Below are 72089 nucleotides of genomic sequence, written 5' to 3'. Positions count from 1 at the left end.
AAAACAGACTTTAGACCCAGATATCTTAGCTAACTATAGACCCATATCAAACCTCCCCTTTATCTCTAAAATCCTTGAAAAAACTGTTGCTAATCAGTTATGTGACTATCTACACAGGAATAGTCTGCTTGAAGACTTTCAGTCAGGGTTTAGAAAACATCATAGTACAGAAACAGCACTACTGAAGGTTACCAACGACCTTCTCATGGCCTCAGACAGTGGACATGTTTCTATTCTAATCTTTTTAGATCTTAGTGCTGCATTTGATACCATCGATCACAAAATTCTGTTACAGAGACAAGAACACATTGGGATTAAAGGAAGAGCACTAGAATGGTTTAAGTCCTACTTATCTGATAGATTACAGTTTGTTAACGTTAATAACAAATCTTCCATTCATACAAAAGTGAGACATGGAGTACCACAAGGTTCTGTACTGGGACCGATACTTTTTACTTTATACATGCTTCCTTTAGGCAATATTATAAGAAAACGGCACATCAATTTCCATTGCTACGCTGATGATACCCAGCTGTATTTATCTATAAAGCCAGATGAAACTAATCAGGTAGACAAACTTCAGGACTGTCTTAAAGACATAAAGGCCTGGATGACTTATAATTTTTTACTTCTAAATTCAGAAAAAACTGAGGTCATTTTACTCGGCCTTAAACACCTCAGAGAAACATTATCTGATCATATAGTTACCTTGGATGGCATTACCTTGGCCTCCAGCTCTATTGTGAGAAACCTTGGAGTTACCTTTGACCAGGACATGTCCTTTGACTCACACATAAAACAAGTCTCTAGGACAGCCTTCTTTCACCTGCGCAATATCAAGAACATTAGAAACATCCTATCTCAAAAGGATGCTGAAAACTAGTCCACGCATTTGTTACTTCTAGACTGGACCACTTTAATTCATTACTGCTAGGATGCCCCAATAAGTCTGTGAAAAGCCTCCAGTTAATCCAAAATACCGCAGCACGAGTTCTGACAGGAACTAGAAAAAGAGATCATATTTCAGTGTTAGAATCTCTAAATTGGCTTCCTGTAAAATTCAGAATAGAATTCAAAACACTGCTCCTAACCTACAAAGCCCTTAATAATCAAGCTCCATCATATCTTACAGAGCTCATAGTTTCATATTATCCCAATAGATCACTTCGCTCTGTAAATTCAGGACTACTTGAGGTTCCCAGAGTTTGTAAAAGTAGAATGGGAGGCAGAGCCTTCAGCCACCAGGCTCCTCTCCTCTGGAACCAGCTCCCAGTTTGTGTCAGGGAGGCAGATACCCTCTCTACATTTAAAGTTAAACTTAAAACCATCCTCTTTGATAAAACTTATAGTAAGAGCTGCTCAGGTGTTTAATAAAACATTTCTTTATCATGCTGCTATAGGCCTAGACTGCTGGGGGAACTCATATCATGAGCATCTTTCTCCCTCTCCCGTTCTCTCCTTTTCCCTCACTCTCTCTCTCTTTATCTCTCTCTCCTTCTCCCACTTTTTCGATCTCTCTCTCTCTCTCTCTGCCCCCATGTATCTACATTACATGTAACTAACTCTGTTTTCTCTCTCTCCTAGTAGATCTGACCCCAGAGCTGCAGGATCCAAACCCGTCATTATTATTATTATTATTATTACTACTATTATTATTAATAACATCATTGTATTTATAAGTGTCAGTTTTCACTAATTATAAGTATCAGTCTAGTAGAAATTAAAGCAACTGTTATATAACCCCTCTATCCCCCGATATGTTTACAGTACATGTCACTAACCCTGTTTGTGTTTTCTATCTCTCCTAGTGTATCACTGACCCCAGAGCTGCAGGACCCAAACCCGTCATCATTATTGTTCTTATTATTATTATTATTGTTCTTATTAATATCATCACTAATAATAACAACAACATAATTGTATTTTTTAATTAGAGGTATCAGTCTGGTAGAGATTAAAGCGGCGGTTGTACAACTGTCCTCTCTCTCTCTCTTCTCTCCTACTGTCTCTCCTCCCACCCTCTTTCTGCCCACTTCTCCTCTCTTCCCCATTTCTCTCCTCACCCCAACCGGTCGAGACAGATGACCGCCCACAACTGAGTCTGGTTCTATCAGAGATTTCTTCCTGTTAAAAGGGAGTTTTTTCTCTCCACCGTCGCCAAGTGCTCTGCTCATTGTGGGATTTGTTGGGTTTTCCCTGTAATATTGTAATATTGACCTCACTAAGTAAAGTGCCTTGAGACAATGTATGTTGTGATATGGCGCTATACAAATACAATTGAATTGAATTGATAACATGATGGATGACACGGCATTTAAATCACATGTATGAAACAACACACCAGCCCAATGAGAATATAGAGGGGCCCCTATTTAAAGGGATACGGAGGGCAGACAAGTAGTCTTACATATAAAGATACAAACTAAGCTTGGCTAAGTTAAGCTAAGCTACGTTTAGATGAAGTACAATAGAATAAGATGGTTCGTCCATGGTTCGTCCATGTTGCAGACCTGGAGGTATGCTAGCTACATTTTTATGTACAGGTTGTACATTGTTAACCTGATAACTAGCTACTCACAGTTTCTCTCCATCTTTTGCTTCTTTGCTGCGCAGTTGCTTCCAGGTGTGGTGGGAAAAAAGCCCTGATGAGTTATAGGAATCGAGTCATGGCTAGCTGCTTCAACTGTATGAGAGGCTGATGCCGTCCAAACAAAATTCCTCAGACGTAATAAACGGCCTGTCAGGAGCAGTTGATTGTTCCTAATGCCCCCCGGTGCATTTCATGGCTAATAAAGCATGACAACGCTGAAATTCAGTCCTACTCTAAAAGTAGTTTTGAGTAATGCTTTAGTAGAATGAATTCATTTTTGTGACTGAGTGTGTCCCCCAATAAAAAAAGCAAAAAGGAACTTCTATTACTACTACTGACACAGCTAAATTAACTACGTCTTTCTCAGAATGAGAGGGCAACAGCATCTTCTGTGCAAAAGAATCAACAAAAAATTAATAAAAAAATCACAAATTTACAAAGATATTTGTAAGTAGCAAACTTACACGAATTGTAAGTTGCCAAGAATTAGCGGGTTCCCTGTGGTCTACTTGCTCAGAGCAGATCAACTGTTCAGCGCACTTTTGTTTCATAGGACTTATTGTATGAATCACACCCATACAAACCTCCCTGACAACATGCAACTCTGTTTATTTATGTTTCATCTCTTCATTCAGCCTGTCTGACTTGCATTAATGCGAGTTAGATGAAATAGAAAAAAGAATGAGTGATTCTTTCTTTTTGACAGTTTGTAGATCTAGGTCTATATTGAAAAGTCTATACTGCCAAGCTGTCATTTACTGTGGTGAGTCTCCACCTGAAGGCAGCAGGTATATGTTAAATCCATAGAATGTGCACAACAAGATATTGCTAACTGCAACACTGGCGAGATTCAGACATAAAATTTTCATGAACTAGTAATGCGAATGCTAACTGTCTGCTGACACACCTGCCGTCCTCTCATGGATGCTACAACCAGCCCAACCCACTGGTAATCTACATGTGCATTAGCCACCACCAGGTCTGACTGTATGATCATAAACCATCATGGAAAACATCATCAAAATGAGAACAAAATCAGACATCATCTGGCAGTATATTTCAGCTGTTGTATATATATACTTTGATGTCCCCAACAATGAACATGGCTATTGTCGGTGGGCACGTGTCAAGCTAACATGTTAGTGTTGGGAAATATCATTGAAAATAGAGTTCTGATGCAGTAACTTGTTGCTGGCTAGTTAGGAACAGGCTGCTGCAGGCTAAGCTAAAATAAAACACGTTTAGCAGTTCTACACAGACAAAGTTTGTTTTGAGTTTATATTTTTAAACTTCAGCACATTTTAGCCATATGAAGGTGAATTTTGTTTAGCATGTCAGAGCTTCCACGACAGTGTTGTTAGCTCAGACTGAGTTCACTCCGGACTCTGTTCAATGTATCTAATCATACATCTAATCATTTATCATGTATCTAATCTAATCATTTGTAACTGTACAGGCCAGAACTCGAGGACTGAGCTTGGAGCAGTGACGTGACACAAACCTCCTGCTTCACTTACACCTCACATCAGCAGATGCTCCTCCGCCGGGCCGTCCCGTTGCAGGTCAACCTACTTGTGTCTGCCAGAACTGCCGAAAGACGTGGAAAGAGCAACTTCATGACTCCCGTGTCCAGGCTGTCACATATGGAGGTTTACATTTTGCACACAGTATTTTGTGAAATACCAATGTTTATTTATGTTCTGCATAACCTGCTCTATATTGTTGGAATAAAAATCTTTTGAATGTTCAAGGCCTTTTCCTTATACTCACAGCAAAAACAATCCAACCATTACATTTACCTCTTTACAAGCTGCACAAATAATGAGAACACAATGTGTCATGACACCTGTTTATTTTTTTGCAACATCACACAATATACCAAATATATATTATAATATTGGCATAGACAACATATGTACAACAATGAAGAAACTGTCTGCACAGGGTTTCCTAGCTCTAGTGTCAAAGCAGGTCTGACGGGTCAGGCTGTGCTGTCGTCGACTCTTTAGGAAGTGGTCCTGTAGAAAGAATATCACAGTAATAGATCAACATTACTGTAAAAGACAGTAAAACACTACAGCAGCATTATCTGCAGTGACAAACACAGTTTTCTGTGTCACCTTTTGTGGGAGCCAAGTATAATTGATTTAGAGATTTGTTGGTGGACCAGCCTCTCTTACATATATATTTGTGTTATGACTTTGTTTAGATAAATATTGAAGATCATAACAGATAGTTATGAGGTTCAGAATCTGTAAAAAAAAAAAAATTAAACAAACCACCTGGCATAAATGTTTACACTTTGGAATCTTTTACAACATTGCCATATGGATTTTAAAGTAGCTTTTGTACACAATTATGTTACCACTTCATGCTCAAACAGTATCTCGAGCCGACTCACCTGGTCCTCTGCTGACCTGCTTCTCTAGCTGTTGACTAGGATCATCTGGTGTCAGTGCTCTGGTCCGTGGCAGACAACCTCCAGGTCCTGGACTTCTTCATGTACAACTTGTTGTACCTGGTATAAGAGGAAGCAGGTCAACTTAGTGAAATGTTTATATTACATTACATTGAACAGTACTTTTCATTTCATTTCCTGCCCGTCGTCCGGACCGTAGTCTGGGAGCAGGGAGACAGTTTCTCTAGGGCTGAAGCTCTGCATTGCTCCGGGACCTGCCCCCCATGCCCGGCGTTGTGCCATTTATTATTGCACACAGACTGCAACATGCACATCAGCTGCTACTACAAGCCTCTAGTTATGCACACCGGGCATTCTCACTACTCCACACACACGCACACACACACACACACACACACGTAACGCTACGTCCCGTTCAGAGCGGATATAGATAAACAATCAAGCGACATTTGCTCACAGCTACTGTGACGACACCCGGCGAACACACAGGCAGCTTTATCTGTAGATACACACAAGCTAACGTAGCATTAGCTAACTTAGCTAGTGTCCTCCAGCGAAGCTAACTTGGCGGCGGCCGATACACACACAAGCTTCCCAACAGTTCTGTTGGTTACACAGTTCGAAAACATAAACCGCTTTCACCCAAATGAAGCACAAAATTACTTTTCCCCCTCTTCTCCTCCCGGAGTTGACGCCAGCGTTGAAGAGCCACACCGATGTTTACTCAGTTCACTCCTCCTGTAGTCTCCAACCTCTTTGTGTCCGTAGCCATTTCCACTGCTCTGTCTGTTGCGACCGGAAGCTGTTGTATACATTTTCTCTGCCATTCTGCAACTCTTTTCTTCTTGAGTTCAGTACAGCAACTCGGCTGCTAACCGGAGCTACCGGAGCTTGTTTGCCGACACCATGCAAGAGACTGGTCACATGCCCGACTGTGTGGTGAACGAGCGGAGTGCGCGCAGGCAGGAGAAAGCCGGTTCATCCAATCACTCTCTTCAGGCCGAACTTCAGGTCGTGTTTTATACAGTCCTGCCGTGGCAACAGATGAGAGATTGTATTCATTTCAGTGTTGGATCATTCAATGTATTCATCGCTATCGGTTTGATAGTAACTCAGTTTGAAGTAATATGACATAAAGTGTTTATCACAAAAAAAGCCTATTAATTGTGCTGATTCTCTGCCATGTCACCCTAACCCTAACCATCACCTTTACCTTTACAAGCTCATTAACCATGTGTTGGTGAATCCCACAATGCTCTGATCCGAAAAAAGTATTTGTGGCATATCTCCTGTCACGGGTAGAGGCGCTATTTTAGGAAAAACATTTGTCGTTTTTTACCACATACAACAGAGTTCGCCGTATGACTTGTAGAACTTGTTGTGATGATGCGTAGCCCTAACACGCAATGAGGATCGAGGTTTAAAATGCTGTGTCCAGAGATAGTAATCCATTTTTTAAATGGCAAAATATGCACTTTAGCTTCAGTACCAATAACATTTGTATACTTAAAATAACTGTATACTTTAAAACTAGAGGGCCAAGCCTGAAGCTGATTCATTAAATAACATTGTCACTTCTCTACAATGTTAAAAGCAAATTAGTAGGACTAACAACATTTGCCATTTATTTCAACCCTGCTCTCTGATGGAGCACTCTGATGAAACACAATGGAGGCTCCCTTCAGAAAGGGTTCTACTTTTAGTAGATTTCGAGGGAGTAATGATCGGACGGTACTTTCACCACTCTCCTTAAGCAGCGCAAAGGCCAAGTGTTTCTTCTGGAGTAATCATGCAAGCCAGGAATGTCTGGCCACTGTTTCGTCAGCCGGGCTCTGTTGAGCCACTCATGGCTGAGGGCGACCGCTCAATGTCCTCCCCACAGTTTTGGCATAAAGGACTTTCACCCCCATCTTGAGAGGAAGATCTCTAAAGTTTTGTGCATTGCTCCTTTGTGGAGATCAGTTGGATTCATGGCAGCCATGATAGAGTAGCAAAACGAAACATTCCTCGAAACATCTGTATGTTCAGTTGGTTCCGAACAATTAACTCCCACGAGTGTCCGATCATGCTAACGTTGTTTTGGGTCCAATGTCAAAGTGAAAAATGTATTGTCTGGTCTAATAGGCAATGTTGAAGTGTTTCCTCAAGCAAGTGCTGAAAAAAAGTTTAAAAAAAATCATTCTTAATGTGGTATAAAAGACATTCAGTGTTAAAGCCCATGAAAAAGGGGATCTTAAAAAATATATCAAATGACAATATTCAAACAATATAAAACAGCCTGCAGTGCTGGAAGCCACAGAGATGTATTACCTGAATCTGCTGCTCCCCTTGTCTTTATGGAATTTTATAATGAATTGTTCAGGCAGAAAAGCTGAGAAATTAGTCCACATCTGCTTTCATCATATTCAGAGCTTCAGCATCGCTCAACTCCATACAACTACCACCAGTGTCTAGACCCCGGGGGGTTGCTATCCTACACACTCAGCCTCACCCCCTTTAAATCATGATGAAATCACATAGGCGTCAAGTCGCCAAACGACTCTATTTCATATCACACCACATTCTCTTCTGTTGTGGATGGCAGTACAATTTGTTCAACTGTCAATTGTTGTCTCCTCTGATTAAAATAATATAGAAAGTGAGGTAGTCCTGTCTGGATGTTTCTGTTGGTCTCCATCACATCACTCCAACACCCTCCCCTTTACTTCCAAGGTGTTGTGCTCTATGCAGTAGAGTCCTCACCACTGATCTGTTGTGTTTGAAGTAATAGTTACAGTCAAAATTGAGATGTTGACGCCACTTCCTCCTTATGCTGCAGTTTTCTATTTCTTCTTGAAAAGCCATTGCTAACAAGACATGCATTAAAAGTGTAACTGTAGAAAAGCTAAGTTATTCATACCTGTTCTGATCAGATAATTTGGTGAAACAAGATTGCTCTAGGCAAGTAGATTTCAATTAATTATCTATTTGAAAAGGTTCAAATTGTAATGTTTCAAATAATCAACAACATAATCATATATTAATCTGGCCATAACAAGTTAGCAGAGCCAGTGTGGCATCAGGTCAGACAGATCATGTCCATCATTTTCCATCCACTGATACGGAACAGTTCGAAAGGAAAATAAGAAATCTGCAGCTAAGACATTGTCAGGCACATTGCTTGTTAAAGATTACACAACATAGTGGATTTATGCTAACCATACTATCTGTGTTTGCTGTACGTTAACATCATTCATTTATGACAGACAACATGCTCAGATATTACAATGGATGTTAAAGATCATACCACAAGACTTGGACAGGGACTCTTTTCCTGTCCTGTCTCTGGTGTAATGCCTCCTTGCTGCACTGCTCACAGCATCTTAAAGATATTTTGCATGCAGGAGATGTTCCTCTCATATTTTTGTCCACATCAGATTCACGGATTAATGTTTTTTCTTGGCTGAGTCTTCTGGCAACAAGTGAATTGTCTCTGTCATGACTAGCCCTTCCCTCCGAAAAAAATAGCAGCCAACGCAAAATGTTTCTGATTTATGCTCCAATCTACTTCGTTTCAGAGGATTTGGGTAACCTTGCTTTCTCTGACTGTCTTTCAACAAACTCTACCTTTGACTTTGAATTATGTAACAGATGCTTTTCGCTATGTAGTGTGAAGGTAATAGCTGTTCATAATTGCATCTGAATACAATATGTGTATAATGGATTCTTTAGTCTTTACCAGCTGTGTGGAATGATGGGAGGTTTTACAGTGTGGAGGAGACGGACAGAAACCTACCAGAGACCAAACAGCTGGGAAACTTTTCACTGTGACACAGTGGGAGCACTGGGAAGGGAAACACCTGCTCTGTAATGGAAGGGAGACTTTGGATCATTTGTGTAAATCCAGGCTGCCATAAAGGTGGCTAAACACACATGTTCGATGTATCTGAGCGTTACACCCTCAGTAATAGGTTAATGCTACATATGGGAATGAATGTGTGTGTGAGTAAGTATGTGAGCTGAGACTAAATAATCTCTAATTGAATTAGTATATGTGGTGTTTTAACATCACATCATTATCATAATTATCATAATTAATCTAACTACTATTCTAGTGATTTGAAAGAGGTCACTAGTAAGACACTACAGTTAATCCGAGCTATATGAATGTTTTTACCGTCTTTAAGCTCATTTAGTATACTTACAGTGCCAGATATTTTAAATAAGCACAAAGGAAAGTGAACTTACAGTACATTCATTATGAAGCCAAAAAAACAACAACTAGGAATATATGGATATATTGTTTCATGCTTGCTATATACATTAATGAGACACTGTTTTGCATTTCTAAACATTGAGTCTGAAACGGAGTCATCAAGGAAGCGTCAGAGTTTAATTTAAGTCAATTTCCATTAACAATACAAAATCCAAGTCATTATAATTAAATTTAATCTGAAAGCAAAGTGCTCAATTCAGGGTGTCTCAGTATGCATTGTAGCGCTGTCTGTTATTGAGAACATACAAAATTGGATATTGTTACAGTATTAATAAAGCTATGAATGTCTCATGCCAAATTATTATGGTAACATAACGTTACTAACTCAAATGTCCATGTCCCCATCTCCAACTTCCGAGTTCAATTATAGTAAATGCTTGAGTCTGAGTTCAGTCATTGTGCTCATGAGAGCTGAAACTCAAGTCTGAGTCCTGAACTCGAGTATTACAACAATGACCAACATATCCACCACAAAAGCTTGGGAGGTGCATACAGGTTGTTTCATCTCAATGTTGATGTATTTCTTATATTAAAAAGATAATAACTCATACATTGAAACCAACCAGTTTATTTGCATGTTTAAGTTGAAAAATATAATGATTCTTTATGTGTCCACAAAACAATGAAGATTTATGTATCAAATGTAATTCAACATTCTTTTTAATCAGGGGTTTCTCCCTAGATATATGTTGCCTATACAAAGTTGTTGCAGGTGCACATAAGAAAGGGTTACTTATTCATTTTGAAAAAATAAATGTAATTGTTACAGTTCAGGTAGCATCATTAACGCACATGCATGTACATACGGAACAAACTCAAGTATTCTCTCTCTTGTTCCTTAAGGACTGCATCAGTTTTGAAAGAGACCAGGTTGTTTGCAGACAGTGGTTGTGATGCATATTTGGGTATTAAAAATCTTCACCCCATCCACAACATCAATATATCACTGTATACATTTAGTGGCTGGGATTCACAGTATGCTAACACAGCCTCTCTGAATAACATCCAGACAGGGTGGACCAGTCTGAGGAAGGCTGCACATGTTTAATATTAACACACTGAGACATTTACACATTTACACACTCTGAGTTTACAGTTCAGTCTGCCTCCACAGGAGGGCAGGAGCTTTGGAGGAGCTACAGAACTCAGCAAGACAAATCTCACTGGCAGAAAGCAATGAGACACTGAATGGGGACATCATGAATTTTTAAAAGACAAATGTTGGAATAGAAAATAATCCAACTTTAACGCAAGATTCACAACCTCAAATGTTTAATCTTTTTACAAATATTGTGTCAGTAAAGTCATATCAGTGTACTGCACACAGCACACAATATATACAACAAAGCCCACTCAGTTGTGTGGATAATGTGACGTTTTACAGGACACAAAAACAGTACACAAAAATAATCGAAGACACAGGGGAAGAGAAAAGCTCCCTCGTCAGGACATGGCAGTGGGTCATTTGGATTCCACACTTAAAGTGAGACTGTGTAACTTTGGCTGAATGAAAAAAATGTAGCCACAAATGCAATTACTAGTTAATGGTGACAGTAAATATACTGTGACAGTGCCACAAGTAGAGAAGTCATTAAGTCAGCAAATTGACTCAGTAATTATCAAGTTTGTTAACATAAGGTAAAATTAGCCACTGTACACGACTGGTAATACCAGACCACAGAATTTATTTAAAGACGTCAACATTTTAGGTCATTTTTATCACACTGGTATATGTCCAAATTAGTTATTTTACAAGGTGAAATGTCATGATTGGCAGATGGCCTTGATACCGAGGCTCCACACCACAATCAAATGAGCTCAGACTGTTTTTTAAAGACCGCGTCCTGTCAAAAAAGTGTTTTTCTTCTCTTTCTGTCCTCTAAAATGTCTGACATTGACTATAGGGACTTGTATCTGAGCACTATAGAGGTGTTTTCACAGTCCTCTCCTGGAGGAGGAGATTTCTGTGCACTTCTCTGAAATTTCAAGTTCTAACAAATCACAAATACAACAACCAATTGCTGTTGAATATGCAAATGGGTGCAACAGGGCTCCAGACTGCAAGACTTTTATTTTTCTTCCGAGGGAGCGAGTCTGCCAGTGTAGGACAATGTGTGACAATCTGTGATCATGAATATTAATAGTCTCAGAATTCCTCAATGAGGGAGAGAGAGTGGTGATTGTTCTCCTCACCCCAACCGGTTAAGACAGATGACTGCACACAACTGAGTCCGGTTCTGCCAGAGATTTCTTCCTGTTTTTTCTCTCCACAGTCGCCAAATTGCCAAGTACTTTCTCGTTGTGGGAATTGTTTGTTGGGATTTCTCTGTAATATTGTATTATTGACCTTACTATGTAAAGTGCCTTGAAACAATGTATCTTGTTATTTGGCACAATACAAATAAAATTGAATTGAATTGAATTGAATTGAATTGGTTTCCAGACCCTTTTTTTTTTTGGTAAAAAATGTTACACAAAATATCAGGCATAGCAGATTATTTTATATACTTTAAAACGTGCCTGGAGGGGGTCTTTAAGCAGCTTATTTTGACCTTTGTAGTTGATTTTAAGACTGTATCTCAAGCGGCCGTTATGCACATGGCAGCTAGAGGTAAGTAAGTAAGTACGTAAAGTTTATTTGACATAGCACCTTTCAAAGAGCAGATCACAAAGTGCTTTACAAGAATAAAAAAGCATACAATGATGAAATTAAACAGTGAAAGACACCGACAATAAGAAATTGTGGAAAACTACACAAATGCCAGTCTGAATAAGTGAGTGTTGAGATTTTTTAAATGCATTGACAGAGCCCGCAGATGAGGGTCATTTTGCTGGATCCAGTCAGGATCCTTGCTGCAGCATTTTGGACCATTTGTAAGCGGCAAAGGGAATATTTGCTGAGGCAGGTGAAAAGGGAATTGCAGTAATCGAGTCTGAACTAAAATAAGTGCATGAATGATTATCTCTAGTTCAGGTTTTCACACGATAGGGGGCAGTTTCGTGTTTTCATTATATTTCTTAAATGAAATAGACAAGAACTTGTAAGGGATTTAAATATGTTGCTCAAAATACATAGTCTGATCAAAAATGATGCCAAGAGTGGATTTTTTGGCTGGAGAATGGGTCCCAGTACATTTGGAGATGTGGAAGTGATGTTGTCAGGAGCTATGATAAGGACCTCAGATTGCATTTAACTGTAAATAATTGTTATCAATCCCGTCATTAATGGTAGTCAGACAGTTGAGCAAAGTGGTGAGTTTGTCAGTTTCATCGGATTTGAATGAGACGAACAGTTGAATATCATCTCCAAAGAAATGATAGGAGATATTTTTGTATTGACTATGACCTAAAGGAATCATTTACAGAGCAAACCGAGTCAGACCCAATACAGAACCCTGAGGCACACCACAGGAGAGAGCAGCAGTTTCTGACGTGTTTAAGCCTTTGAACCACGATGCCGTGATCTGAAGTGTCAAATGCTGCGCTGAGATCTAGCAGTACCAGCACTGAGCAGTCACCTGCATCAGAAGACATATATATGTTACGTGTGATTCTGAGGAGAGCTGTTCCAGTTGACTTCTTTTGACAGAAACCAGATTGGAAATGATCAAAAATGTTGTGTGAGGTCAAAACAGTAGAAAGCTGTTTCGTGACAGCTTTCTCTAGAATTTTCTAAATGAACAGCAGCCTGGATATAGGGGTATAGTTTATGGGAAGGGATGAGTCAAGTTAATTTTTTTTAGGAGAGACTGGACAGTGGCACGTTTAAAATAATCAGAGACACAGCCAGAGGAAGGTTTCATAGAGCGTATCTCATCATGGAGATCGAAAGAAATAGGAGAGAAACTGTTCAAAATTGGAGTAGAGGAGCGAGAGATGCAAACTCTAAGATTTGTAATCCTATCCACAAAGAAGGAAAGGAAGTTGCTGCAATCGCTGTTTGATAAATACGGCAAGTCAGGAGGTGCGGGAGTAACAATATTTGTAATGGTGTCAAACAGGACTTTAGGGTTGCGTTTACTGGAAGGTATAAGGTTTGCAAACTAAGAAGGTCTGGAGTTGTTGACCATGTTATTTAATTCAGAGATTAGCTCTTTATAGTGGAGACGATGGACTTGGAGTTTGTCAATTTCCACAGTCGCTCTATTCTACGACATTTACGCTGGAAACTACGAATGGTGTCATTTAGCCAGGGAGATGAGTTGACGGTGGATATGAGTCTCAGGTCAGCAGTAGACAGCAGTCGATACTATGTATCAGACCAGATAAGGCTGTAAAGGCAACATTTCTGATTGTTTTAAAGTAAATAAGGATGTGTTTTAATACTTAAGAATATAACTTTTTATTTGTTAGAGATGCAAGAAAGCATGATTCCCAAAATGTCAAATTATTCTTATTAGTCTGATCACTTACCGTCCAGCAGTACTTAGGCTGACAATACAATAAATTGTGACCCTAGTATTGGTCCCGAATATACTGAACCCTACCTTTTTCCATAACAACTCGAAAGCTATAATTTATTAGATACTCCATTGCTCATATCTTTTAAAGGCACACACTGTTTGTTTGAAACACAGGCTCTCTGCAAGTCCAAGTCAAAATAACCCTGATGACATCACCCAGGTTATTTTCTTGACATGTCAAGTTCCACAAGGATCCTGAAAGTAAAGGTGCTGAGGGGGCTGCAGCACCACATACTGGCAAGGGGCTGTAACTGCAAGGCAAAAAAACTTTCTATATGTTTGAGGAGAACTGTTTAATTTAACTGTCAATATTATTTGATTTAATTTTAGAATATTGAGTGTATTTTCTAGCCTATCTGAAGCACAAATGTAGAATGTGACAGATGAAGACATTAGGCACGAGCTGAAAGAATCATGGATTTAGTGGTGGTAATATTGAGTTAGATACATTTAAAAAAAATAATCTCTGATTTCTTTGATTGTCCTAAAGCCAGGTTTGCTGCCTGTTGTAGTGTAAAATGATACAAACTGTTGTTGACAATCAGTTGGTACAAAACTCATAAATGTTGCACTGCTGCGCTGAATTTAATATGACGACATTAGAGGCTTTGGTCCAGCAATCATAATCTCTGACTGACTTCCAGTGTCCCTGACAAAGAAAAAAAAACATCATAGACTGCAACTGCTTTAATAGGCTGAGTAGGAATGGTAAACTGACTTTGATGTGTAAAATCTGTGAAGCACTTCTTTAAGCTGCAACTCAGAGAGATTCGCTCTGCAGTTTTACTCAGCAGTTAGTTCTTATCTGATTTTAGTAAAAGTCGTCAGGCCTTACCCTCCTTCAGCACTCAGCAATGCCTCTGTTCCTCTTGGCTCTGTGACTGGATAGCCTTACGTAACGTCGTTGGTCTGAACCCCTGGCACCATCCTGGGATTTTTTTATTAACTGGGCTGTATATTATTTTTATACCTCGTGGTGCTTTCAATGACTGCCAGCCATGCCAGTCTAGCAGCCAAGGTGAACATGGCCGGCCTAGACCAGCCTTTAGACAGAAAGTCATGGGATGCCAACATCAATACACGCACACACACACGCACACACACACGCACACACACACACACACTGTCATGCATGTTAACTCTCTGTAGTAGGATGTCCCCACCGTCACAGACTTTTACAGTTCAGCTGTGAGAGAGTTGATCGAATGCTGCAATTAGCATCTGGCAAAGGTCTGTTCACCTGCGGTGAATGAGGGATTGTTGACAAAAATAAGAAGCACTGAAAAACGTATGCCTCTATTTCTCTTGGTTGACTTTTGAGTTTGAGTATGAGAGAGAGAATGTGTGTGTGCGTGCGTGCGTGTGTGCGCATGTGTGTTGTGTAGGGGGGCAGGTGTTTTAAGTTTATTCCAGGAAAGCTGATGGAGGACATGCTTGGCACAGCATGTATTTATAGCCAGTGACTCTCAGTGTGCCTGAGTACGGTGTGAAAATACACTCAGACTGAAGGATACACAACAGCAACTCCACCACAGAGCCTATCATGATAGACACACACACACACACAGAGTTATAATTATCACCTGTATGATGGATCTGTGGAGCTCCTCTTCACTGCGGACAAGTTGTGTACATAGTAAACACGTAACACAAGCAAATTATGACATTTCTCTAACATCCTCCAATGATTTAATAGACCTCTTTTCATTTAGTCAAATATTTATTGTAAAACACGCAGTATGGCTAAATGCAGTCCCTGTTCATTCTTCTCCCTGCTCAGAACATTTTGCATGAATAATTTCCCAATATGTTTAAAGTTAAACTAAAGTTTTTAGTAGCCTGACAAGCAGAAGCCATTTATTTTGTGACCGTTCTCTTAAATTACCTTTGGAGATTTATTACTGCACTGGAATACTGCAATTGCATCAGTTTTTGTTTTTTTTGCCACAATGGAACCCAGCCCAACCCAACCATAACGACACACTTTTAGCCTAAAAAACAGTCAACCCTTCAAACTCTTTGCCTTCAGGTGTTCAGTGATGAAGTCTTTAACTCCTGATGAAAGCACCAGACTTTACTTTTGGGCATCTGATGTGTATTCCCACCATTTTTGTACAATTTTGGTATTTTCCAATATTTATTAATATACAATTGAACTAAAGGTATGTGGATGATTGAATCATATCATGCCCAATTTGATGCAAAATCCACCTTTCAACGAGTTCATGAACATGAACACTCAGTTGTAAGTTTATTAGGAACACCTAGCTACAACTAATGCAGTCCTGTAAAAAATGTTATCAGTTAGAGCAGAAACTGATAAAAAAGTCCATTCAACATACGATCACTTTGGAGGTGGCAGTTTGTGGTGCTATTATTTCGTCCACTCCGCTTATATCAATGGCAATAGGCTAAATAACATTTGTCTGTATGAAGAAATATAGTTCAACGGCACCACAAACTACATCCTCCAAAATTATCAAACAGTTGCATCAATAGTTCAAATGAAAACTGAACACTATAAACTTGTGCACTAGTTTTTGCTGGGTGTACCTAACAAACTGAGAGCTGAATGTACTACTAGTGCTCTCTTTGATACAGGAGCTGGAGCCTGAGTGGCATCTGTTTTATGGTGCAGTGCGACCCCTTGTGTATAAAAATTGAACTGCCAAAAGTGACACAAACACACACACACACACACACACACACACACACCTTGACATCTAATCACGGTGTCTGCAGTGCTGGTCTGATAGTCAGGTCACTATATGGTGAGTGGATCATTGACTTGAGTGATTAGCCAGGACAAACACACAGGTGATGCAAGCACTCTGGGAAACAGCAGTTAAAGTTACAACAGCTTTACAGGAATCTTTCTCGTCATAGAGGATGTTTTATAGTCTGTCAGACCTCATGGCAGAATAGGACTAGAGGTGAAATTCTTGAAAGTGCTGGTGATGCAGAGCAGTAATCACTAAATCGGCCATATCTGTGTCTGTGTCACTCGTTTTGGATGGTCAGTTTGTCACTGCAAACTGGTTCCTGATGTTTGACTGCCATACCTGCACCTTACATGTTGTTAAACTGAGCGCAATGGATCAAAGTGAAGGTCAGTTCTGTTCGCTTTGGCAGATGTTACAATCAAAAACCAAGAGTCATCATCAAATCTTCTCCAAGTTGTAACTGCCCATAAATTGAGAAAACAGAGGCAATGCTAAATTGGGCCGCTTAATTAATTAACTGCCAATACTAGCAACCTCTTGTGTGCAGGAGAATGTTGATCAGATCAAGTCAAATAACAACAACATTAACATCAAGTTTACATTTTTTAAATACTGGTTATATGATACTATGAGCATCTGTAGCAGCAAAACCCCTGAGTACATTGAATGCAGCAAGGGGACATTTTATCACGCATAAATGAACATTTAATATTCTAATGAATAAATTAACTTATGTGTGATAATAATGGTGTGACTGATAGGCTATCAGTAGATGAACTTCTGTAACAGGGTCAATTTTTATATGTGATTTCTGGTGATTATAATAATGTATGATCATCACTGTTAGGTCATATAGCAGATATAGCAACCCCTTTTATTCAGTATACAGGAGAATGCTAATTAAATTTAGCAAATAGTAACCTCAACCCAAAATAAAAATTCTGTTATCATCAGATAAAGAGCGACTGTAGCAGCAAAGCCCCTGAAGAAAGGCGAGTTTAATTGCAGACCACATTTCAGTAGCGATGCAATTCAAAGTGCTTTAAAAAGATATAAAAGGCAAGGTAAAAAAAGTTAAATATATATTTTTCAAAAATAAATGAAAAGATAAAATAATAAAAAATGTAACTAATGTAAAAAGGACTATTATTTCATGAACTCATTTGTTATAAGTTTGTATAGCCTTTGTTTGTGGGGGTGGGAAACCCGATGGTGTCTATGATTATAATAGTATAACTGTAAGGAATCAGAAGGTGAACTGCTGCAACAGGGTCAATTTGAATATGTGATGTCTTGAATAATGTGATTTTTGCCTATTTGATAAATATTTATGTATTCTATTGATTCTTGCACTTTTGGGTAATAGCTTAATGGTTGAATGCACTTATTGTAAGTTGCTAAGGGACAAATTATCTGCTAAATGAATGTAATGTATTGTAATATTCTTGTGATAATAATAAATTACCCTAAGGTACCTGTGGGTGAAATACCCTGACATGGTCAACTTTGGAATTTGATCTCTTCCTCTAGCTTTGCTGCAGATTTTATCAATCTCACTTTTAATTTTATTCAACATGTGTCATGTCCTACTCACATTAAGGGTCACATACTGAACCTTGTTTTTACGCGTGGTGTAACTATTGACACACTCTGCTCCGAGGAACTGCATGTCAATGACCATGAATGTGTTTTATTCAACCTGTTTTTATCCTGACCCTTTGCCCCCTAAACGCGGGACTTAGTTCTATGCAGCTTTTGACCCTAGCGCAGTATTGTCAAATAACAATGATGCTGTCAGTCTGCTCCACTCTTTTAATTCTCATTGCTCCGCTGTTTTGGACAAGAAAAATAGACTTATTTCCACTGTCAACTCATCACCCTGGCTAAATGACACCATTTGCAGCTTCCGCCGCAAATGTCTTAAAATAGAGCGTCTGTGGAAAGCTACAAAAAAGTCCATCATATTCCATAAGTAAGCGCTGCCCTAAAGTCCTATTCCACACCATTACAAATATTGTTACTCCCTCACCTTCTGACTTGCCGGCTTTCTCAAACAACAATTGCAGCACCTTCTTTTCCTTTTTTGATGATAGGATTACGAATCTCAGAGCTTGCATCTCTCCCTCCTCTACTCCAATTTTCACTTCTCCTTCCCGGCCTTCGATTCTGGACAGTTTCTCTCCAATTATTCTACAAGATCTCCATGCTGAGATAGGCTCTATGAAACTTTCCTCAAGTCCCATAGACATTGTTCCAACTTCCATGCTAAAACTTGTTCTTGAGTCTGTAGGCCATTGCTCTGTCTCTATTATAAATAGCTGTCTGCAGTCTGGCTGTGTCCCTGATTACTTTAAGCATGCCATTGTCCAGCCTCTACTGAAAAGAATAACCTTGACCCATCCCTTTCCATAAACTAAAGACCTATATCCAAGTTGTCATTCATTTGGAAGATTCTAGAGAAAGCTGTCGCCAACAACTTTCTGGCTGTTTTGACCTCAGACAACAGTTTAGATCATTTCCAATCTGGTCTCCATCAAAAGCACTCAACTGAAACAGTTGAAGAATCACAAATGAGATATATATGTCTTCTGATGCAGGTGACTGCTCAGTGCTGGTACTGCTAGATCTTACTAGACCACGCCATCTTGGTTCAAAGGCTGGGTCGGCATCTTATTGGCACCTACACGTCAGAAACTGCAGCTCTCTCCTGTGGTGTGCCTCAGGGTTCTGTATTGGGTCTGACTCGTTTTGCTCTGTACATGATTCCTTTAGGGTCATATTCAATACAAAAATATCTCCTACCATTTCTATGGAGATGATATTCAACTGTACTGCTCATTCAAATCCGATAAAACTGACAAACTCACGACTTTGCTCAACTGTCTGACTGCCATTATTGACGGGATGGCTAACAATTATTGACAGTTAAATGCAGATAAAACTAAGAGGTCCTTATCATAAATCCTGAAAACATCACTTCCAAGATCTCCCAGTGTATTGGGACCCATTCTCCAGCCAAAAAATTCAGTCTCCGAAATCTTGGCGTCATTTTTGATCAGTCAATGCATTTTGAGCAACATATTAAATACCTAACCCGTTCTTGTCTATTTTATTTAAGACACATTGCAAAACTGACCCGTATCGTATCAAAACCTGAACTAGAAATTATCATTCATGCATTTATTTCATCCAGACTTGCTTACTGCAATTCCCTTTTCACTTCCCTCAGCAAATCATCTTTTGTCTGCTTACAAAAGATCAAAAATGCTGCTGCAAGGCTCCGGACTGGATCCAGCAAAATGACTCACATCACACCCATTCTAAACCCTATACACTGGCTTCCTATTCCAATCAGAATTCTTTTGACGGTCCTCGTTTTAACTTAACTTTAACTTTAACCCTAACCCTCCGAGGACAAGCCCCTAAATACATCTCTGACCTACTGCTACCCTACACCACCAGCAGGTCACTTAGGTCTTACTTACTGTCCCCCGCACACGATCACACACTCACATAAAATCTGAAAGTTCTGTCAATGCATTCAAGAAAAAGCTCAAAACACACTTATTCAAACTGGCCCTTGTGTAGTTTTCCACAAATATCCTATTGTCGGGGTTCGTTATTGTTTAATTTTTATTATTGTATGCCTTTGTATTCTTGTATGTAAAGCACTTTGTGACCTAGTCTGTGAAAGGTGCTATATTAAATAAACTTATACTTACTTACTTACATAGATTATGTAATATTTAGAAACATTGATTGTACTGTATCTTATTTCAAAGTCCCACACTACCACTTGCAGTTGTCTTCATATGCAGTCTATGGTTTACACTGCTTAGTCATTGTTTTGTGTTAATTATTTTCTTTTGTTTTGGACTTTGTCTTCCTAGTTTGGCGAAAAGAGGAGACTAAGGGTGTAGCCAACTTTAACACAGAAGCCCAATAAATGGACCAGGAAGGGTGTTAGTTATTGTCCTTGTTGTTTCCCCTTGTAGGTTCAAATGGTCAGATCAGCAAGTATATTGTTAGTATATGGGAGGCTGTGGCTGAGGAGAGTGTTAGAGTGTCCTCTAACCAGGTTAATGGTTCAATTCCCAGTTTCTCAAGTTCGTCTGTGTGTGTGGTAAAGCTATGTGTATAGCAACGCAGTGTGAATGTGTGAAGTGCTATGGGTGGTCAACAAAATAAATACAGTCCGTTTAGCATTTGTTATAGTGGAAAGAATTCCCCCGTGTTGTTGTTGTTGTATTTCTTTTGGTTTTGGTCTTTGCAAACTGAATGTGTAACCAAATTATTTAAGCAGTGCAGCTAGTGATTTTGGTACAAATATCACAGTACAGTTATTGAAGTATTGAAGTGATTTATCACGGTTGAGATCTTTCCATGTGATTGCTCTCGTTCACAGACAGAGGCAGCTGATAGGTCAGCCCCGCGGCACGCCCTGTCCAATCACCCCGCTGTGTGCGCGCGTTACGTCGTTGGGCCGCCTGCATGTGTGTCCAAAGGGTGCAAATTGAAAAGCAACTGACCGCGTCGGCTTGCTCTTTTCAGGCGAGTTCAGGAGCGCTGGGTCGGCAGGCGACGGTAAGGACACATGACAAGTCATGTTATTATTATTACGTTATGGTTATTTTCTGTCTGATGTTTGTTTGCATGATGCATGGGGCGTATTAATGCGAGCGCAGTCTGCTAATTGCTCCGCTGCCAAAAACAAACACAAAAACACACACATATTGTTTGTGAGACTCTTGGTGTCTGCAGCCACAGTCGAGGATATTAACATGACTGTTGACACATTGATGGTGCACATGACTATAATTTGTGAGTACCAATATGAACGGGACTTGGTGGTATAAGTTCAGAGCAGAATGTGTCTGAAGTTGGCAATCGGCTCTCGAGCCCTTTCAACGTGTCTGTGCGTTTGATTGGTCACAACCGGAGGCATGAGTTGCACCGAGAGACGTGACTGGTTAGAGCAGGTTGTTAGGAGCAAAACAGCCCCGCCCCTCCGTGTCCAAGGGTGAACGAACTGTCACACAGGCTGTCATGGTTACGGAGCACTTTCACTTAACTCTGGTTTTATCAAGAAAGTGCTGCATAGCGGTTGAATGGCAGTGATCAGCTTATAATAATAATAATAATAATAATAAATTTCATTTATAGAGCACTATTTGTTGCTATAAGCAATCTCAAAGTTAAATATTAGCACTGAGGAGAACTGTGTGGATTTATGTGAATATTACAGAAAAAAACAATGACAGTAAAAAGTAAAATATATTAATAGTTTGTTTAAAAACATTTTAACTATTGATAGAACATCTGCATCAACTTCATCTAAAAATAAATTTGAGCCTCCTCTGAAAACAGATCTGCAATACTGAACACACATTAACAGAAAAACATTCACTCACCTGTCAGTTTATTAGGTACACCTTGGTAAAAAAAAACTAATGCAGTCTAATACAACTGTCCTGTAATCAATTCTGTCTTCACAATGTTTACAATTTCCAGTTTGTGTCAAAACTTTTTCAGAGTTTTCATTTTTGAGGCTCAAGACGCGCACCACTTTTGTGGTGCTGTTGAACTGTACACACTTGTACAATTTATATCAATGAGACAGAAACACACTGAATAATGTGATTATAGTTAAACAACACCGCAAACTACACAAACTACATCCTCTCAGAATGATCTTATAGCTGAATCAACACCTAAACACAGTTTCAATAACAACTGAACATTATTACCCTCATGAAGAGATGGTTCGTTAGGTCAGTGGTTCAATCCCAGCATGTGTCCTTGGACAAAACACTTCTGGCACTGTATGAATGTGACAGAAAAAGCGTGTTAAATAGCAGCGCTGTATGAATGTATTTGTTTGTATGATTTGTACTGTAAAGCTCTTTGAGTGATCGGTAAGACTAGAAAAGCGCTATATAAATACAGTCCATGCTGTTAGACTGCATTAGTTCTAGCCAGGTGAACCTAATAAATTGATAGGTGAGTGTACACCCTGTCTGTGTAACGCATTTCAATAATGTGTGCATGGTGCTATTCTTCACACACTTTGACATTACATTACATTTTACATTACATTCATTTAGCTAATGCTTTTGTCCAAAGTGACTTACAATAAGTGCATTCAACCATGAAGACATTACCCAAAAGTGCAAGAATCAATAGAGTACATAAACATTTGTCAAATAGGCAAGAACAGCTTCAAGTGCTCATTTTAGATTTATGTGGTAAAAACAACACAGAAGTTTGCTCTTTGGACCTGGTCACGCAGTGAAGACTTTGACATGGTTGCATAAAGTATGAGTGAGGGCCGTCCTGTAACGGCTTCTTCTGTGTCTGTCAAAATAACCCAAACTCATGGAGCCTCACCTGGAGACACGTGCTGCACACATACTTACTTAACAAAAGCACAGACGTGTAGATGCATGTTCATGTCCTATTTTAGAGTCATGCAGGTAATGATCTCTCATAGCTTTAAGTGTGCTTAAGTGATATGAAAGACTGCAACACTTTAGTACTGAAGAACATGCAGGTATAAAAAAAGAAAAAAATGTACTCAAATGAGTTAGTTGAATAACATCTTTGCTCTCAGTTAACAACTGAATATAAGCAGAATTTACATTTATACAAATATAAATATTATCTTTGTATCTATACATACACCCACATATTCAGACTTGTACATACACATTTACATATACAGCCATCCACTTATATACAGCCATGCTTACCTTTAAAAAGAAAAGATAACATTAAACCCTAGAAAAGCCTATTTTTTTAATATTAAATGTTGTTGTTTTTGACATGCAATGAAATCCATATAATTACAAACTAATTACAAACATACTGTCTGTTTGCCCTGGTGTGTGTTAATGCTCCACAGTGCTGTGAGGATGAAGATTGCAGTAATTGGCCAGAGCCTGTTCGGCCAGGAGGTGTACAAGGAGCTGAGGAAAGACGGTCACACCATCGTGGGAGTCTTCACCATCCCTGACAAGGACGGCAAGGCGGACCCACTGGGTGAGAACGTCACTGAGTGGGACCTACAAACTAGGCTTTGTCATAAGTAAATGGCTGCAGCACCACAGGGATTAAAACATTCATGAGGTGATGTTGTTCCTCTGTTGCTAGAGCCATATCGAGTGCGAGTGTCCAAGCAAAAATAAGCAGTATTTATTTTTAGCACACCTGTTGTGAGCACAATCAAGATGGTGCCAAATGAGAGTGATTTTACTACTGTGGTACTCTGGATAACTCACATAGCTCTTCTGTCGAAGTTGCATCATCATAAGGAGTTGTATCCGAGGGCAGTGTGTCGTCACCAGCACGTTGCCTTTAAATGTGATAATATCAGCTCAGCACCCTGACATCAGGGCAGTCATCAGCAATACAACTCTGTATTTGGATCTACAGCACTGTCGAAGAATAAGGACAAGCTGGAACTTAAAAACTACAAATTCCAACCAACTAATATTTTGCAACGCTTAATTTATACTTATGCCCTAAAGATTTATTCCACGGCAGCTACATTGGCTTTGTAGTTATTGCAAGCTGCAGCTGTCACATGCCTCAAATATGCAACTGCCTTTCAAGGCTGCAGCAGATACAGAGATGTCTAATGAGGATTGCAAGAACACTGATTTGTCAACATGTCACTTGTTAGTAAAAAATCAATATGTGCCTTTTTGACCAAACCCATTTTTGCATGGCACAATTTTAAGTGCTTGATCATACAATTTTTTTCCATAGCAACTGAAGCAGAGGAGGATGGCATAGCCGTTTTCAAGTTCCCTCGCTGGCGCGTGAAGGGCCAGGCCATCCCAGAGGTGGTGGCTCAGTACAAGGCCACAGGTGCCGAGCTGAACGTCCTGCCCTTCTGCTCCCAGTTCATCCCCATGGAGGTCATCGACCACCCCAAACACGGCTCAATCATCTACCATCCCTCCCTGCTGCCTCGCCACAGGGGTGCCTCTGCTATCAATTGGTGAGTGATGTCTACGTTTATCAGGTGTGGGCAGGGAGGTCGTGGTGTATGCAGTCTTTTATCTGTTGTCTCGGGCCACACAGGACCCTGATCCACGGTGACGAAAAGGGCGGGTTCACAGTGTTTTGGGCTGATGATGGACTGGACACCGGGCCAATCCTGCTGCAGCAGGAGTGTGATGTTGAACCCAATGACACCGTCAACACAATCTACAAGAGATTCCTCTTTCCAGAGGGAGTCAAGGGCACGGTAAGTGTAGAGAGGGCATAGACTGTATATCAAAAGTGCCTGAAGCCTGTATTCTCTGGAATGGCCAGCAGAGGCCGACTCCACTAGTAAAAGGAAGTCCGTTTCTATAGAAGAGAAAATGACTCGACTTCTCACTCCATTAATAACGTCAGTAAACATTTTCCTGAGGAATTTATGGTCTCAATCTGTAGTTTCAAGTCTTTTTTAATGCAGCATGATGTTCATTTTGTAAACTGTGGTCTTATTTAGAGTAAAATAAACGATAAAGCACCGTACGCGTTGGGTCGTGGATGCAGTGTGATTGACAGCTAGTATCGTCCATTAGGTGGATGGTTGCGGGTGAAGGTACACGTGCAGTGGAAGAAATCTCAGTCAGGCCCACCCCCTGCTCCTCTGAATATGGTTACTTCTGAATTTTTTTTTTTAAACAAGATGGTGCTAGCCAACATGCTATACTCGAGATACGGGTATACAGAGAAAACGTGCATATTATCAGCATTTCATATGCTTAGTATAAAAGATGAGCAAATATGCATAATTTTGTATGCAACATATGCACTCAAAAGAGTGGAACCAGAGTCCAAACTAAATCACAACTCAAATGTGAAGCCTCACCAAACTACTCATTATAAAGAGAAGAGAGTCTTTCCTCACAAATCCTTGCTCTGACCGGCGCCAGTTAAACTTTAACATGCTTTTGTTTATCCTCAGAAGTTACAGCCATGGTATTTCATATATTTAATATTTTCCGTCTAAACCGAGCTGTCATTGACAGTTAAGTCTGCATACAGTCTTACAATCATACTCACCTACATAATGTAGATTCAAAGTTGCATTAATCTTTTTTTGCATGGTAACTCGCAAATCACACACCTGTGACATGAATATGAATGTGATGTAGCTAACATATTAACCAACTGTTGCCTATTTAAACACTATTGTGTAGAGCAACATTAGCATTCACTTGGAATCATGTTACTGGCCACTGAGCAAATGTAACTATGATATTTTAGCTCTGTTCTTAGTCTCCAAGAAACTCCTGAGGAATAATCTCTCTCTCCCTCTTCAGCAGTTGAGTGCTCCACTGTGTTCACGAGCTCATTGCTGACTTTGCGCAGCGGGTTTACCAGGGTTCCCTGAAAACAGCTGGCTGCTGTCATAAATGAGGCTACTGAGAGAATTTCGACTAAATCAGAACAATGCAGCTGCGTGCGGTAAAACCAAAACACTAAGCTGAAAGACGCTAAAATATTCTGACCTGACCGAAACTGCGCAGGGGCAGGTGATGATTCTGACCTGACAAATTAGGGTTTAGTTAATGATGATTACACATTTGATAAATTGTTAACATAAAAATATTGATTTATGTAAATTATCAATTTCCAGCAAGACCTTCAACTTAAACCACCATATAGTTTGCTTGTCCCAACCCTTTGGAGCCGAAGGCCAATTGGACTTTCATTGTCATGGCAACAATGATAAATACGCAATTAAGATTGTAGAATGTTTGTCACTGTCCCTGTTTGGTAAGGTTTAAGTTAAAGTATGTACTGTCTGGTCATGGATGAAAGAAACACTGTTGACTGTTGTTATCAAAGGGGAAACAAAAAACAGTGTCCGGTGTCAAAGTCCTGTGTGTTGTTGATCCATCCGTCCATACCACTTTCTCCTAATGTGGACTTTGTCTGTCTCCCCATTTCCTGTCAGAAGAGTTTACTTAACAAATTATTTTTTTTACTTTAAATGCACAGATGAATGAAAGGTGATACTGGACAGTCAATCATTTCAGCAAATTTTTAAGTGATATTGAAAAGAGCAATGATATTTGTTTATTTATTTATTTTTCGACCAACCTTTTTTATGCAGTCATAGGTTTCCATTCATTTGCAGACCTTCAATATGCAAGTTTTAAAATAAACATCAAGTCTACCTTAATTTTATTTATTAATGGTTATTGTCACATTATTGGGTAATGTTTGACAGCCCACAAACGAAGCTTCCAAGTGATTAAATCAGTGTAGCATGTGCCTTATCCTCCTGCTTCTCTCTTTTTCACAACATGACAAACACTGTGATTGCAAAGTCCACAGAGATTGTGTTCATGTTTTTTGCTGCACTGTTCTGGTTCCAGGTGGAGGCAGTGAGGCAGATTGCTCAAGGGAAGGCCCCAAGGATCACGCAGCCACAGGAGGGAGCCACGTATGAGTGCATCCAGAAGAAAGACAATGCCAAGGTGATAAACAAGGACAGAAGATCACTTTTCCATTACTTCACATTCCAGCTTCACATTCCAACAAGCATGTATTTCAAGTTTGCAGAGTCTGTGTGATACATCAGTGTAACACAATGTGGCTGTGAAGTCCTTTGTGTTGATAATTTCTGAGAAGAGGAAAGTGATCGCTCAGCTGGCGATTATAGGATTAATCTGTAAAGGTTACATTTGACCATACATACCTTGATAACTGAGGAGCTGTGAAGTGCCACAAAATCCATCTCAACAGACAAAAAAATCTGTCTGACCCCAGCATAAGACATGTACGACGGCATATTAGGGCCATTGTAAGAAAAAAATATACGGAGCCAGGGGAGGGCGGTAATATTTTGAGATTAAAAAACATGACGGACAAAGGTCTGTGTTCATTCAGATTTTTGTTTGCTACACCTGAAGGGGGAACCATAAGAGGCATCAATGTTTGTTGTTTGACAGATTGACTGGAACCAGACTGCTGAGGCTCTCCACAACTGGATCAGAGGAAACGACAAAGTGCCTGGTGCCTGGGCAGAGGTCGATGGACAGGTAACAGGTCTCTCACTGACTCTAATGTTACTGAACTGAAGTGTTTTGATGCTTGTTAATAACAGCAGTTCTATTTTCTATTTTTACCCTGGACCATTAACAAATGTTTAAACATGAAAAAAATAACTTTTATATTTTTTAAGTAGAGTCTTGAAGTATGAGGATATTAGTTTGTGATATTGACAAGTAACACTTCTTTAGCTGCTCCAATATTATACAGTATATAGTATATAATATAATCTTAAAGACTGATTCAGCGATAACTATGGTTGAAGCTTTAATGTCAAAAAGAAAGAGGTAATATCCTATCAAAACATATTCCTGGACAGCTTGGAAATAACTCACTAATATACATGTTTCAAACAGGCGTCCTTCCTAAGAGCACAACATAGTGTGTTATCACAAGCAATGAAATGCTGGAGATTTATCATCATCATCATCATCATCATCACAAGTAGAACATTCAGATTTGGGGTTTCACTCTTGTCTGGTTTTTATTTGAAAGACATTGCAGTGATTATTAAAGATGCTTTTACAGGTGACTGTGAGTTTAATCCGAATGTTGCTGCTAGTTAAGAAAGGATCGACGTGACCAGTTGAATCAAAGAGTGACAACCTCCCACTGGATATAGCTGATGAAAGAATGAAGTGCTCTCATTGGCCTGATATCATGAGTCTGTCTGTCCCTCTTGTGTTACATTCTGGCATTAACTCTAATGCCGTGCTTACCACACAATTAAAGGAGTGGTAAATTCAAACAGAGTATTGAACATGTTGAAGTGTCTTTATGTGTAGGTACTGATGGGTGGAACCTCTTTTTACTGTACTCACTTGCTGTTGCTGAGTGACTGTTCATCACTGCACATCAGGATTGTACCTGTGCTTGACCTATAATCTAAATTTAATGCACAAACTACAATGTGTTTGTGCAGCAGCAGGCATCACAATGACTATGTTTTGAACTTGCCTTGTGTTCACTTTCTTCATCGACAATTTCTGTGCTGATATTTATTCACATTTGGTGAGAAATACATCTCAAATTTCAACTGTTGACTGCAGTTTAATATCGTCTCCACCAATCTTTTGTCCTGTGTCTCTGGTCTTGTAGAAAGTGACTTTCTACGGCTCCTCTCTGGCGAACTCAGGCAGCACGGTGAACGGTCAACCCATGGAGATCCCCGGAGCCAGCCGACCCGGCATCGTGACCAAGGCGGGCCTGGTGCTGTTTGGAAATGATGGCAAGACAGTAAGTCAGCATCTTAAACTTTGGTCGCCCAGACTTGCTGTTGATTTGACCAAACTGTAAGCTGTTGAGAGTTCTGTCAAACAGGAGAGCCTGTTCCAAATGAGTTTCTGTCCTCTCTCTCTCACATTTTTCTCTGATATTTCAATTTTTCACACTTGAATATTTTTGAGCTCATCGTCTGTTACAGATGTAATTCTTGCCCTTCACAGATTTTCTCCCTGGTTTATTTCTGTTGCAAAGACGCAATATTAAGGCTACAATCTCCCATATTGCAACACTCCATTCAAAAAGAAGTGTCTGATTTAATGTAACACGTAGTTGTCTCGTAGGTGTCTTGCTTTAATGTAAAAGGACACTCACATTTTCAAAGATACTTTCCTGAAAATTTCAAGGTATTATACACTGAACAAAATTATAAACGCAACACTTTTGTTTTTGCCCCCCCACTTTTTCTATGTACACAAAAGGCTTATTTCTCTCAAATATTGTTCACAAATCTGTTTAAATCTGTGTTAGTGAGCATGAGATAATCCATCCACCTCACAGGGGTGGCATATCAAGATGCTGATTAGACAGCATGATTATTGCACAGGTGTGCTGTAGGCTGGCCACAATAAAAGGCCACTCTAAAATGTGCAGTTTTACTGTATTGGTGGGGTCCCGGGGAGGGTCCAAAAACCAGTCAGTATCTGCTGTGACCACCATTTGCCTCATGCAGTGCAACACATCTCCTTCGCATAGAGTTGATCAGGTTGTTGATTGTGGCCTGTGGAATGTTGGTCCACTCCTCTTCAATGGCTGTGCGAAGTTGCTGGATATTGGCAGGACCTGGAACACGCTGTCGTATACACCGATCCAGAGCGTCCCAAACATGCTCAGTGGGTGACATGTCCGGTGAGTATGCTGGCTGTGCAAGAACTGGGATGTTTTCAGCTTCCAGGAATTGTGTACAGATCCTTGCAACATGGGGCCGTGCATTATCATGCTGCAACATGAGGTTATGGTCGTGAATGAATGGCACAACAATGGGCCTCAGGATCTCGTCACAGTATCTCTGTGCTTTCAAAATGCCATCAATGAAATGCACCTGTGTTCTAGTCCATAACATACGCCTGCCCATACCACAACCCCACTGCCACCATGGGCCACTCGATCCACAACGTTGACATCAGCAAACCGCTCACCCACACGACGCCATATACGCTGTCTGCCATCTGCCCTGCACAGTGAAAACCGGGATTCATCCGTGAAGAGAACACCTCTCCAAAGTGCCATACGCCATCGAATGTGAGCATTTACCCACTCAAATCTGTTACGACGACGAACTGCAGTCAGGTCGAGACCCCGATGAGGACGACGAGCATGCAGATGAGCTTCCCTGAGACGGTTTCTGACAGTTTGTGCAGAAATTCTTTGGTTATGCAAGACGATTGTTGCAGCAGCTGTCCGGGTGACCGGTCTCAGACGATCTTGGAGGTGAAGATGCTGGATATGGAGGTCCTGGGCTGGTGTGGTTACACGTGGTCTGCGGTTGTGAGGCCGGTTGAATGTACTGCCAAATTCTCTGAAACGCCTTTGGAGACGTCATATGGTAGAGAAATGAACATTCAATTCACAGGCAACAGCCCTGGTGGACATTCCTGCAGTCAGTATGCCAATTGAACGCTCCCTCAAAACTTGCGACATCTGTGGCATTGTGCTGTTTGATAAAACTGCACATTTTAGAGTGGCCTTTTATTGTGGCCAGCCTAAGGCACACCGGTGCAATAATCATGCTGTCTAATCAGCATCTTGATATGCCACACCTGTGAGGTGGATGGATTATCTCGTGCTCACTAACACAGATTTAGACAGATTTGTGAACAATATTTGAGAGAAATAAGCCTTTTGTGTACATAGAAAAAGTCTTAGATCTTTGAGTTCAGCTCATGAAAAATGGGGGCAAAAACAAAAGTGTTGCATTTATAATTTTGTTCAGTGTATTTGGGCCAATATGATGAGCAGGAGAGACGACTCAGTGTGTTCCTTGTTCATGCGGCTAAAGTACTGAACCGAGTCTTACAATGGAAGCGTAAAACCCAGGTGAACTATTGTGTAATCAGCAGTTATTCATTTGAGCCATTTTGGAATTATAATAAGAAACCTACAATTCAGATTGACTTTTCTACTGAAGGCTGCATCTGCTCAGATTGGTGAGTGGCCCGAGTTGCCAGAATAATCCAAAGCACCAAAATTGTTTTGTGTTTGTCTGAAATTCGCTTCGAATATTAACCCAAAGTTTATATTCAAACTAAAGTTATGTCCAAACTTATACAGTTTAGTTTTTAAAACGCATCACTTTTGGTTTGGAGTTTTCAAGCCCCCGAAACGGAAACTTTTGAAAACACAGCTGGCCCCCAAAAAGTCTGGGGTTGTAGTCTGGATGAGCAGAAATGGACACTTTTGGAAACCACATTCGCTTTCTGATCGGGTCTAACCAGCAAAAACTTGACAAGAGCAAAAGCAAAGAATTTCTAACATTTACTGTGAATAACATTTCGACCTCGTCGTCAGTCAAAGAAAAGAAACCCTCCATCCATCCATTATCTATATAGCTATATTCAGGTCGAGGGAGAGCTGGAAATAAAGTCCATTTAACTTTTTAAAACGCTTGTCCAGACGGAGCTAGTTTTAAAAGGAAAACTGATGTGTGAACGTTGATGGAAAAAGAGGAAATTGTGTAGACAGCAGCAGATGAGCTGGACTCACTGAATCAAAGTGATGTTTTTAAAAAAGTGTGGTCAGGAATGAATTTTAATTTCTCATGAACAGACTGCTTTCATTGCGGGGGCATTAAGAGATGTTGATTTGATACCAGCTGATGCTGTGTTGAGTGTCTCAACGCGAAAATTAGCCCCTCCGTATGAAAACTTGACTGACTGTAACATTTTCCTGCACACTTCTATATTTCATACTGGTGCATCTTTGTTTACAACAGGCTCAAAATATGACTTTTTTTAAAGCAGACTTTATTTTTGGGCCACACAGTAAAACTGTGGTTATTCACCTTAATGTGCACCAGAGGTTAATAAAATGGGGATAGATCTTACATATCAAGAGTTTAGAAAGTTAGGGAAACAGCAAGCCTGGATCATACTACCACCACTAAAGCAAACTCATTTACCCGTTATACTATTATCTATAATAAACCTTGAAATACAACATTATTATACTTCAACAAGACAGGAAGACAAGACGTCACAGGCCATGGCTAAACGGTTTACACCCCACAGCTCCATGTAAAACCATACATTTGGGGATTTTAACATTTTTATTAGTGAACAAATAAAAGGAACAAGGTACAAAATGTTAATAACTGACCACTAGAAATGTTGGTATGTTCATTTCTTTTCTTTTAAAAGGTCCAGTGTGTAGGATTTAGGAGGATCTATATCTGCAAAAATGGAATACAATAATCATTGTGCTGTTTTTATTAGTGTGAAATCAACTACGACTAAGAATTATTGAGTTTTCTTTAGCTTAGCAGGAGCCCTCTATATCTTTACTGGGACCATGTCCTCTTCTTTGGAGTCTGCCATGTTGCACCGCTATGTTTCTATAATGGCCTAGAACGGAAAAACCAAACACTGGCTCTAGAGAGGGGTATTCCATTGGATGCAATCTGCAACTTCACCACTAGTTACCACTAAATCCTCCACATTTACACATTAAACCTTTTTAGGGGGGCAGGCTAGCTGTTCCCCTAATTACAATTTAAATGCTGTTAGCTCCAGTTCCATACTTACTGCAAACACATGAGTGATACGGTATCAATCTTCTCTTCAAAGAACTTTAACAAACATAAAAATGTACACTATGTACAATAATAGTCTATTTCTTTAAATAATACGTTTAGACTGCAATTGACAGTTTTTTTGAGAATAATACATTTAAACAGTCTGGCTTCATATGGAATGAAAATAAAAGATTTTGAGGGGGGGAAAAAAGAATTGTTCTTGTATTGGAACTCACTGAGGCTAGCACCGAGTCCTAATCTCTACTCCGATTTTAGACTATATGAAACGTGCATCATGAGTGATTCTCTTAGGCCCTACTTTGACTCGTGGACAATTTGACGCCATGAACTTTACGCATGTGCGTCTTCATCAGCAGCCTTTCGGTAAATAACTCATTACAATCCCCACATTTGTACGGCCTCTCCTCTTTATGTTTGGCTAAAACGTGTTTCCTCAGAGTGGAACCTCTGTTGAAGGATTTGCCACAGATGTGGCAGCTGAAAGGCTTCTCTCCCGTGTGAGTCCTTATATGTTCCGTCATATGTCCTTTCAGTTTGAAACACTTGCCACAGAAGTGGCAGCTGTAGGGCCTCTCTCCTGTGTGTACTCTCATATGGTTCTGCAGATTACTCTGGCAGGGGATGTGCTTGCCACAAATGTGACAGTCAAAGTTTCCCTTGCTCTCGTGTGACTTGCCTTCATGTGTCTTGAGGTGCCATGTGAGCACAGTCTTTTTGGTGAATATGTAGTTGCATATGTGGCAGCGGTATAAGGTTGTGCTCATCTTCTCCTCAGGGTGCTCTGGATCCTCCTCAGTCATTTGCATTGGCTCTTTGCTCTCCTCTGCTGCTCTACAGTCCTCCAACTGCTGCACTGTTTTGATGAGTTCTTTCGTCAAGGCGTCACCATCGTCACTGTCGTCAGCTGAATGTTGCCCCTCGCACCCATTAATCCAAAATTCCTCCCTCTGCTCCTGATTAACGTGGGAGGGTCCTGGCTGGTCTAGGGTGTCCTTGGACATACCCAGACTCCACTCCCGTTTAGGGTGGCTCTCCTCCGCTGATGGAGGCACAGTTAGCTGTTTGGCATCTGCAAGAATGAAAGAAGAAATGCATTACTCCTGGGGTACACAGCAAACACATCAGCGCCAAAATAGTGCTCCCATCAGTCCACACCCATCAGGAGTTTTACCTTTGAGAAAGTTTTGATAAGCTGTCTCAGAGCTACACCATCTTCATAAAGGGTGTGTATCAAGTAGGGCTGCAACTAATGATGATGATCATTATTGGTTTATCTGTCGTCATTTTCTCGATTAATCGATTAGTTGTTTGGTCCGTAAAATGTCATAAACTGGTGAAAAATGTCGATCTTGTTTCCCCAAACCCCAAGATGATGTATTGTTTTGTCCACACACCAAAAATATTCACTTTACTGTCAGAAACCTGAAAATATTCACATTCAAGAAGCTGAAATCAGAGAATTTGGTCTTTTCCCCCATAAAAACTACTTGAAACGATTAATTGATTATCAAAATAGTTGGCGATCATTTAGTAATCGATCAATCGATTAACTGTTGCAGCTCTAGTATCAAAGAGTTTTTTCATTTAAAGGAGTGAGTTTAAGGGACATGTGTATCTGTACCTGGATAGTTGGCGATTCATTTAGTAATCGATTAATCGATTAACTTTTGCAGCTCTAGTATCAAGGAGTTTTTTCATTTTAAGGAGTGAGTTTAAGGGACATGTGTATCTGTACCTGGATACATAGAGGTATGTTGCCCTGTAATGACCCTCTGACATTCAAAGTGCACAAATCTTGCCAATGCATTTTACTTGAATGCTGATTTTCACCACGTGTTTTTGTAGTCAGGGTTTATTTCACCTGAACAGCCAAGCTAGATATCGTAAAGTTATTACCTTTTGTTAGCTAGTATCATACACAACCTAATCTTCAAGTCATGTGAATGCATCTTCACACCCAAGCTGCGTGGGTCACATTTGCATCTGTTCCAATGCCTCACACCGTGGTACGACTGAAACCGTACCTACTCTTCAATCAATAAATTAGTCGTGGGGAAGAAATGCATGCATAAATAAACATAAAACATCAAGTATTTGCAGCATATTAAATCATTATTTGGGCAAACATATTGAAATTCGGCAATTTCACTATGTTCACGCTCAAAGCCGGCAAGCGTTAAACACACAACGTTCATGAAACATCCTCACGCAGACAAGTTAGCTGCTGCTTGTAGAAGATGTGACATGTTGGTTTTTGACCAGTAATACATGTTTGTTTACACTCAACTCTTTTGTCAAATCTTTGGGACCAAGCCGATGACTTATTTGACATTGTGCTAATTATTTTGTGTCTTCTCCACTCGGTTGGACGAGACCGTTTGTGAAAGCAGGAGAGTGTGGGGGTTGGGGGTATGCCCCTCCCACCATTATTCGTGGAAGGCTTTTGATGTAGCACTTTGCTCCTTATGGAAGCAACTCGCCATTAGCATATTAGCTGGAAATAAAGTCCATTTAACCTTTTAAAACGCTTGTCCAGGCGGAGCTAGTTTTAAAAGGAAAACTGATGTGTGAACGTTGATGGAAAAAGAGGAAATTGTGTAGACAGCAGCAGATGAACTGGACTCACTGTATCGAAGTGATGTTTTTAAAAAAGTGTGATCAGGAATGAATTTGAATTTCTCATGAACAGACTGCTTTGATTGCGGGGGCATTGAGAGATGTTGATTGGATACCAGCTGATGCCGTGTTGAGTGTCTCAACGCGAAAATTAGCCCCTCCGTATGAAAACTTGACTGACTAACATTTTCCTGCAAATTTCTATATTTCATATTGGCGCTCCTGTGTTTACAACAGGCTCAAAATATTACTTTTTTTAAGCAGAAACTTAGAAAGTTAGGGAAACAGCAAGCCTGGATCATATTACCAGCACTAAAGCAAACTCATTTACCTGTTATACTATTATCTATAATAAACCTTGAAATACAACATTATTATACTTCAACAAGACAGGAAGACAAGACGTCACAGGCCAAGGCTAAACAGTTTACACCCCGCAGCTCCATGTAAAACCATACATTTGGGGATTTTAACATTTTTATTATTGAACAAATAAAAGGAGCAAGTTACAAAATGTTAATAACTGACCTCTAGAAATGTTGGTAGGTTTATTTTTTTTCTTTTAAAAGGTCCAGTGTGTAGGATTTAGGAGGATTTATATCTGCAAAAATGGAATACAATAATCATTGTACTGTATTTAGTGTTAGTCTGAAATCAACTACAACTAAGAATTATTGAGTTTTCTTTAGCTGAGATGAAAATTTGAGCATATCACACATTGGTTATGAATTCACTTTCTTTAGAAATCGTGTCCTGCTCACAAACAAATGAAACTGCATCAGTAATTAGGTGTGCTGTACCTTTATTAGTATTGCCCTTTTCAAAACAGTACATTACAGGCAATGAGCTCCAATAAAAACATAGATGTACATTGACTAATTGCAACACTGTCAACATCGTAAATAAAAGTGTAAAAACAACAAATTTTATACAATGACGACAGCTCTTGCATTTAATTTGCATTTGTCAACAGCTGTTTAACTATTTGTTTTGTTCATTAAAGGGGGCAGTAAGCAATTTTAATACAATACAGAATTTTGTAAAATTCAGCGGATTTCCTCACGGCCCGCTAGATGTCCGTTCTGTGTGTGCGCCGAAAAGGAATCTGGGTTTTCGGCTCAGCCCTGGCTCAGTAAATCGAAAAGCGAACACAAAAAATGGTGCAGACCAACATGACGGTCTCCGTTACCTGAAGCTGCGGGTTCAAGCCTCAGCCAGTGCAGTAAAATCATCAACAACAACACAGAGAGAGACGAGCTTTCTCCAAAATCGCTTACTACCCCTTTAAGTGAACAAAGGACTAACCCTAGTCAGGAGCATCTGAATTCTGAGCATAATGGATGTTTAGGATGCGATCCCACAAACAAAAAAGATTAAGCTACAGAGAAACTGAGAATGAGAATTGTGCGGAGGATGTTTGAACTCGTCCCACCAGCAGCGCTTCACACAGAGTTGGTGACGTTGTGGAACGCCTTCATGTGATGTTTGAGCATGACGAGCTGAGGGAATCGCTGGCTGCACTGCATGCACTTGAACGGTATGTTCTCCCTGTGCATGACCCTTGCATGTTTACTCATGTTGGAGGATCGGATGAAGCGTTCCCCACAGATGTAGCAGCTGAATGGCCTCTCCCCAGTGTGAGTCCGCATGTGCTCCGTCAAGTGACATTTCAGTTTATAACTGTTGCCACAAATCGAACAGGCAAACGGTTTCTCGTTGGTGTGCTTCCTCATGTGAGTGATCATTTGACTTCTGTGGTCTGTTTTTCTGCCACAAAAAAAGCAGGTGAACCATTTGCTGGTGGGTGTTGGTAATCCAAAGGATTGAAACGGTTGGTCGTGTTGTGAAGGTATCTCGTACTCTGTGTGTTCTCTGACCGTGTGGACTTGAGTCAGGCGGCACGGCGCTCCGTATTCGCCGTGCTCTCCCACCATCCCAACTTGAGATAGGATGTTTGGCCTTTGATTGGCCTCATACTCTCCAACTGAGACTACTTGAGTCAGTGTGTCTGTAACGCTGCTGTATGCTGGATGTGCAGGTGTCTCCACAGACCTGCTCCAGGACTCAGTCGGCTCCACTTTCAAGGGCAGGACGACCGGCTCCTCCTTGGCCTCACTGGAAATACATTCCTTCTGTATCTGCTGCTCCTGAGCACAAACATCTTGAGTGGGTGTGGGCAAATCGATTTGTCTTGAATCTGTAACAGTGGATAGGAAAATGTTTTTTTGTGTTGTGTTTTGTTCTGGTAGCAGTCAGAAAAAAAATATCACTTCACTGATTACACATGAACTAGATGTTGGGAAACTTTTGGAAGAAACAGAAACTTAACATAAAATCGTATCATGAGAGCCCTCATCTCCCCTAATAAATAGTCTTTACCAACCGCTCTTGTGTTCTGCATTTAGGTTCAAATGGAAAAGATTCTGGGATCAAGTCAAAGGTGTTTCCTTACTGATGATTTTATTAGTGTATATCCACGACAAGTGGTTCCCTGACAATAACACAGAGGCACTATATATATATATGTTCTTTTTTATTTTAGTTTTTTATAGTGCATCTGTGACTAATCTTGTTTTCTTGTAAATTTTAAATCTCATAGGCTATCCAAGATTTGTAAATAGTCAAATTTAATGTGAGAAATTCTTTTCTCTACAAGATTTTTTTCTCTCACTATTTTACCCTCCCCCCTACCTTCGTATTTTTTTTTGTTTGTTTGTTCATTACCTCCGCCGAGGAGGTTATGGTTTCACCAATGTCCATTTGTTTGTTTGTCAGCACTAGTGAACGGATTTCCACGAAACTTGGTGGAAGAATGGGACATGGGCCAAGACAGAACACATTCAATTTTGGCGCAGATCCAGATTTAGGGGGAGATCAGGGAATTTTTTTTCCCTTTCTGTTACATTGTGAGATAGGGCACTTTTTTGTCATATTTAGGAGCCTGATGAGTGTGTGCAGCTTGATTGAATTTAAGGGGACTGAGTGAGCTTTACTGAGTTCCAATCTAGTTTTATTTTTCTAGTTTTTTATCAGGAAAGTTATTTAAAAAAAAGTTGTGAGACAGGATACCAGTTATGTATTTCAGCTCATACAAGTGTAACTATGAAAGCTCGTATCAGCAGGTGGAATCTCTCCATTTTACTGTATTGCTGTACTCAGACTTTTTCTTTTTGAGAAATTGTATCAAATAACAAAGTCAGTGAGAATAATGTAGCAGAAAGAACTTGTCTCAAGTGATAAATGTGACTCTATTTTATGAAAGTAATCAAAGCCAGGTAGTAATTATATCATATCACACCCAGGGTGTCATTTTTCAGGTGAGTCATATGATGTTCGCAGACATGAACACCAGAAAATGTCTGCAAAATTGATTCCGGACATATTCCGGAGTTGATATCCCTTTTGCAAATGACAAACGCAGACCGAGATTGCTCCGGACAGTCTGAAGCAACATTTGAGTTCTCACATACAGCTCCTTCGGATATGTTCAAGAAAATGTCTAGAGTTTAAGGGTGTTCTGCAGCAGCACTGCTTCTCAGTGCTTTCTCAAATCCAAATATGCTATATTGGTCATCATTCTATGAATGTCTGCATGTTGGTACCAGAATGTTAAAACACAGAAACATACAGTAATTCAGCCATTACTGAGAAGGCAGCTGTGCCGCACTGGGCAGTAGATCCAGAAAGATTAAAATCCACACACATGCATGTCAAGCTGTTGAACTAGAACAAGGCTTTCCACCAGGATATGCAGCCAGTGTGAAAAAGTAGCCAGCTAAGGGGGAATATTTTGTTAACATGTAGAGAATAATTAGGAATTTGAAAATTAAGAATAAGCATTTTTTTTGTTACATACAAACCGGAATAATGACAGAATAGTCAAAAATGCAAACCATGGATGAAATGTACGATGCGGAAAAACCTATCACGTGATCATATGTATTACTTTAGCAAGAAGTTCCATGGAGAATCTGACATTAGTTTCCATGATTGGTCAATGACAAAAGGAATACAGACATAGGTGTGAGGCTGAGGCATAGCTACATTTTCCTCAAATGTCTTTGTGGCACATCTTAAGAGATGGTTGTAAAAAAAAAAAAAAAGCAGTGTGGATGATTAATTCTTTGTGTGTGGACTTTATTATTCTTCTTGCGCAGTTGTCATGTTGATGCTACCTGTGTTTTCATTTGTCAAACACTGAAGACGACACCCCAGTCTCTACACTTCTTTTCAAGCAGAAGCCACTGACCTAAAATATACATTCATGGTGAATCACAACTTGTTAATCAAAACTATTCTATTGGAAAATTTTAAATCAGTGTAATAATGTAGCAGGCTGGACATAAATCAACTTTAAGGTTAACTGTCATTGATCAGATCTGCTATTTTTTGTACTTGATGTAGGTAGGCCATATGTTTCTTTTATTAACCTTATTCATACCATGTCATAATAGAATTTGTGTTATAGAAAAAAAACCGTATTATCAATAAGGTTAACCAAAACCAAATTTTCCAAAAGTGTGATTTTTTTACAGAACTGTACAGTCAGGTAAAATGCAGTGCGGCTGCCAGGCACCACCAGCACTGCTCACATTTGTGGCACATTTACATCACGTGGGATGAATGTTAGAGGACAGAATTATTTCCTTATGTCCTTTCTCATCTAATCATTCGGTGACACCTCGTAGCCCTGTGGGTGGAGCAATTGTTATTCTGGATGAGAGCACTCCATCAGGATAGAAATGGGTCATCACAGAGATAAGTGATCCCTCAGAACTGATTTGTATTGATTTAAATTGACTCTCTTTCTCTTAGTGGACCCAAACCATGTCAGGTAAATGACCCTACAGCCTGCCCAACAGAGGCCGAGCATTGGGGCCTGTCAATCCATCAAATTAGTCTTTTAAGAAGGAATCGTTTAGATGCATTGAATTTAAGAAAACCAAAGACCCATTTGTTCGAATTTTCCTTATAAAACTTGGCATGAATGACCCCCATTATAAAATTGGAAACAAATTATATATATATATTAATATTTAAAATATTTAAAATATTTATTTTGAAATTTTACCGGAAATGTAGTTCTGGTTAAAAGAACGGCAGTAGCTAAATTTGACCGTTGGCATACATAACAAAAGACTTAAGATTCGCTCACGTTAACTATAAACCATTAATTTATTTTCACGTTGGTGTCAAATGTTGATAACATCCCTCCATCTTAAATTGATCAATTTATTATTTTCCTAATATTTTGAAACTTGACCGGAAATGTAGCTCCGATACCCTGCTCCGATCTACACACCCAGCCTCACTAGCTAGTGAAATTGTAGCTAACGCTGCGTATTAACAAGCACTGACCTCTTGACTAACCCTGTTCCACTGTGTGGTGTGACGCGCTTCAGCGGGCGGCGGGGAGGTGCGCTGTTCGGCGAGGGACATACCTGCCCGGTGCAGTCTTATCTCCGGCTTGTAGACCAAATCCAGCAGCCGCTGCAGCCGCTGGTTCTCCACTTTCGTGCGGTACACTTCCTCCTGGTGTTCTAGGATTGCCCTCTCTACGAAGCCGTAGATGTCTAACGCGGCAGCGGTTAACCTCTCCGTCAGGAAGACGTTGAACGACTGGAGCGTCGCGGTGGCCATTCTGCGGGGGAGAGAGCTGCATGCACTACTCGGTGCCCCGGGGAATCAAACACGGGTCATACCGCCCCCCAGTGTACTGGACTGTGAATGACACATGACAATGCGCCCCCCTATATTCACACACTTCATAAAATCAATCTGTGTTGAGACAACACTGGCCCCTTGTGTTACAAATACACAGTACATTTTTAATCCTGTACAGGGCACCAATTCAATTAAGATACACTTTATTTTTATAGCACACAAATCACACATGCAACATCTCAAGGCACTTTAAATAGTGTGGTCGAGGCCTCACAATATTACAGAGAAAACCCAACAGTTCCCACAATGAGCAGCAGTTGGTGACTGTGGAAAAAACCCCTCCCTTTTAACAGAAAGAGGAGAGAAATGGGGGAGAGAGAGAGACCAGGAGCAAGTGTATAATCGTTGTTGCCCGACTTGATTCTTATAATGACAATAATAATACTGACACTTAAAGATGAAATTACATTGATAATAATAATAAGGAATTAAAGATACCTGCACTAGGGGAGAGCGAAAACACCAAGTTAGTAACATGTAATGTAAGTACTTGGGGGCAGAGAGAGAGAGAAATGCTTAGTGCATGATGGGAGTTCTCCCAGCAGTCTAGGCCGCAACAGGTGAGTTTCAGTCTGCGACAGAAAGTTTGTAGGGTTCCTGATGTCCTGCTGTCAATGGGGAGCTCGTTCCACCATTGTGGAACCAGGACGGCAAGCAGACGAGATTTAGTTGAGCGGTGGCTGCCCACCCCTCGTAGTGAGGGCATAGCAAGCCGTTGGGCAGTTGCAGAGCGGAGTGGATGGGCTGGAGTGTAATGTTGACCATGTTCTAGATGTGGGAAGGGCCTGAGCCTTCCCAGCACGGTAGGCGAGTACCAGTGCCTTGAATCGGATTGGAGCCACCACCGGAAGCTAGTGCAGGGTGCAGTGTAGTGGGAGAACTTAAAGCTGGGAGAAGGTTGTAGACCAGCCAGGTTGCAGCATTCTGGATGAGCTGCAGAGGTCGTATGGCGCATGCCAGCAGACCAGTTAGGAGGGAGTTGCAGTAGTCCAGACAAGAGATGACAAGAACCTGCACCAATACATGCCTCGCTTTCTCAGTGAGGAACGGACGTATCCTCCTGATGTTGTGGAGCATTAATCTGCAGGAGCGGGTCGTTGCTGCGATGTGACAGTCGTCCAGTGTCCCACCCAGGCTCCTTGCAGTTTGAGCTGGAGTCAACACAGAGTTCCCAATGGTGATGGAGAGGTCGTTGGTGGAAGAAACCTTCCCTGAAAAGAAAACATCTCAGTCTTGTCCAGTTTTAAGTCTAACCTTAAATTTAGAGAGGGTGTCTGCCTCCCAGACACAAACTGGGAAGTATGTTCAGCTTTTCAGATTAGTTGATATGTAGGCTACAATATCAACTGACCCATATACATCACCTGCGGGTCATTAAAATGTATCAGACATTACCAAAAACATACAGAATGATAATGTTCCCATTAACTATAAAACACTCTTCCAAATTACCTGAGATCTTTTTTCTTTTGTTGACACACTCTATACACAAACTGACATTATAGCCCAGCTGAATTATTGTTTTGTCTAATTTTTTTCGGGTGGAAATTGAGTCAAAATTTTATCTGGTTGTTATAATTACTTAATTATCTGTCTCTGTGCAGCTGTTGGTGAAGAATCTGCAGTTTGAAGATGGAAAGATGATTGCTGCAGCACAGTACTTCAGCTCAGGGAGCAGCGCTGCTGTGGAGCTCACCGAGGAGGAGAAGGCCTTTGCCGGACAGATGAGGGTGGGTCATGTTCTCTTACTATTACCAGCAAAAAGGTGAATTTGTCCTCTTCCTCCTTCAAAAAAAAAGCTTCTTGCTGAGTTTTCGACCATGTTTCCTCACAGGCAGTGTGGCAGAGCATTCTGACTAACGTGAGTCAAGTTGAAGACTCCACTGATTTCTTCAAGTCTGGTGCTACTTCGATGGATGTGGTCAGGTAATGAAACTCTCAGATGAAATTGTTTCTCTTTGTCTTATCTAGTTTTAGAATATTGATCTGTTAAATTGAACTTTGTGTTTACACTTGAATTCCAAGATTACCAATTATAAAAATCCAAAACTAATGAGTGCAGATGTTAGGAAAAACTCAATCATAGATATGTTTTATATTCAGTAAATTTTTTTTGCCAAAATATTATTTGATGCACTTCATATAGAGCAGAGAGATAACACACTGACTTGTTTTTTCTCTTGTTGAAGTAACTAACTAAATTAACTGTCATATTTTGAACTTTAAAAAACACAGTAGTGAAATCCATGGCCTATAATCGGTTTCCTTATCATTCCCCCTTTTCCCTTCCAATACCTATCATCACTCCATCCTTTTCCATTCCCTGGTGCTGTTCCTCTCTTTCTGCCGTTCACTCCTCTTTTGTTGTTCCCGTTCCCCTGGTTGTCTTCAGGCTTGTAGAGGAGGTGAAGCTCCAGGCCAGCAGCTGCCAGCTGCAAAACGAGGACATCTACATGAACACCACCTTTCATGATTTCATCCAGATGTGCGTCAGGAAGCTCCGAGGGGAGGACGGTGAAGAGGAGCTGGTCGTCAACTATGTAGGTGCACTTTAAATTCAAAGAGAACTGCGCTGATACAAGTTACTGACTGGCCATAGGAAGACAACATTGATCATTGGCAGTAACCGTTTACTTCCCCAGGTGGAGAAGGACATCAACAACATGACCATAAGAATGCCTCATCAGCTGTTCATCAATGGAGAGTTTGTTAATGCAGAGGGAGAAAAGATCTACAAGTCCATTAACCCCAATGACGGCACAGTAAGGGACAAAACAAAACAGTTACAATATATAAGAGGTGGAACTAAGGTCCTGTTCAGAACTGGTATTAACATCCGTCTCCAGTGATCCTATCACCAACGGGCACCTCTTCATTTTTCCGTTCACATCTGGCCTCATAATGTGTCACCTGAATGGACGCCCTTCAATGTGGCCCAGGACACAATGTGGTCTGAGTGAACGGATCTCAAATGTGTGCTCAAAGCGTCTCGGGTGCATTCACACCTGAGCATAGAGCTGTCCACTAACCAGATGTTAATACCAGGTCAGAGCAGGGCCTCACTTTGGTATAATGCAGCTCTTGCATACAGCCTTCATCAAGATTTTAATTGGAAAGCCAGAGCTCTTAGTCATTATCCAGTATATCGCTGTATTCCTACCAAACTCACTCCACCAGGAGGAAACGTTTTACGTGCCACTTTTCACTCCTGTCTCTCCGCCTGTATATCTGTCTGTCCCCCAGGTCATCTGTGATGTGTCTCTGGCCCAGATAAGTGATGTGGACAAGGCAGTGTCGGCTGCTAAGGAGGCATTTGAGGAGGGACAATGGGGCAAAATGAACCCGAGAGACAGAGGCAGACTAATCTACAAGTCAGTATCTCTGCAGCTTCGATAAAGCCCCTCAGACATGTTCTTTGTCACTCAGCTACTGTCTTTGAGTGATGAGATTCCCTCATGAACAGAGTTTTTCTGCCAGAGTTATGACTTTTTCAGTTTTTTTTCCATGAATGATTTATTTCTCTGAGCTCTTGACTTGGGGAAACAGATTATGTTATATAGCCAAACACCCCAATCAGATTTGGTCAACATTTGAACCAGAAGCTGACGACAGATGGACAGTCGTTTGGTAAATGTAAGTCAGATCTGATCGTATTACACCCAGAGTCCCGATGAAGCAGAGTAGAGATTTTGATTAATAACAGAGGGAAAAAGATGTGCAGAAGTAAATTAATTTAATTATAATTAGCTCTGTAAGAGCTTGAGGACTTGCACAGTATGTTAAGATAAGAAGCTGTGAATGTAGATGTGTGCAAGAAGACTCTATTGGGTACTTTAAGGTGTCTGGGTAAATAATCTGTGCACTAAACGTGCACTTTCTGTGGTCATATTGGATTAAATGATGTTGATCAGAAAGGGATTATGTGCTATAAAGTGCTGTGATAGTACGCTTAAAGTAATGCTGGTTTTCGGCCTTTTTGCTTTGTGTTTGTATTTACTGCCACTGACAGTGTGTCCAGCTGCATGGTCATTCTGTGCCACCGAGAGAAGAGAAACTAATTAAAGTCCTTAACTATAACACCATCAAGCATGTTCACGATGTAAGTGACCCTCTGCCTCCGTGTCCACAGGCTGGCTGACCTCATGGAGCTGCACCAGGAGGAACTAGCCACCATCGAAGCCATTGACTCCGGAGCTGTTTACACACTTGCCCTCAAGACCCACGTGGGCATGTCCATCCAGACCTTTCGCTACTTTGCTGGCTGGTGTGACAAGATCGAAGTACGAAATTGGCTTTCAAAGCCTGCTGGTGGTGGAACTCATAATATGAGATGAACATATGATGAATAAAAATGCCACATGGCAAATAAACAACAGAATATGTGTCAGTACATGGAAATAAATAACATCCTATTTTCACAGGGCAGCACCATCCCCATCAACCAGGCTAGACCCAATCGCAACCTCACCTTCACAAAGAAGGAACCGATAGGGTGAGAATGAGTGGATTTTTTTTTTTCAAACGTTTAGTCAATAGGAAACCATTACTTTACATATGTGTTTTCAGATTACAACTCTTCATATTTGATAAGTAGACACAACATTTGTTGGGCTTTAGCCTGGTAGATTCTGCGAGTGGGTACTGCTCTGTGGCTGCAGTGTCCCTAAAATGTTAAACGCACAGGATACATTTTTTCACATAGTTCAATAAAGATTCATATAGTTTGCACTACTCCACTTATGGGCACTTAAATATTTGCCTTGAATCCCAGTCATTCCATTATCTTTTTTCCAATATACATGAATATGTTAATTAAGAGAAAAAGAGAGACACTTATATCCTCCCTTTTTCCTCCTGTCAGAGTGTGTGCTATCGTGATTCCCTGGAACTACCCTCTGATGATGCTGGCCTGGAAGACGGCAGCGTGCCTGGCAGCTGGAAACACAATCGTCCTCAAACCTGCCCAGGTCAGTCAGGCTCTGTCCATACGAGACCACATGAACATGGCTTCAGCCCAGTGGCGGACTCTGGCTGTTTGACGGGCAGAGGCGAAAAAATAAAAAGGGGCACCTACTACACGACATGGAGCCCCACCAATGCGCAAAAAGCTATAATGCATAATCTATGTTGAAATAATCTTCTCACCTGGAAGGGCATCTAAGAGGGCACTTAGTGAGTTTTTTAAATCAGAGGCACCTGTAGGGGACCTTAAGTTTATCACATTGTATGTGCATCTATATGGCACCACATCACATTTTCTCCACTGAAGGGGCATCCATTAGGAAACTTCCCCACATTCTCACGCATGTAGGGACTCCTTTTACAGAACTGCATCACATTTTGCGGTCCTGAGTCCGCCCAGTGCTTCAGCCTATAGTAAACATTCTTGAGAGTGATTTGCGTTTGTCTGCAGGTGACTCCACTGACGGCTCTGAAGTTTGCTGAGTTGGCAGCAAGGGCAGGGCTGCCCAAGGGTGTCATTAACATCCTGCCTGGATCAGGTAGGAGCACATACATTTAGCCTGGATAGTTCTGATATAGGCTCATTAAATCATTAAAACATTAACCAACCGCCTCAAATTAGCAGCTCATCAAAGTGTGAGAGCCACAGTTGAAGCAACACCATGAGCCACAGGGAGCTGAAGCTGTTATTAAACTTATGTGTTTCTCTTAGGTGCTCTGGTGGGTCAGCGACTGTCTGACCATCCTGATGTTCGCAAACTGGGCTTCACAGGTTCCACTGAGATTGGTAAACACATCATGAAGAGGTGAGAGGTCAGGTGCATTTACAAAAACTGATCTAAACTCAATTTAACATTGATGCTCACCTTTGCGTACCTGTGTTGTTATCAATCTAAAGCTGCGCAGTCAGTAACGTGAAGAAAGTCTCTCTGGAGCTCGGAGGAAAATCCCCTCTCATCATCTTCAGTGACTGTGACATGGACAAGGCAGTTCGCATGGTATGTTCATTCATGTTGAGTTTTTTGTCATTCAGCAAAAATTTAAAGAGCCAATGCAACAAATGTCAGAGTGCTGTTTGATTCTATACATTAACCTTTGAAGTTAAAACACCAAACATTGGAGGGCACTGTCATGGTCCCTGCGCGCTAGTCCCTAACTGGCAGATTTTACAGTCACAGGATCGAGTAAACATTCCAGAGAACAAATAAAAGAAAATATTAAGATTCATACCTAAAAGGACTATGATAATGTTTGTTGGTATACATTTGGCAAATAACAAGCAGTAAATGAACAATTAACACAGGAATAAAAGTATAGAAATTGATTTTTAATTTCATTGGGCCTTTAAAACTACAGTATTTATCTTTTTTCTGATAAAATATGTTATGACTGTCAGTATATATGTGAGCACACTTATCCTTAGTGCTAGCTTGATTCCCTCAAATTACAGTGTGTGTGTGTGTGTGTGTGTGTGTGTGTTCATTCTACCAGGGTATGAGCTCAGTGTTCTTCAATAAGGGAGAGAACTGCATCGCAGCTGGCAGACTATTTGTGGAAGACACCATTCATGACCAGTATGTGAAAAGAGTGGTATGTGTCTTTTTTCTCACACATTTTGCTCAAAGCCTTGCTCTGAATCTCATTGCATATGATTACTGGACCTGCATTTTGTCAGTAAATTCTCTGAGGTGGTTTCATGAGCCAAAGCAGCTTCAGCACAGCACGTACACACCTCTCACTTACCTCCGGTCAGACACAGACGTGGTTTTCCAGAGCAAACTGAGCGGTATATGATAAGGTGGATTTAACAAAGTAGTATTGTTCATTTAGCCTGTTGACCAATTTCTCTCTTGTTAATCTACACAGTGATTTGTGTCCATCGAATGCACATATACAATTAATTCAGATTCATTACTTGTTAATGATTGATTTTTATTTATTTATTTCTACATTGTTTTTCCCTGTTTGTTTATGATCTTTTTGTTTTCTGCTTTAATCATAAAGAACTCTGAAAGGATATTTGGATATGAGCTGAACCAGTGATGATTAGGTTAATGTGATAAGTGTTGCATGTATATGTGATGAAAGAATGAAAGTCCTACTGAACTTAATTGCAATGTTTTTTCCCATTGCAGCCTCATATCTTCTCTGTAAATCACTTGGCCTGTTCTTTTTATTCTTATCTTAATTGTTTTTCTTATCTTTCCATTAATCTGTGGGAACACTGTTTGTTCTCCATCTACTGAGATGGAGAGTTTACATACAGCCAATCAAATGTCTTTATTTTAAACCATATTGGTTAAGATAAGAGATACTTGACCCTGGGGGAGCGAGCACAGCCACATTAGACTCGAGCCAAAGTGCAGTTAACCGAAAAAGACATAGAGAGAATACAAACACATGTATCATGATGGGGGGTCTGTGGCTCAGGAGGTAGAGGGTCGTCCACTATCCAGAATGTTGATGTTTCAATCCGAGACTCCTCCAGTCCACGTTTCAATGTGTCCTTGGCCAAGACACTTAACCCTACATTGTCACAGTGTATGGATAAGTCAATTTACAATTTACAATGATAAATTCATTCAACTAATTAGTTGCCAGGGTGGAAAGAGAGCAATATATAAAGATTATAATGTCCTAAGAGTTAATGTGAAGTCTTACATACTAAAAAAAGGTGTATAAATGCTTCAAAGACAAAGTGAATATATTCTGACCCCTTCACTTTTTGCGCACTTTGCGTTGTATTTAATTGTGAATGGCAAAAATTGTGTTCATCAACCTAGACTGACCATAATGATAAGTAAAAACATGTCTTGTCTTGACTTGAGATTTAAGCAAATATATTAAAAGTCCAAGACTTAAATCTCAAATTTTCAAAGGTATTCAGACCCTTGATTCAGTCCTTTGTAGAAGCCTCTCTTTGCAGCAGTTACATTTTCCAGTCTTTTTGGGTACATGTATGTCTCCAAGCTTTGCACACCTGGATCTGGGCTGGGAGGTGGGATGTGTCTGTAACATGATCTGTCACCTTCAGGTCTATGTGGTTTCAGTCTGGGCTTTGACTAGGTCACTCAAGGACAGTCAGACACTCCAGCGTCGTGAATGTATCTTGACTCTACGTGTTGTATCTCAGGTTGTGTGCACTCTGGTTTTCTTCAGGAACCAAACATTTGGCTGCACTCATCCTTCCCTCAATTCTCAATACTTTTCTGAAGCTGCTGTAAATAATTTCCACCTGGCTGCAGCAATAAAATAAACCATGCTGTAGCCAACTGGCTGACAGATAGACAAAAGACAATGTCCTATTTGACATCACTAAATGATTTCAAAAAAACTGTCATTTAATAGATAAACACTACAGACTGCGGGTTTTCCTGAAACAAGCTCGGCTTCATTTCCCTCGCCAGGAGAAAGCTGCCGAACGCATGACATCCTTGTCTGCTCAGATTTTTCCTTTGAAAAGGAAACAAACCAACTCAAACATTGTTTGATTAATATGACATGATCATCTGCGAAGTGATGGTGATGGTTCCCAGTTCTCAACACACATAGTGATGTCCCAAGTGATCAGAGCGTAAACTGCTTGCGCTTTGGTCCTTTCGTATCTACTCGGGTATCGGATGTGTTGACACACTGACCTGAGTACTGGTAGCAGTAACACAAGTAATTAACCAACACGATTCAACTCTTCTACAGCATTGGTAACAACACACTGACTGTCATTCACCTGCTGGAGCTCGACCTGACAGCTGCTGTGAATAAAACACTAACACGTTGTTAATGCTACTGAAAAAGAAAATGGAGCCATTTCACGAAAGACCTTCTTTTGATGACTGATAGTAGAAGGGAAGACTAAAAGTTATTTCAGTTGGAGCTTAAAGTTTGGCTGTACTTTCTGTCAGGTTGAAGAGGTGAATAAGATGAAGATTGGTGATCCATTGGACCGCTCCACTGACCACGGCCCTCAGAACCACAAAGCCCACCTGGACAAACTGGTGGAGTATTGTCAGACCGGCGTCAAGGACGGAGCCACCCTGATCTGTGGTGGCAAACAGATACAGCGACCAGGTAACACAGCAGAAGATCGATAATGTAGTGAGATGTAGCCTCCATACGCATGTCTCATGTAGGTGTGGATAATGTACTGTCATTGTTATATGTTTCCTTCCAGGTTTCTTCTTTGAACCCACAGTGTTCATTGATGTTCAAGACCACATGTACATTGCTAAGGAGGAGTCATTTGGCCCTGTCATGATCATTTCCAAGTTCAAAGGCAGGTAAGGCTGACTCGAGATCACTTCATACTTTGAAACCACTCGTATCGCCATTTTTCCACATCTCACACAATTTCGTGTGACATGATTAAGACTAGTCTTGGGTCTTTTCTTCTCTGCTCTTACTGTCCCTGTCTCTCTGCCCTATCTTCTCTGTCGCCCTGTCTCAGTGAGGTGGACGATGTCCTGAGAAGAGCCAATGCTTCAGAGTACGGCCTGGCGTCAGGTGTTTTCACACGAGACATCAGCAAAGCTCTGTACGTCAGTGAAAGGCTCAATGCTGGCACGGTATTTGTTAACACCTACAACAAGACTGATGTGGCCTCGCCATTCGGAGGCTTTAAACAGTCTGGATTTGGCAAAGACCTGGGTAAGAAAATCTGCTGCTGCTTCTCTGTAGCTGTAGTTCTTATATATATATGTTTCATGTATATATATATATATATATATATATATATATATATATATATATATATATATATATAGATATAGTGAAAGAGTGGGTTTTTGTTATAGAATTTATATCTCAAACCAGGTAAATGAAATATGAATATGTTAAGTTCATGCTTTTAGTCTCTATTAATTTCATTTTGTCATTTCTAATCTTGACTTTTCAAATGAGGATTGAATTAACCTGATAACGTGCTGGGTTTGGCTGAATCCAAGTATCTTCCATTCATACCTGTATACTAAACCTTTGGCATAGCATGATGTGTTCACTGTCTTGTGAGGAATGCTTGACTGCAAGGCGATAAAGTACAGTATATGAATTAGGGAACAGGGGAATCATGGTCCAAGAAAAGAGTAGGTTTTGTACTAAATCAGTTTGGAAGATACCTTCTTTGTCACACTGCTGAGGCCTCATATCAACTTCTGTTAGAAATGTTAGAATTTATTTTGCACAGCATGATGAGGATTGACTTTGTCCCCCTTCACTTAATGTTAAAAACTTCCTTGGAAGGAATCTCACACAGCCAGTATGGACAAGAGGAATTATTACAATAACTAGTAATCTTTTTAATGTACATATGAGTATGGATATTGTTTTAAGGCGGATAAGGACACATGTAAACCTCTAGAATAAACCTAGAATACAAGCATAAGCTCAGTTGCTACTGAAACTAGTTGTGAGTTGCAGGGTTTAATCTTTGTAGTGTCCAAAAATTATGAACCTAATTTCTTCTTATCTTATTGTGGATGTTTTGAAAGATGTTGTGTAAGTTACATTGCCTTAATGTGGGAAAGCGTACACCAGTCTTTATTAATATCCATACTTACTGTCAGTCGGTCTGTTCCTCCGACAGGAAAAGAGGCTCTCAACGAATACCTGAAGACCAAGGCAGTGACCATTGAGTACTAAGCCACATCACAGAGGATACCAGCTTCCTGTGTGCACTGATGTGTGTGGACACTGACAGAAGAGACATGTGGATGGAGTGAAATCAGTTTAGACCTACAGTCATGTCTCAAGCGTTGTTCCCTCACTAGTGAATACTGACTGTTTGAATTAAAGCCTTAACATGTTAACTGGTCACATTAACACCTTGAATTAACACACACCTAAACCATGTTGTGATAGGCAAATGAAGCATGTTTCTAGGTAGGTCATACTCCTGAGACAGTTTTGTTATCAGTGTGTTTGTGTTACAGGGTAGGAATTTAAACAGATTGCATTCATTCCTAATATGGCTTACATTAGGTCAGAAACGTTTCAAGAAGTGTAACATTTCTAATCATTTTTTCTTATCAATGAAAACTGGTGAGCATACCACTGCTTTGGACCTCTTTATTACTGTTGTTACATCTTTCCAATGATGCATTTTAATGACAAAAAGGTGCAGCCAGGAGACAGTTAGCTATTCATAAAGACTAGGTACTGGAGAAAACAACTAACCTGCCTTCTGTAAAAGGTTAAAAAAAAATCATTAGTTATATAGTTACACTAGTCATTTGTGTTTACAGTTGTCATGTGCCAGACGACATCATCATCATCTTGTTTTGAAGTGCATAGCAATGATTATCCAACAAAACGATCAAGACTTCTGAACTGCATCAGTGTGTAATGCCTTAAAAGAAAACAGAACATACATTGACTTTTAGTAAAATACTGCACAGAATGATTATTCAAATCAATATCATAAAGGCTGCTGTTTTCTAAAATGTTCACCACAACAGCTTGATGAAGTCACAATATGTCAGAGTTGTTTATACAGCGGGTTCCATTGCTTGTATAGAGGGCCAGACAAATCCGTTGGGGCCACTTCAATAGAGGATAATCAAATCATCTTCTCTGTCAACTAAACAGAATTATGATGGGGGAGATGTGTATTGGTTTCATCACAGTATTAACATCATCATTGTGAACATGTAAACATATCTCAAATATGACTTACCCAAGGCGACGTTAAAATCACTGAAGTTAAACAAAGGTATATGTTGCGCTATGTATTGAAGCTTAGCATGAATGTGTGTGAATGGGTGAATCTGACATGTACTGTAAACTTTACAGTGTAAAGCACTTTGAGTGGTCGATGAGACTAGAAAGGAGCTATACAGAAACAGTCTATTTACCATTTACTATATGTAAATAATCAGAACACATCAATGGACCACAAGTCACTGTAGTTGCAAGTCCAACTGCAGTGATGCTCTTGCACTTATGGATGTCTCCTGGTAACAGAGTGGGCTATATCTCCACTATAAGATGTGAGTATAGGCAACGTCTTCCTGAAAGTAACATTTGACTAAATTACTGAAAGGCATTCTCAAGAATAAAGAAATGCCTTCATTACTATTTATGCAGGTTGCTTGCACATATGCACGTATAGGCACCCCCTCCTGGACGGCAGCTAAATCGCTCATCGCGCCAATATATTTATTTTTATCAACAACAAAAACACAAAGAAAACACGATGCGTCTTGTTCATCTCAGCCCACTCCCCACGCACACGCTGGGGGTCATCACGCCCACGTGAACAGCTCGCTAGCCCTTTTCATTGGTGCCTCGTTTGGGCTGGGATGGGCACAGTCCTGCAGGAGCGGGTGGCCCGGCGATGTCTGGAGAGGGGCGTGTCCGTCAGGGAGACGGAGTGGAGGAGGAAGAAGGCCCCGTGGAGCAACAACTGGCCTGATGAGGCCAGGTAAGCATCAAATATGATCATATTTCACTGTTATAGTGAGTGGTGGAGGGCAGACGGGGGCGTGCTCTTATTCCCTGTTAACGTGTCTCTGCCGCCTCAGCGGCGACGCGGACATGCGCGTTGTCCGTGTATCGCTGCTTCCTATAATTGACAAGTATAACCGTCACGTCGACTGCACTGCGAAATCTCATCGTTTCTATATTTTATTCTATGTTTCGTATTGTCTTGAGGGCCGGTGGTTGTGATGTTGTGGAATGTTTAATACAGGATTTTTTTTTCTTCCTTTTTTTTCTTCCAAGCAACACGATGGGAAGGCGACAGTCACAAAGGAAGTCAGCGCAGCCACAGTGCACCGTCCCAAGTCAAGAGAATAATAATGACAAAGTAAGTGTCGAATAGAGCAAAAATATCCATTAGTCGATCAGACACACTTAAGGAATGAGAAAATGTATGGATAATTGGTCATATGCAAAGTAGAAATGTCTTTGCTGATTTCAGCTTATGAAGATCAGCTTATTTTCTCAATTTAAAAAAAACAAAAACAGTCGATTGATTAACTTGAACCATATTCTCTGACAATTCATAGACTAGATTCATCAAGAAAATAATCAAAAGACAAATCGAGTCAAAATAATCGTCAGTTCCAGTCCTAGCTTGCACTTGTATCAGGTAATACATCAGAATGTGTGCAGGTCTAACAGTGTCTCTCTGTAATCACAGAGGCTGCAGCAAAGAAGTAAGCACAAGCCCCATGCCGTCCTGACTAAACGCAATACTTGCCAACACAGGTGAGGTGATTTTTTTTGTGTGTTTGTGCGAAAGTAACGTCATTCTTTGTTGCCTGAGTGTTGGGCTGATAAAATCTTCTTTTCTTTCTAGTGCTCAGGGAACATTGGCCTCAAAGTCCCATCATCTGTCCACTGCAGAGGACAGGATTGACCTAAAGATGCACCCAGCTGCTCAGCGCTACTACGGCCAAGGAGAACGTAAGCACACAGGACTCAGAGGGAGCAGACGCACGCCAGCCTATCCCTGCCTGTCTGATTCCAACCCTGAACTACTAGAGAGACACTCGCCTCCACAGGAGGTGAGACATTTGAAAAGGCGTGAAGAGAGTGACAGTGATACTGACTTGTCTGAGTCTGAGAGACTGCCTTTGTCGTCGTCTGGCCGGGTTCCTCCACAGCTTGAGCTGAGGCCAGACGTCATTGAGGCCGAAGACTGCTCCACTCATAGCCACAGGCCCAGAGGACAGGGCCGTGGTTTTGACTTCCCAGACTTCCTTCCTCCACCTTTCAACTCTTGGAGCCTCAGTCAGCTGGCTGTCTTCTACAACATGGAGGGCGTGAGGGCTTCTCGGCCCAGGCCTGTAGGATGTTTGGAAAGGTACCTGGAGAGGCTGCTGCAGCTGGAGTGGCGTCAAATCCAGACGGTCAAAGAGGGGAGTGGGAGATCAGTGTCAGATGTAATATCCACCTGCCACAGGTCCTCTGCTGCTGTCTCGTCACGCCTAAGCTCCCCGAAGTGTATCCTCCAGTGTCAACGGGCCTTTCCCCTCACCTTCCTCTCTTCCCTGGCCAGTCACTCTACCCTGCTCTCCGGCTGTGCCTGCACTCTATTCCACATTCGCCACTCCACCTGTAACACCTCCTGCTCCTGGTCCAGCCACAGCCATACCCGTCCATCTAGAATAAGTCCCACGCTGGAGCGCAGGGTGGGCACTTCGCTCCCAAAAAGGAGCTACAGCGAGAGCCGGGTGCACTCCTCAGACAGGAGCGCAGTATCCAGAGCTCAGAGGTTCAGCAGCCCTCTGAGGGCCAACAGCCACCTGAGGAGAATGCAAGCCTCGGGCAACATCCGCAACCCGACTCACGGTGCTAACACCAAGCCTCATTCCCCCACCAGGGACTCGAGCTTTGGGGCACAGGGTGATACACTGGACTACAGGGAAGGGGGGTTTAGGAAAAGGAGTGATTCGGAGCAGAGGAGAGTTAGAGAAGAACATAGACAACAACATGGATCAGAGAAAAGACGGAGTGGTTCTGAGTGTAGAAGAGGAGGAAACGAGCGAAGGAGAACAGCTGAGTTGAAGGAGCGAGAAATAAAAACAGATGCTGTCACTGCAATAATGGACCATTTACCTGGGTCTAAATGTCCTCCTGTTCACAGGCCAAACAGGCCAAAACAGGTTGAATTTGTTACATAACAACAACTTGATTACTGTAAGTGTAATCGGTATGCCATAAATGCAGTCCTCACTTTTAAGATTTGATTGTCAACCTATTTTCCAGTCATTTTCCGTAGTTGTGCGTAAAAGTGTAGAAAGTTGAAGATGTTGAAGATGATTTTTCTTTCTAGAATGTGATGTTTTGCCATAATTCTCTGCTCTCAGGTTATTACAGTTATATTATTATGTTTAATCAATGCTGCGCAGTGTCCAGCAAAGTTGATTGTTGCTACATAACTATTATGCATGCAGATATTTATATCAATAATCTTTTTAGGTTTTTTTTATTTAACCCAGTAGGCCATCATCAGCACAATATATAATGTATATGTTTGTATGACAAGTTTTTCCAACACCACCAGTTTTACTGTTGATGTGAATGAAGAAGCCATCAATTGACATGGAGAGAAAAAAGAAACATTATTAAAGATGGCTGAAAAGTTATGATTGACTGTTGCAATTTCTCACTGAGAAAGTGTGGAATATTTATGGTGAACTCCACGGGTTTTCAGTTTATTTAATTTTTTTCACTAATATTTCTGAATCATTCAAGGGATGGGCAGGACATGTAATCCTCATAATGCAAAATTCAGTCTCTGTTTGATAGTTTCAGGTGGATTTCTCTTTAAAATCTCTCCAGTTGAATGAGAGAAGAGAGGAGTTGATGAAAACATTTACAGCCCAGAGTGTAACAAGCAGGAATGAGTGGTGTGAAGTGTGCTTTTCCTGTCACCCTGCAGGATGCTTCAGAAAGTATTTTCCGGCCCCTTCAATTTGTTTGTGTTGTCATATTAATTTGGAATGGATAAAATTGCCATTTTGATCATCAGTCTATACTCAACAATCATTAAAATGACAGTCATAACACTTTTTTAAAGATATTTTTTGCAAATGTATTTTAGAGCAAAAAAATAACAATTTTTTATAAAAGTACACACACTTTTAACTCAGTACTTTGAAGCCCCTTCGGCAGAAGTGTGCTTGGATTCTTCTTGAGTAAAGTCTTTGCAAACTTTACCCACCTGGATTCATGCAGTTTATCTCATTCTTCCTCAAGCTCCATCAGACTGGATGTGAAGTGACTGCTAACAGACATCAATGGGTTTAAGTATGGTCGTTGACTGGGTCATTTAAGGACAGTCAGACACCACCAATGGTGTCTTGGCTGTCTGCTGGTCTGCCTAAAGGATTCCATTTTTTTCTCTTCAGACCAGAGAGAAATTTTCTCATGTCCTCAGAATCCTTGAAATGCTGATTGACAAATTCCAAGCAGGCTGTCAGGGGCTTCTTACGCAAAGTGGCTTCCATCTAGCCACTCTAACACAAAGTTCTGATTGATGAAGTGCACCTAAGATGTTGTTTTTCTTCAGCAAGTTCATCCATCTCTGCAGAGGTCTTCTAAAGCTCTGTTAGAATGACTGTTGGGTTCTTGCTCACCTCCCTGACTGAGGCCCTTCTTCGGCAGTTCCTCAGTTCGGCCGGACAGCCAACTTTAGGAAGAGTCCTGGTTCCAAACTTATCCATTTCACAGTTATTGAGGCCACTGAGCTCCTGGGAACACTCATAGCTTTAGAAATGTTTTTATAACCTTTCCCTGATCTACATTTCATCAGGATATTATCACAGAGGTCTACAGAGAGTCCTCTTGGAGTTCAAAGTGTGGTTTTTGTCCTGGCATGCAGTGTGAATTTGAGGTCATTCCACATCAGCTTTCACTCCTGAGACAAAGCTGCTCTTTTGTATAAATTTTTATAAACTAGAGACAGATTTTATATATAAATTTAAGTCCCTTTAAAAAAGAGAAGTGAAAAAAGAGGAAATTACGGATTTAAAAAACAGTGAAGGTACATTAAATACATTTTAATACATAAAAATCTAAATATATTTACAACTTGAAATTGTCTGTCATTTATACCTTTACTCAACAACATTTTAATTGAATAAAAATTCCCACATTTGACATCAAAAAGTATACAATCTTTTTTAGGCTTCTAAACTAATTTGGTGATAGTAAATAGTTTTGTTACAGCATATATATATATATATATATATATATATATATATATATATATATATATATATATATAAATTATATGATTATTTATTATATTATTATAATAAATATTATATATTTTCTTATTGGCATTATTGTGTGGGAAATTACTGCTATGCGGCTCTCTGGCAGTTATTGTATCAAGCGTTTTTTTCAGCTGTGAGGAGGGGAAAACCCTGTCTATGATTGGCTTACCCTGATATCCTGCCCTAATTCTAACCAATCATTACTGTTAGTGTTTCAATCTAACCCAGTCAGAGGCAGGGTAGGGTGGGTCCTCCGAGGGAGTTAGTTGTTTCATACCGGACTTATTTTTGTAGCGACACAGCCAACATGGACGCTGAATCCCAGCGTGTTTTAGAGTATTTGACAGAAGTTGAGGAAGGAGCAGAGGATGTCCTCGCCACTAAACAACAGGTAGCTAAATACTAACCTGGTAACAGCAAGCTGTATGAAATATGCAGAGCACGACTACCCGGGGGGTGGATATAACAGCGACCAGAACTGGTCGCAACTGAGTTTCAGTAGCTAAGCTAACTAGCTTTATTAACAGCCAGTTATGCTGTGAAAGAAACCGTCTGTCGCGTGAAATGAATGAACATACCCCGGAAATGGTTTGTTAACTTTGCGTTCATTGGCATTTTTGACAGCAGACATTTTGACGTATGCCAGAGTCAGAAAGCTACAGGTGTAAATAATAAATGTATTACTGGTAATGACTATAACGGAGCCATAATTAATGTTAACTAGGAACACCTCGGCCTTTCCTGCTGTGACATGCATTAAAATGTCTGCTGTCAAAAAGGCCTATTGAAAGGAAATGAGTTACAGGATACAGGATTTTTTTCTTTACAACAGACATTTATTCACGCAGTTAAAATGTAAATCCATTCACAGCACAGACTTCATAAAATCCAGGGCCCAGTTGTTCATAACTAATTAGATTGGATTTTGAATGATGGATCTGATCAAATCTTGAAAATTAGTTGTCAAAAAAACTAAAAATGTTCTCTGAAATTGGATAAATTCACGCGGGCCAATCTTGGTTTTAATCTGGATCAAATTCCCAGTAGGCGTTGATCAAAACCTTGGGATGGGATTTGTATGTGGTCATGGGTCAAATGTGCCTGGGCTTTTGTGTGTGTACTGGTGTTTGGGTACATATTTTATTGTATTATTTTTATTTTTTGTTGTATAACATGCAATGACAATAAAGATCTATCTATCTATTTTCTGGATTATTCCGATCCCAGCAGAAGGGTGGATTCAGACGGGATTTCAGGAAAATATGTAATACAACTTTAATTACTTTTACTGTACAGTAGAGCTGCAACAGTTAATCCATTAATTGACCAGTAATCAATTGCTAAATTAATCAGCAACTATTTTGCTAATCGATTAATCGGTTTGAGTAGTTTTTATGAAGAAAAAGTTTTAACATTTTATGGACCAACAACTAATCGATTATAATCGAGAAAATAATTGATAGATTAATCGATAATGGAAATAATCGTTAGTTGCAGTAATCTTTGTTTCCCTGAAATGATCCTTCAAGTATTTGTCATTATCAAACAAAAAATATTCAATTTTAACTTTCATTTGTCACTATAATTTACAACCATGCTGTCAAAATTAGTTTCTAACAGCTTCATCCCTTATTGCATGTCCTGTCAGTCCCTCATCCTGAACTTCTCAAATGAGAAACAGAAAGAGCAGAAAGACTGATTTATCTGGCAGAGAAACAAATCACTCTCACCACTCTCAAAGCCTGACTTCAAATCCACCTCATAAGACCAAAGCTTCAAACGTTTGGTGTTTCCACAAAAGAAGAAGAACTACGAATGTTCTTTATTTTTCAAACAATTGATATTTGAAGTTTTGATTTGAAACATGTTTTCAAAATATCCATAATGTATTTGAATAATGTATATATTTTTTTTAATTTTTTAATTTTATTTGTTGTGGGTCAGATGAGGATTGTGACTGTTAAAAATACACTTAAATGAAGAGGAGTGTTTGTATTGTTTTCTCTGCTCTTTTCTGTTTCTTCAAATGAATACACTTTTGATCGACGCCACTGGCTATTCTACCTGTTGTTGTTTACACACCTAATAGCCTTCAGTGTGGCATGTAGCCCCATTTAGACCAATTGTAATTTGGATTTTGTGATCTTGAAACGTTTATATCTGGATAAGAGTGATCCAATCAAATGTTGCTTTTAATAACATTGACAACAGTCAAATGGATTACATGATCCTGGAGGGAATAACATAGGATTTCCAAATCTGAATCATTTAAATCCAAATTAAACTTTTTGAACAAGTGGAATCGAGTTTTCCATTTTGAGCCTGTGAACATTTTGAATTCATTTTTTTTATTCAGGCACAAAAACAACTGGTGTGGTTGATGTCATAAGCTATCAGGCATTTTGGGACGTTTTAATCCCCACTGCTGTGCTAATATCTCCCTGATGACGAGGCTAAGGAAACCAGCTGAGTAATTTGTAGACCGTTGTTAAAAAGATTTTCTGTACATTTAAACTCCAGCGCAAAAAGAGGTACAGTTGGGCCGTCTTATACACAACATAGCATTTCCCACAGAATTGGATTCAGCCAACCTGGCCTTATAAATTGTCCACCTCATTATGAAGAGCATTCTACACTACTACACACTACACTGAAAATTTGTTTACTAGAGACAACACTTGATAAAGCAACACTGTACAATATTTATCTTTTAAAATGCTGCTTAACTATCGAACATGACTGTGAGTTATGTTGTTGTCATCAATGCAAAAGCATAATTGCATAATGAAAAGTCACAGATATTGCAACATCAGCTGCTGTGTAATGTAAGGGATAACGTTCTCTGTTGATGTTTCAGATTGTGGACCTGGACACAAAGAGAAACCAGAACAGAGAAGCGCTGAACGCACTGAAAACGGAAATGTCTGATTCAGGTGAGTGATGCCTCATCAGCAGGTGTGTTGACACAGAGCAGAGAAGGTCTGATAATGTTTAGGTTTCTGTTTCTTGCATCCTGTTTAATTCATAGTTGGACACTCACTGACATCCATTGGCTTAGGTTATTTAAGCACTGATTTATTTTTACACAGTTATTTTACAGAGAGAACGAGACATCAGCTGTTTCGGCAATGTGCTTCCGCCGCTCTCATAGAGAGAGAGACGAGTTTTGCTCAGCACATAGGGAAGGAATGATAATTTTAACTAATACAAACTATAGTTGGAATGTGAACCAGAGTTACTGCAAAAAATAAATATATATATATATATATATATATATATATATTTAAGAGGATTGATTTATACAATGTTATTGTTTGAGTATTATTAGTACAACATTAAAACATATTTTAAAAATTATGAATATTGTCATGTGCATTGGTAGGATTAGATGTGAAATCAGTCCGAAAATGGGTGTTCACTTAAAATATAAATATTTATGATATTGAGATCATAGGTTGAACAGTGAAGGTGTGAATCCCAGCACTGACCCTCGCAACTGACAGTTATCACAACTAGGGCTGCAACTAACGATTATATTCATAATCGATAAATCTGTTGATTATTTTCTCGATTAGTTGTTTGGTCCATAAAATTGTAAAAAATGTTGATCTTGTTTCACCGAAACTCCAAGACGATGTTTTGTCCACACACCAAAGATATCTAGTTTAGATATCTAGAAACCAGAAAATATTCACATTTAAGAAGCTGAAATAAATTGTCTGTGTGCGTGTGTGCACTAGATAGTATAGACTAGGTGATGTGAGCAATCGCTAATCCAACCTGATACTAGCTAATGCTAGGCTTAAAACATATGTGCGCTCGTGTGCACGTGGATCGCAACGTGATTGGTTGTACATTCTTCTTTGTGGTTTTAAGCGGCACCTTCTGCTCTGGAGTTTTCCCTTTTCCTTTGAAATGATATTGAAATGTGGCGGAAAAACGAAAGAACAGCGGTAGATGTAGTGACAATTTTATTGTAGTGCTTTTGTTTTGATAGGTTCAAAATAAGTTGTCAATTGATGTCAGTGTACAACGACAATTTACCCTAACCACAACCACAACCCTAACCCTTACCGTAACTGAATTAATCGCTGCATTTAAATGCTTTAAAAGTGTCAAATCAAAGAAAATATATGAGATGTTACGTCGTTGCCCGCCATCTTTTGACTTGACAACTCACATGTGCTAGCGGTGAACCAATGACCAAACTCATTCTTATCTGGTTGTTGGTACCGTGTTCTAGGTCACAGACATACCTTGCTGTACTCTTGGTCAGGTGTTGTTAACAGCCCATTGTGCTAACACACGATAGAAAAGCTAACTAGCGATCCGGAAATGGACAGGGCAGGTCAGCTTTACACGTGGTAAAAAGCACCGGTGTGAGATTCAGATTTATTGTGATTTTATCGCCCAGAGACCGGGTGTATAACCGTTCAGCCAGTTACAAGCAAGTGTCCGAGTTCTGGCAGATAAAATACAATACCGATCAGACACGTGGCAATCAAAATTTAGCATTACAGTTAATACTTTGAACAGTATCCTCTACCATTAAAAACGGACTTGTCCTTCAGGTGATCGGCAGCAACACAGAGAAGGACTATAAGGGTACCTCACAACAGTCAATATTAAGAATATGTTTATGCGATGGTCAAACTTATAATAATCACACATTAGCTAAACTATCTCTGCCAAGGTACGTTTGCCTTTTACGTGGGTCGCGTTGGGGCAACCAGTGTTGACAATCCGTCATGGGTCCGTCATGGGTTCTGCAGTGTGTTGAACATGGGTTAACAAGGCGATCTCCCGGCCTCTGGCATGAGGTGGGGGAGGAGATGCGGGACCTATTTACTGGGGAACATCAAAAGGTTTTAAACCATCAAAAAGTTAAAAGATTTAGGGAGTTCATTGAGGCAGTGTAAAACACAAGGCATGAATTATTAACCATAAACACGATCCTTTGATGCTTTGGTAATTGATGACACAAAAATTAAAGTAGAAAAGAGGGAAATCAAAAAGGGATAGACGTTAGAGGTTAATCGGCTTTCTCCTGGAGGCTGTTGAAGTAAGCCAGTGGGATGGTTCAGACTGGTGTGTAATCGTGTCTGAACGAGAAGGAGGAGACCACTCTTTCCTTTGTGCGATGTATCTGTATGTTGCGTATACAGAAATTGCTGTGATGATTCAACCACTAAAGAGGAAAAGGTGACCCAAACAGACTAAGTGTTCTGGTGATATGACGACCTACTAGGTAACTAGTAACTTAATGGTGAGTCTAGTTTGTTTGAGACTAACTTGACCTACTTGGTCCCTTCAGCTGGAAGCTGTGGTTGAAGGGTGTTATCACGGGTCAGGTTGTGACCTCTGAATGCATCCATGATCTCAATCTCCGTGTCGACGGTCGGGGATGAGATGATGAAGACAAAACCTATGGGCTTCTGGTGGAGCTTTGTAGAACACGGTTTAGTTTTTAAGGGTTAGTTTAGTGGCTATATCACGGCGGTCGTGGCAGGTCTGTTAACAAGCTGTGCCTACTTAATTTTAAATTTAATAGGGTGTACTACCAGACTAGGCCAGCTCGACAACTGTGGGAGTTACGTAATAATTGTTCCGATTATTACAAACAGTTTACATGGCATTTGCGTTGAACTGCCAGCCCTGCTGGGAAACCGGAAATGGAATTAGCGGTGCACCAACATAAAATTTCCCATGTCGGATGCTCAGTTGGTCTTGGATAATTATTAATAACTTGCTAATTTCCAAATCTGCTCCTATCGATGCACAACAGACAATATTGGCATACAGCGACATCTCTAAATGGAAACAATAGTTCAGTGTCTTGATATGAGCCAGGTTTATAGTTGTAATATTTGCTGTTATTGCACTGTACATTGAATGATACTTAACCACTACTGTCTTTTTTGTAGAGAAAGTCAAGGTTTGCTTTGGAAACATGTTCATCAAATTTCCCAAATCAAAGACGAGAGAGATGATTCAGAAAGGTAAAAACCGGCATTTCATATAATATCCACAGGGACAAATGTTATCTATTGATTTGTTTTATTCATACAGTTTGGGCAGCCCAGGCCAAATTCCATGTATTGTGTATTTTTGAAGTGAAGAAGTAATATTCTTCAAATGAATTAATTCTTCAAATGTCAATGCCCTTTTATTTCACACACTATTAAAGTAAATTAAAGCATGATTGTGGCATGTTCAAAAGTTTGGGGACCAAACAGAGTCAGTACTCTGTAACAGCACCCGTGCCAGTTATGTCTTGGAAATTATTGTTTTACTCAGCTATTTTAGAAATTTCATCCAATCTTATCACTCAAGTATTTTTATGATGTCTTAGACACATGGCATGTTTGAGATCTAGATGGGAGTGGTCCACAAGCTCTAGCTTGTGTTTTTTGAAGTTATTCATGCTGGATTTTGAGGTCTTCATTGGCTCATTGTCCTGCTGAAGAAGCCTCTTTTCAGTTTCACTTTCTTGACTGACTCCTTTCCATTTGCATCGAGGATTTCACTCTTTTTAGTGGCAAAGCTCATGACCATTGGTCAGAGTTGGAGCATTTGTCTACCAGCACAGCTCCCCCTTTACCACAGCGGCCTGGTTCAGAGCCAGCTTTACTCACGCCTCACCTATCCACCCTAGAGCTAGTCTGCGCTACCAAGGATTGGCACTTCCTAGCCCTTGACCTAACATGATGCCCAGCTTACAATGCCCAACCTGATGCCTACTCATGCAGTTGATGAGCCTACATGGAGGGTGGTGGCTCCATGTCACTTTTCCGATTGTGCCCATGGGCTAAAGCCTAGTCGCTGACAAACTCCCTCTTAGGTTTTGCTCCAGGATGTTGCCCCAGTTTCCCTAATACAGCAAGGTAAAGCAGTACTTTAGATTGTACCTATAGTGTGGAAGAATGAGTTTGTCGATACGATTGGCTGGAATTAGTTTTCTCTGCAGGGAGGGTGGACTCAGCCTTAGAGATACAGTAAAGATCTCAGACATCCAGAGGGAGCTCTGAGTCGTCTCAAAAGGAGCCAAGTTAAGTGATACGATAGATGAACATGAACTCAATCATTTCCATTGACCCTTGTTAATCGCCATTGTGTTTACAAGCGTGTTTGTTGATATATCCAGTCACGCTGCTTCAATCTTTTCACCTGCTTTGTGTCGCAGGCACAGCTCAAACTGTGTCAAATCTTTAAGATAACATTTCTCTTACAGAACATTTAATGCAGCATGACATTGATGTGGAGCAATGAACAGTTTTTGATGTCCTGCGGTCACTAAGTGCGACTGTGTCAGTCTGCTCAGCAGCACAAGCACCTCACAACCTCCAGTATGTTGTGCACTAAATCCACATTAGTTATCACAATTTGCCTCTATTGCTGCTTTGATTAACTGACCCCCCTGCTGAAAAAAATCCTATAGCAAACTGGCAGAGACACAAATCGTGTAGGAGAAGAGAGCAGTGATTCACACACACCAATTGGCCTTTGCTAAAAGCTCAAATGATTCAGTTGCAAAAAATGAAAATAATATTGTTTATTTCAATAATTTCTGGCCTAATATCGTGACAGGCCTATGTCCAACTGCTGTAGACACAGGAATCGCCCGAGAGATAATATGTCCAATTTGGCCTGGGAACACCTCACAATCCCCCAGGAGGAGCTGGAAAACTTTGCTGGGAAGAGTGACATCTTGAATAACTTTTTTTGTTTGTATTTTAAATCAAATGCTGCCACCACCACCCCAAACACATATTTGGCGATTGCTGCCAAAGAGTTAAATTTTAACTTCATCTTTTCAGACCATTAATTGTCAAAAGGACTTTTACATGTACTGTAGACCCTGTTTGTCGATGCAACACTGCAAGATGGAACGGTGCACCACCACTGTTGTGTCTGCTTAAACTTCAGTTGGCTCCTTTGTTTGTTTTTTTAGTCTGCCAGATCTTGACTCCCACAGTAATCCTTAACTGCCATTTCTTAAAGACATGTCTAACATTGGAAATTTCTATCAAGTGCATTAAAAATGTATCTTTCATATCTCTCTGCAGCTTGTAGGCTTTGGTTAGCTTGATCATCAGCTCCTCAGTTGTTTGCTTTGAGAAGCCTGTGGTTGTTCAGTGTTGCCACAAGTTTGAAGAGTCTGTCATCATTTGACAAATTCTAATGAGTCAATTAAGGCCTGATGATTTCATTTAGTTCTTAGTGGTTTCGTAGAAGGGTATCCAAACTTTAATGTATTTTGCATGTTAGGTAATTAATTGTTACAGTTAATTTGAAGAAAGGCTCACTTGCTGCAGTGTTAGTATTTACTTCTTTTCACTCAAATATTAGGAAAATATGGAATCATCCGAGGGTTGCCCAGACTCTTTCATGCAGCAGTACATGGCTAAACATGATCATCCTAAACTGTTTTGGATTTTTTCATCACAGACCAGGAGCAGCTGGAAAAGGAGATAAACGAACTTCGCAAAGGACTGAAAGCAAAAGTTAATCGTCTCAATGAGATGCAAGGTATGGAGAACATCTTGGCTGTTCAGTTGGCCACATGCTTATTTGAAGGAACAGGTTTTTGGTAAATATGCTTATGTGCATTTTGCTGAAAATTAGAAGAGGGGACTGCTAACACTTTTATGGCTTAGTAAAATAGCCGGAGGCAATTAGCTAAGCATAGAGACAGCAATCACATCTAATGCTCACTAATTATTCAGAGTCTTGTCACTGTGACGTTGTCCAGCAACGGACGTGCTGCTCTGATGGATTAACTCTGCATAAAAACAAACAAAAAAAACCCACTGATATACTTTTTTTAATAATCAGAGCTCAAATTGGGGTGCAAAGTTATAACATGACACCCATTGCAATTGGGCGAGCTTTGCATTCTATCTTTGAACTTGGACACAAATACAATAAACATGTGTACAATGAAGCACAACCCTACAGCCATGCAATAAATGCCTCCTTCCTTTTGAACTTGCTTAGTTTTGGCTGACACTATAGATATGTCAACTCACCAGTTTGACTATTCACTGTGGTGAAACATTCTGTTACCATTGTTAGAAGTGATGATGTAAGTTGTGCAGATGGAACGGGTTGCTAGGTGCTTTTAAGAGCCATAGAGAGATGGAATGTGCCGCGGTCCATCTCTCTTTTATGCCCTTTCTTGCATCCAGCACCAAGCACGACACAAGTGCATCGTTTCAGACCAACACATTTTTCTTTTTCCATTCCAGCACTCGCATTTTTTAAAATAACAAGGGCACTTCATCTGAGCACCCATGGGTGTGTTGTACTTAAAAGGAGGAGTGGTGTTGGTGCATTGCTATCTTGAAGCAGTGGAAAACAATTGACGAACAAAAACCTGGTGAATAATAACAATCTGTCAAGGTGCAAGGTCACCTGGCATTCAAAGGGAACTAGAAATGTCTTAAAAACACACCCACGATTAATTAAGAGACCAAGTAGTACCCTTTTAAACCATGCACATGGTATGGTGACATTTTTGTCAGCCATTTAATATACTTTGGACATACATTATTGTGATAAGAACTATCTCAAATAAAAGAAACCATCTTTGGGTAAAAATTTATCTGGCATTTCATTTGAATTCCCATTTACTAACATGGAGGGGGTGGGGCTTATGACCTATACTGCAGCCAGACACCAGGGGGTGTTTTGGCTTCACTTAAAGGGCCCATATTTACGCTCCAGGCACCTTTTCAGCCTGCCTCCAAGTATATTTGGTTATCTGGGGTGTCTGCCAGCCCACGGAGAATGATAAGAAAACAATGAGTCGTTGATTCGTGGTTCTGGTTGGCCGTGCAGACAGTCTGTAAACGAGCCATTCACAGCCCGGGCGTCAAGTGACTAAAGTTGACTCCTGCTACTGGGGCAACCACGCCCCCAACCTGAGCAGCACCTCCCCCCTTGAAGTGCGGAAAAACAGATAGCTTATACGCCATAATTTTCTCCCCGCAAGCGAACGGCGACCGCGGGCATGGCCAAGCTAGACTAGCGGCGGGCCGGTCTAGCTAGACTCGCGACCGGCCGGGGTAGCTAGATCGCGGCCGCGAGCTCCGCAGGCCGGCCGGGATATCGTTAACTTTCTATCGCCCAGCCCCTTGTGCTCTGTGTGTAATTATGGACAACGTGTTCGCTGTGCCTCCCAGGTCTCTACGTCGTGTTTGTGCCTTGTCACGTGCGACTGTTGTCATGGCATCGCAATGCCGTAGTTGTGTAGCAGACCCGGGGAGGAACGAGGCGGAGCTTTGCGGAACACGAAGGGAGGGGGGCGAGGAGTGAGCACGAAAGGGCTGCAATCTACCATAGTATCACAGGGCTGTTTATACAGAAAGAGGAGGGTGCTGTGTGGCTTGATCCTTGAGGTGTTTTGACATAGAATGGCAAAGACATGTAGTGCACACACCTGAAAACCAATCTAACTTGTGTAAAAGGGGGCATAATATGGGCCCTTTAAGAAAAGCTGTGATGTTGTCATAACTTTTATACATAGTCTATTGGTAAAATGGAGCCCTATGTTGCAGCACTCTGCCCTTAAACTAATAACTCCTAGAGGGTAATGCTGGAAACTTGTTTCACTCCAGAAGGTCAGATTTTAGGAATTCTGACACTGAAAGAACCAAAAATCCAGAAATAAAATTCCACTAATACATTCGCAAAAAGTCTATGGTAATTTTTTACGGCTGTCAATGATAGTGGTGTTGTTTGGGTTTCTGTTACTTCATCCAACACTACTAAAATGGTCATTATAATTAGGAGTTGAGTTGACACTTTATTGGCATTACACCCTAACTGTTAATACAGTTGATGCTCTGTTACAAGAGATAAAACTTGTGGTGGTGCAGTTTCCAGTTTTTATCTCAATGTAGGTACAATTAGCATCATGCTAAGAGAATTTCTGCACATTAGCTGGCTTTGAGGTCAAATCATTGTCTCCACAGACCTGAATCTGATCTGAAGGGGTATGTGGTGTGGAAATGGTTATAAACAAATCTTTTATTGGCAGTAACTGAAATATCAGTAGACACTGTACAGGGTGAGTTACAATAAATTTTCTTTGGATTCTCTCAGACTTACAAACATTTCTTTGTACAGCCTGGGCCGTTAATCTTTTGACATTTGGCCCAAATCTTAGGACCCAACAAAAGACCCAATTAAAATGAACAACAATCGGGAAAACACTGTCATCACATGGGAAATTAATCCCCAGTCTCCATAGGAGGAATGTATGGTCTCCTGTGATTAATGATTGTAGAGAAAATAAAGTGTTTTCTAATAGATCTTCAATTGATGCAGATGGGCTAAACTCTGAATGTCTCCCAGTGGTCCAGTTGTTGGATGAGGGAGTGGGAACTGAGTTCTGTCTGTGTTGAGTCAGATAGCTGCAGAGCTGGAAGAAAAAACTGGGAGAGGTTTCAATTCAATAATTCTTTTTCTGGTAAAACAATAAAAAAAGAAAAGAAAAGTCCTTTGTGTTATTTTTTGGGGAAAAATGCCTTGGTCACAAAAACTTTCAGTCCAAATGGAAATATTTTGATTGCTTCTATTCAGGCCAGGATCATTCCAGCAGCACTCTGAAAGGCGAACTTGATGTGTGTCTTTGTGTTTGTCTGCAGGTCACCCTGAGCTGAGAGGCTACAACCTTTCTCCTTTGTCCACTGAGGAAATCAAAGCTATGAACAGCATTTTAAAGAGATGACATCAGACCTGCGAACCACTTCATACTTCTGAAGCCGTACTGTAATGTAATGTGCTATGCTATCCTGTGGACAATGTGATGACACAATATCCTGATCTCTTTATAAATGTTTCAGGCCAGGTTCATGAAGGTGTCCTCTCTTTCCAAAACTGCACATAACCAGAGGCATCTGTACTAACACACCTACTGTGTGAGCATACATCATGAGGATGCTAATTTGGAGTCTGGTCGGTGCCTTGATATGACTACATCAAGTGTTCTTCCAAATCAGACAAACATTTCAAAATATTTATTCAGACAGCAAACCTCAGGCCAAATGTAAACAATAGATACAATTACAGTTTATTACAATTTTAGGTTTTATCTTTGTAAATGAGACTAACGATTCCAAAATCAGGTATAAGAGTATCATTGTCTCGTTAAAGTAAATGATAAGATCTCAGAACACGGATAAATCGGTCCATACATTTAAACTGAAAGTGAGCTCATCCTCAGTGTCACTAATCTTCATTGCTAGTGTGTACAATAAAAGGTCAGTATGTAAACTGTGATGGTGTTTGAGGTATTTCTCTTTTTGCCTTCCATGTTTCTTCTCATCCATAGTATACAGTACGTGGCTGAACTGGTGTTTTGTTTACAATCTGTGTCTGACACCCAGGTATACACCCCCTTGTCATAACTAAATGACCAGATTGGGCATCAACTCGCGCCACCATTTCATCAGACAGCGAAACTGGAGTGTGATAAGGATAAAACAGTGAGTTCGTTTAATCCCGTCCACACACAGCGTCTTCTGGTCGCCTTCATCCCCGGATCACTCCAAACACTCCACGCTACAGATCAGCTTTCACTTTGACCCCATTTTCACCTGGCAGTAACATCCGAACTGTGATCAGATCACAAGTGGACACCTCTCAGTACATCGTTCTCAGTGACCACTTGTGATCTGATTTCACTTACCCGCTCTGTATGTAAATCAACACGTTGCAAAAGACCAAATGCGTTGTTGTTTTTAACAAAATAATAAAATATGCAAAAAAACTAATTAAAGTGCAAAATGAGGCAAAGAACCCACCGAAACTTCGTGTTTACACTTATTTATCAAATCCAGACTGCAACCGCACTGCACATTAACTTCTGCCATCAACTCTCTCTCACTCGCTGGGTTGAGCCACACTCACATCACACATGCTCCCCGCTCTCTCTCTCTCTCTCCCACACCGCTCCATTCCCGACAGGAATATTTACAGTCATTGCTTTTCCATGTGGATCACCACCATCATCTGTGTATTTTACAGAAAAGCCACAATACTCCTATACACAAGACTTAAATGATGCGGGTGGCTTCTCCAGTTCTTCAACTCCTCCAATAGCGATGACTACGATCCGCTTCTACCGCTGTTAACATGCCTCGTTCACGTGAAAAAGCAACTTCCTTCAACATCTGATCCTTCTATTTTCACTGCAGCTCTCTGCATCGACATTTCGGGGATTATTACGCTACTTTAAAAAGTAACAGTAGCAGTGGCAAGTAAAACTATTATACGCATTATGGTAAAAAATGCGTGATCTGTCAAATTCTGTTTACGTCCACTCTCACAGAGTTCGTCAGTTGAGTAGGCGGTACCTAATGTGGCCAAAAGTCACATACCCGTTTTCACTGCTATCACAATGTGGACACGGCTTAAACCACCTCAGAATGTCTCCTGAGAATGTTTTCACCTGTACTGAGAGCTGTCCACTTGTGATCGGATCACTCGGGACAGATGTTACTGCCAGGTGAAAACAGGGTCTTACTGTCACAACACAGCAGTGCCCGGAACGGACTCCACACAGACTGGACTGACTCATGACTCGTGAGTTACACTCAAACATTTTTGGTTTGAGTGACAGACGTTTTTCATTTAATGGACTAAGTTTACATCTGGAGTGAATTTGACTGTTGTTTTTATATATTATGGATTTGAAGTAAATAAACTAAACTGAACTACAATGAACTGAGAGAAAACCCAAAGTTGGATTTTGAGTTGGAACATTTTTTTAATTTTTTGTTTTGTGAATTATTTTGTAACGTTTATTGTAGCTATTTTGTTTATACACTAACCTCGTTTTTGAATGAAATTGTGGTATATTGTTGTTTTTGCTAGTCATTCAGTGTAAGGGTAGGGTGACTTTTAATCTTTAATGTCATGAGAGATATCTGGCTGGCACCCCTTAAACTAAAGACAACCTGTCACATAGTACAATGTTACAACCAATAGTGGCATTTAACAGAAGGACTGAATGGAATGATCTGACTTCCTGTTAAGGTTGGGGTCATATAAAAAATGAAATCAGGCGATTAGTTGGTTCATAGTCACAAGATGGCAGTGCAGTGAAGGTGTACAGCAGAGACATGGAGCCTTGATATCACCATCTGCCTCCACAGCCTCAAAACTAGAGTCTCAATTACCTGGGAGTATCCCAGCACTGCCTTATCATTTTATGTAATTCACATCACAGCTGTGGATTGAGATCCAGTAAAATCCTAAAATGTAACAACTTTGTGTAATTGTCTGAGAATATTAGGGTTTTTTTTTGTCCTCTATTGTTTTGCCTTTTTTATTTTGTTACAGCCAATTTGCTTAATTTTTTTTGTTTTTGTTGTCTCTGGAGTTTTTTTTCTTCTTCTTATTTTCAAGTGAGACATACCGTACACCCTTAGTCACAATCAGTGGGATAAACAACTACTGTGCTCGCTGCAAAATAGTTGTTATTGCTGTATAATTCATTAGTCAGACATGCCACTGAGCA

The 72089-nt window shown here is 40.4% G+C and overlaps 4 protein-coding genes and 1 long non-coding RNA gene across 6 annotated transcripts; 3 read left to right on the top strand and 2 right to left on the bottom strand.

Moving 5' to 3' along the window:
- Nucleotides 1-4547: 4547 nt before the first annotated feature.
- Nucleotides 4548-14770, bottom strand: LOC118310065. The gene is made up of 4 exons (XR_004793698.2): nt 14563-14770; nt 5673-6038; nt 4992-5108; nt 4548-4608 (listed from the first exon to the last, which is right to left on the bottom strand). It is a non-coding gene; the product is annotated as an uncharacterized LOC118310065 (long non-coding RNA).
- Nucleotides 14771-20878: 6108 nt separating this feature from the next.
- On the top strand, nt 20879-51884 carry aldh1l1 (aldehyde dehydrogenase 1 family, member L1). The gene is made up of 23 exons (XM_035631502.1): nt 20879-21034; nt 23352-23488; nt 24218-24452; nt 24536-24701; nt 26833-26934; nt 27409-27498; nt 28607-28744; nt 42485-42610; nt 42715-42806; nt 43273-43420; nt 43523-43642; nt 44124-44251; nt 45010-45160; nt 45302-45372; nt 45742-45847; nt 46294-46381; nt 46555-46648; nt 46741-46840; nt 47334-47432; nt 49745-49910; nt 50014-50119; nt 50287-50486; nt 51421-51884. Exons 2-23 carry the CDS (start codon nt 23362-23364, stop codon nt 51474-51476), a joined length of 2709 nt encoding a protein of 902 aa, XP_035487395.1. The 5' UTR covers nt 20879-21034; nt 23352-23361; the 3' UTR covers nt 51477-51884.
- LOC118309408 (zinc finger protein 37A-like) lies at nt 31732-40864 on the bottom strand. 2 transcript variants are annotated; one of them, XM_035631505.1, is made up of 2 exons: nt 40598-40864; nt 31732-33609 (listed from the first exon to the last, which is right to left on the bottom strand). In XM_035631505.1, exons 1-2 carry the CDS (start codon nt 40794-40796, stop codon nt 32828-32830), a joined length of 981 nt encoding a protein of 326 aa, XP_035487398.1. In that variant the 5' UTR covers nt 40797-40864; the 3' UTR covers nt 31732-32827. The 2 variants fall into 2 exon arrangements, with proteins under 2 accessions (XP_035487398.1, XP_035487399.1); XM_035631506.1 differs by lacking the exon at nt 31732-33609 and adding an exon at nt 34009-37353.
- Nucleotides 51885-52030: 146 nt separating the features above from the next.
- LOC118309407 lies at nt 52031-55927 on the top strand. Its single transcript, XM_035631503.2, has 4 exons — nt 52031-53256; nt 53556-53640; nt 53977-54044; nt 54136-55927. Exons 1-4 carry the CDS (start codon nt 53135-53137, stop codon nt 55460-55462), a joined length of 1602 nt encoding a protein of 533 aa, XP_035487396.2. The 5' UTR covers nt 52031-53134; the 3' UTR covers nt 55463-55927.
- Nucleotides 55928-57797: 1870 nt separating this feature from the next.
- On the top strand, nt 57798-69847 carry pdrg1 (p53 and DNA-damage regulated 1). Its single transcript, XM_035632537.1, has 5 exons — nt 57798-57953; nt 60420-60495; nt 63487-63561; nt 66011-66091; nt 69214-69847. The coding sequence occupies exons 1-5, from the start codon at nt 57870-57872 to the stop codon at nt 69294-69296; spliced, it is 399 nt and encodes a 132-aa protein (XP_035488430.1). The 5' UTR covers nt 57798-57869; the 3' UTR covers nt 69297-69847.
- Nucleotides 69848-72089: the final 2242 nt, after the last annotated feature.

The sequence above is a fragment of the Scophthalmus maximus genome, chromosome 6 (assembly GCF_022379125.1).
Source record: "Scophthalmus maximus strain ysfricsl-2021 chromosome 6, ASM2237912v1, whole genome shotgun sequence".
NCBI lineage: Eukaryota > Metazoa > Chordata > Actinopteri > Pleuronectiformes > Scophthalmidae > Scophthalmus > Scophthalmus maximus.
The sequence above is the reverse complement of the archived record's forward strand: the minus strand, read 5'-3'. Positions and strand labels throughout refer to the sequence as shown.

Excerpts from the sequence above, each read along its gene's own strand:
- LOC118309408 (XM_035631505.1), bottom strand. The coding sequence starts at position 40,796 with ATGGCCACCGCGACGCTCCAGTCGTTCAACGTCTTCCTGACGGAGAGG. Across the intron at positions 33,610-40,597 it reads GATAAGACTGCACCGGGCAG|ATGCCAAACAGCTAACTGTG; the intron begins GTATGTCCCTCG and ends TCATTCTTGCAG.
- LOC118309407 (XM_035631503.2), top strand. The coding sequence starts at position 53,135 with ATGGGCACAGTCCTGCAGGAGCGGGTGGCCCGGCGATGTCTGGAGAGG. Across the intron at positions 53,257-53,555 it reads AACTGGCCTGATGAGGCCAG|CAACACGATGGGAAGGCGAC; the intron begins GTAAGCATCAAA and ends TTTTCTTCCAAG. Across the intron at positions 54,045-54,135 it reads CGCAATACTTGCCAACACAG|TGCTCAGGGAACATTGGCCT; the intron begins GTGAGGTGATTT and ends TTTTCTTTCTAG.
- aldh1l1 (XM_035631502.1), top strand. The coding sequence starts at position 23,362 with ATGAAGATTGCAGTAATTGGCCAGAGCCTGTTCGGCCAGGAGGTGTAC. Across the intron at positions 24,453-24,535 it reads GGTGCCTCTGCTATCAATTG|GACCCTGATCCACGGTGACG; the intron begins GTGAGTGATGTC and ends CGGGCCACACAG. Across the intron at positions 50,487-51,420 it reads TGGATTTGGCAAAGACCTGG|GAAAAGAGGCTCTCAACGAA; the intron begins GTAAGAAAATCT and ends TTCCTCCGACAG.
- pdrg1 (XM_035632537.1), top strand. The coding sequence starts at position 57,870 with ATGGACGCTGAATCCCAGCGTGTTTTAGAGTATTTGACAGAAGTTGAG. Across the intron at positions 63,562-66,010 it reads GAGAGAGATGATTCAGAAAG|ACCAGGAGCAGCTGGAAAAG; the intron begins GTAAAAACCGGC and ends TTTTCATCACAG. Across the intron at positions 66,092-69,213 it reads TCGTCTCAATGAGATGCAAG|GTCACCCTGAGCTGAGAGGC; the intron begins GTATGGAGAACA and ends GTTTGTCTGCAG.